The 72,089-nt window shown below is 45.7% G+C and overlaps 1 protein-coding gene across 1 annotated transcript; it reads left to right on the top strand.

Annotated features, from left to right (window-relative positions):
* The first annotated feature begins 18,867 nt into the window (after positions 1-18,867).
* Positions 18,868-63,408, top strand: ONECUT2 (one cut homeobox 2). Its single transcript, XM_047086156.1, has 2 exons — positions 18,868-20,095; positions 63,122-63,408. The coding sequence occupies exons 1-2, from the start codon at positions 18,868-18,870 to the stop codon at positions 63,406-63,408; spliced, it is 1,515 nt and encodes a 504-aa protein (XP_046942112.1).
* The last annotated feature ends 8,681 nt before the right edge of the window (positions 63,409-72,089 follow it).

The following is a 72,089-nucleotide window of genomic DNA, read 5'->3' as shown; positions in this document are numbered from 1 at the left end:
ATAAAGTGTGAATGTGTCAGAGGGTAAAGTGTAGGGTGTTTGTATGTGATTGGAGTTGTTACCAGCTTAAAACAGATTGCTTTAATATAAAATGGTAACCACCAAAAAAAAAATTTCCATGTGCATATGGAACATTCTCTAGGATAGAGCACATGGCAGATCACAAAATAAGTCTTAACAAACTTAAAAATATGGAGGAAATTTGAAGTATCTTTTCCAATCACAATGCACTGAAACCAGATGTCAACAACAGAAAGAAAATAGGAAAATTCACAAACACATGAAAATTAAACAACATACTCAAATAACTATTGGAGCTAGGTAGAAATAAAAAAGGAAATTGTAAAATATGTCAAGACAAATGAAACACAACATACCGAAACTTAGAAGATGCAGCAAAAGCAGTACTAAAAGGGAAGTTCATAGCAATAAACACCTATACTGAAAAAGAAGAAAGATTTCAAATAAAAAACCTACATTTACAACTCAAGGAACTAGAAAAAGAAGAACAAACTAAACCCAAAATTAGCAGAAAGAAGGAAATAATAAATATTAGAGAAGAAATAAATGGAACAGAGAATAGAAAAATGTTTTTTTAATTGATGAAACTATGATTTGGCATTTTGAAAAGAAAAACAAAATCAACAAAATCTTAGCTAGACTAAAAAAGAGAGAGAGAGAAGACTCAAAATCAGAAATGAAAGAGGAGACATTATAACTGATCCCACAGAAATAAAAAGTTCATAAGTGGGTATTATGAACAAGTATACACCAACAAACTGGACAATCTAGAGGAAATACAGAAATTCCTAGACACATACAACCTACCAAAACTGAATCAAGAAAAAATAGAAAATCTGAACATACCAAAAACAAATGAAGAGATTAAAAAAAGTAATCAAAAACCTCCCAACAGAGAAAAGCCCAGGACTAGATGGTTTAATGGGTGAATTCTACCAAACATTTAAAGAATTTGGGGCACCTGGGTGGCTCAGTTGGTTAAGTGTCTGACTTCGGCTCAGGTCATGATCTCATGGTTCACAAGTTCGAGCCCCGCATTGGGCTCTGTGCTCACAGCTCAGAGTCTGGAGCCTGTGTCTCCCTCTCTCTCTGACCCTCCCCCCTGTTCATGCTCTGTCTCTCTCTGTCTCAAAAATAAATAAACGTTAAAACAATTTTTAAAAAGAAAGAAATAATTAATACCAATCCTTCTTAAAGTCTTCCAAAATTAGAAGAAACACTTCCAAATTCATTCTATGAGGAAAGCTTCAAACTGATACCACAGCCAGAAAAAGCACGAGAAAAGAAAACTATAGGCCAATATTCCTGGTAAACATTGATGCAAAAATTCTCAACAAAATACTGGCAAACTGAATATAACAGCATATTAGAAGAATCACACACCATGACCAAGTAGAATTTATCCCTGGGATTCAAGGATGGTTCAACACATGCAAATCAATCAATGTAATACACCACACTCACAAAATGAAAGCTAAAAACCACACAATCATTGCAATAGATGCAAAGAAAGTATTTGGCAATATTTAATACCCTTTCACGATAAAAAACTCTCCACAAATTAGGTATAGAAGAAGCTTACCTCAATACAATAAAATCCACTTATAAAAAGCTCATACTCAGCAATGAAAAGTTGAAAGCTTTCTCTCTGAGATCCAGAACAAGGCAAGGATGCCCGCTCTCATTTCTCCTATTCAACATAGTACCAGACATCCTGCCAGAGCGATTAGGCAAGAAAAAGAAATAAAGCCATATAAATTAGAAAGAAAGAAGTAAAACTATCTCTGCTTGCAGATGATATGATTTTGTACATAGAAAACAAAAACTGTTAGAGTAAGCAAATTCAGTAAAGTAACAAAATACAAAATCAACATACAAAAATTAGTTATGTTGCTGTTCACTGACAACCTATCTGAAAAGGAAATTAAGAAAAAATTCCATTTGCAATAGCATCAAAAAAGTAAAATACTTAGGAATAAGCTTAACAGAAGAGTTGAAAGACTGTACAATGAAAATTATAAAACAATGACAAAAGAAATTTTAAAAGTCACAAATAAATAGAAGGACATTCCATGTTCATGCAATGAAAGAACTGATATTTTTTAAATATCCATACTTACCAAAGTGATCTATAGATTCAACACAATTCTCATCAAAATCCCAATGGCATTTTTTACTGAAATAGAAAACGGGCACCTGGGTGACTCAGTAGGTTAAGCATCTGACTTCAACTCAGGTCATGATCGCATGGTTCATGGGTTCAAGCCCCACATTGGGCTCTGTGCTGATAGCTCAGAGCCTGAAGCCTGCTTCGGATTTTGTGTCTCCCTCTCTCTCTGCCCCTCCTGCTTTCTCTCTCTCTCTCTCTCTCTCTCTCTCTCTCTCGTTCTCTCTCTCTCAAAAATAATAATGATAATAATAATCCTAAAATTCATTTAGAACCACAAAAGACCCTGAATGACCAAAGCAATTTTGAGCAAGAACAACAAAGCTAGCGGCGTTACACTCCCTGGTTTCAAAACATTATAAAGCTACATCTCTAGACGATCTTTCTCAACCAGTCTCATGACTGGACAAACCATTTTTATATATACAACTCTTAAATTTATAACTTTAGCCTCAATTTTTTTTACCTGAACTCCTGACTTATCCAATTAACCTATCAAATATCTCCTCTTGAACACCTAATAGACATCTCTACTTACAATATTCGAACACATGATCTCCCCGCCTCAGCTTGTTCCTCTCCTTGTCTTTCCCTAGGATCTTCTAAGAAAAAGAAAGAAAGCTTTCTTAGAACTAACTCCCTAGTAAATGGCATGACAGTTTTAAATCATGGCTTCAAGTTCTTTGACACCTCATTGTCCCCATCTCTTTTAACCTGGATGAGCCTGTGCATAATTCTAGCCACAGAATATGGTGGAAGTGACACTATGTGAGTTCTGAGGCTCAGTCAGAAAAACTCATGCAGCTCCCTTCTGGTTCTGAAATGTTCACTCTCAGGAAGCTCCCCCTTTCAAAACGCACAGCCATTATACTGTAAAAAGCCCAAACCAATAAAATGTTTAAAAGATAACAAAATGGTAGTTGGTTTAGTCCGCTATTTTAGGGATGGTTTGTAGTTAATAAAGAGCTGAGACTGATGGCAGGCTTATTCTTTCAATAACTCAGACCAAAACTTATGAAGTCACCCTTGACTCCTCTCTCTCACATTCCATATCCAGTCCCTCAACAAATCCTGTCAAGTCTCTTTTCAAAATACGTCCAAAATAGGACCAATGTCCATCACCGCATCTACAAAACGGATCTCTTCTGGTCAAAGCTCTTGCCTGGAAACAACAGAAACTCACTTGGGCTAAATTTGCCGACAAATTTAGTGAAAGGAAATCAGATGGGTCACAGAATAGAATAAAGAGGATGCCAACTCTAGAAAATGGTCTGAAATCAGTGAAGTTTAAATATAAGGAATCATAGCCAAAGAACCAGCCTGATTGATAAGCTGCTGCTGCCACCCCAGCTTCACCTGCACTTATTCTAGGCTGTCCCCATTTTTTCTTGTTCTTTGGTGTCTTCCCTCCAGAGAAGTGTATTTACTTGGCTGAGCTTAGTTGATTTTCCTGAGTCCCAACTGCCACAGGCTGACAAAAGGGAGAGTTGGCATGTTGGCTTTCATAGTAAGAAGTGGAGACCCACCTTCATAAAAACTCATTTCACAATGCATTTTGCAAACACCGGAAGTGGCTACAAATTCTGAGCAGCCTAAGGGTTGGGTGAGGAGAAGATACATTTTGTATCACAAACAACAGATTCTCATTGTGTCTGGAAAAGTAAGTAGACTCTGAACGAAAGCCTTGCATTCAAGTCCTGCTCTAGCACTCACTAGACGTGTGACCCTAAGCAAGTCATTTAACTTCCCTGAGACTCCCATTTTTTCATCTTTAACATGAGTGCAACAATAGCTGCCCTGCTTATCTAGCAGATTTGTTTTGAGGATCGAATGAGTGTGTGAGCATATTAAGGCTGCGATCTTGATCTCTTTCATCTTTGTAACAGTGTTGACTAGCGAGGGTTAGATGGGAGTAGGTGTTCCATTAATGTCTACAGAATGAGTAATAGTTATAGAAAAGATTTGTAAAATGAAAGCCATTAACTGATCCTACTATATCGTCCAGCTAGACCAGAAAAGTGTGATATTGTCACCCAGTGCCAGACTAAAGTAATATCAAATATGCTTTGGGAGGAGACCCCTGACATTGAAAATTTCTGCCACCAACCTCTTCATAAAATAAATATGGAAATGGCAGATCAACTTAATTGTTTCACTATATAGTATAAATTTGGCTCATAGAGCAAAATCCTCCTGTGACAAGTTTTAGAGATCAGATAATAGTTCTTGAGAATCATGCTAGCATGGGGAAGTAATAGAGCTTAAGTAGATTTCTGGCCAGTGGATTCAAGTTACCCTGAGGAAACAAGATCTAATTGTAGGATAGCTAATAATAACAATCCCTTACCCAAATTCTTTGGAGATAGATTTAGAATTGAAAATTTTTCAGATATTTGAAAGACGTTAGTGGCAAAAATCGTATATTACACAACCACTAGCAGGGTCTGAGTCAGTACCCTGTAATCAAACACAAAATATTTCTGCAGAGATATGAATGAATGCTCATTCTGAGTATAATAAACACTGAAACAATCTCACATCCATTTAGTTAAGGTGATTTCAACATAAGACTCAAAGCACTTTTGGGGGGCGTTTGGGTGGCCCAGTTGGTTAAACGACCGACTTCCGGCTTAGCTCATGATCTCACAGTTCGTGAATTCAAGCCCCACATCTGGCTCTCTGCTGCCAGCCCAGAGCCTGCTTCAGACCTTCTGTTTCTTTCTCCCTCTCTCTCTCTCTCTCTCTGTCCCTCCCTCCTCTCTCTCTTTCCCTCTCTCTCAAAAATAAATAAACATTTAAAAAAAAACATTAAAAAATAAGAATGTTAAAAAGACACTTTTGGTTTTCAAAGCTTTTCTTTGGATTTTAAAAATGCAAATAAGAAACAAAGTTGTATTTTTCATGAAAGGGTAAATGGACTTATAGTGCCTTACGATAGAAAAGCTTGAATAGCAGTAACACTCTCTCTCTTTAAATCTATATAAAATCACTTTCAAAAAAATTTTTTAACATTCAACTCAGCAAATTCTTGAATTCAACCACAGAGATCATCTATTTCAATCTGCCACCTAATTCAGCTGATGCTTACTAATAAGCATTCGAGCCAGACAGTCACTCAGCCTTTGCAAAATACACCTATGGGTGAAGAATTCACCCCTTCATGTGGCAACTCCCTGCATTCTTGGAAAACCTTAATTATTAGGATCAAAGTCAGAACTTCTGTCACTTTTACCCTTTAGTCCTAACACCGCCGCAGGGAGCAGGAAAAACTTCTCTACCCTGTCTGCCATGTGACAGCTAGGCAAATATTTGAAGTGGCAATCACATACCACATCATTTGCCTCTTCTCTAGGCTAAACATTTGCCCTAACTCTTCCACATAAAGTATAGTTTCCTCTTCCCTCACATCCTGAGAGCCCATACTAATCTCTAACTTATCAATGTGTAAAATAAAGCAAGGCAGCTAGAGCTAGATAAATCTCCAGCCCAGAATGCAGGGGACCTGTTATCTTCCTTGTAAGCTATATATCATGTTTTTAGTAACACATCCTACGATTACGTGCGTGTGTGTGTGTGTGTGTGTGTGCGCGCGCACACACGCAGCATAATGCTTTTGGATTGTTTTGCATTTATAGTAAATTAATCTCCCCATCTTTTCACACTGCACTGCTGTCACAATCCAAGAACCTCCCTTGATTTATATTTGTCAGTCTCAGTAAAGGGCTTTTGTACTGGTCTTTGTTAAATTACATCATGTTGGTTTTCATTCCAACATTTACATTTCACTCTGAATCTCGACTGCACCTTTCAGTATATTAGCTACGGCTGACAGCTTTGTGTCACCTACAAATTTGACACCTTCAGTAAAGACTTTAATAAAAATATTGAACAAGTTAGGATCAAGAGCCCTGTGGCATGCCACTGGAGACTTCCCTCCTGGATGGCATCCTCAAGTGCTTAACATCTAAAACAGGAAATAAACTTCATACACAAATAATAATACCAAGGTTTACCGGACAGGTACGGAATGAGCAGTAAGAAAAACAAATGCTATACAGAGAAGAAAATAACACATCTCAGAACCATCACACCAGGCTCTACGTTTTAGTAATTAATTTCACAGGTTTCACTACAATAGGGCATTGAAAAAGATGTCTCTCATTCCTGAAATGTGCAAATATATGTGCTAGGGTTGCAACATAAAATCCATTTCCTACTAAGGATCTCACCCAGAAAGTTTACAAACACAATATTAAAGGCTGAGCAGGATTTGAAATGTCATAGGGAAAGGGGTAATTAGCAGAGGAAAAAAATCTTACCCTGTTATGGATCAATAAACTCCTATAGATATTAGATATAACTCCTCATGCTGCCAACTTGGCTCCACCTACCCCACCCCAAACACCCACTACTGTCAGCAACCCCAAAATGCAAAAATCAATATTTTTAGTACATATGTTTTTAAATGACTGATTTGCCAAGGGATTATTCATTTTTAAAATGGGTCATACAAGGGTGTCTGCCTGGCTCAGTCAGTGGGTCGATAGAGCATGACACTCTTGATCTCTGGGTTGTGAGATCAAGCCCCACATTGGGTGTAGAGGTTACTCTAAAAAACTTAAAATAAAATAAGATAGGTCATACATAGGGCTCATGTACAAAGCAACTGACCCTGGTTTAATATGGGTTCATTTGCTTGACACCCAGTTTTTTTTTCAGAATACCAAGAATACAAAATATCCAGGGTTGCCACTGTTTGCTTATATTGTGTAACAAACCTAATGTTAAACATGACCCTTGAAACTGTTCCCACATCTTTCCAGTCAGGACGCTTTGATGATATAGTAAATATCACCATGGTTCCACCTTGAAGAAATAGGGTTTAAACAAGGATTTTGCTCCATCAAGTAATTTTGTCCACATAAAACTTAAAATTCTCTTCAAAAGCAATACCTGTCAACAATCTGAAGTAAATATATATAAAAAAACATATCTCTGAAGCAATTCTAGACTCCCCAATTACTTTAAATCATGACAGTTTCTGTTCTCTCACTTTGTCTTCTATTCCTTCTGCCTTTCTTGGTCTGAAAATTAGTTACAGATAGGAAAAACCCAGAATGTAATCTGAAACCGAAAGCAACAAGCCCATTCACTGAACTAAATCACTTGTAATTAGAAATAAAAGAAAATTCATTTATGAAAATGAAAATCCTAAAAGCTTTTTGGAATATGAAGTTAATCATTACAAATGTATCCCATCAGAAATAGCTTTTTAAGGCAGTAAGCTCCATAACTAATTTTAGAATAGCTAAAAGAAAGCCCTCAGAAAATTAAGGCAATCACCATAAAGACCCCATTTTGATAAAAGGGGATCTATATTAAATCAGACTGGAAGCATGGAGAGGACCTCAGAGAGCATCTACAGAATGTAGACCACAATCACACAGGAGACAAGAATAGGACTGGAACCGAAATACAGGGCCCTTTCTCCAGTTCCAGAACTTGTTTCTACCACACTCTTGACCTTGAGACTGAGGGTGATGGACCTGACACAGCACCTCCTACATCAGTAATTTCTGACTTGTGCCTCCTGACCAACATCCAACCATACCCAAAAGACAACAACAACAAAATAAATAGGGGCGCCTTGATGACTCAGTTGGTTGAGCAACCGACTCTTAATGTCAGCTTAGGTCATGAGCCCAGAGTCATAGGATCCAGCCCCTAGTCAAGCCCCGTGTCAAGTTCCACACTGAGCATGGAGACTGCTTAAGATTCTCGCTCTCTCAAAGTTACTTTGGCTTCCATTCAAGATTCTCTCTCTCTCTCTTTCTGTCCCTCTGCCCCTCTCTCTCCCACTCAGTGCTCTCTATTAAAAAAAAAAAAAAAATAGAAGAAAATTAGGAAAGTTAGCCCATTACTTTGAGATGGTATCTGAATAACTGTTTTTTCCCCTCTTTTATACAAAGAATATAAAAATTCATGCAAGCATAAAACATTTTAAAGTATAAATACTTTAAATGTATTTTAAAGATTATATTATTTAATAGTAAGTATTATAAATATGAATATTTTAAAATATGAAATAAAATATTCCACTAAAATACAGGATTCATGAGGGTAGGGTCCATATCTAACTTGTTTATTGTTCTATCCCCAGTTACCTATGTGGTAACATATTTCTGGGTGCTTTTTGTTTGTTTTCTGGGGGTTTTTTACTGCCCTTGATCCAAATATCATTCTCATTTTAAAGTAACTCCCTACAGTATGCAGTGTAAGTAGAATGCAATGACCCTCTTCTCACCTTCTCATAGTTAGGGAGGCATCCAGCTGGTTCTTGTAGAGGCAACGTAAAAATACAGGGATAGCAGAGAAGTTACTCTTGGCTGCAGCAACAGAGACAGCAGCACCAGCAGAGGCTGTCTGTTGCATGGAGTGACCTTGACCCTGCTCTAGCTCCTATTCTCCCCTGGTCCTTACGTGTTTTCCAAGCTTGTACCTCTTGCATTTCTGTTGCTTCTGTGAGCTACCTGGTTTCTTCCATGAAAATTCTTTTCTAAATACTCAGTTGGTTTAAGGCAGCTTCTCTTGTTTATACCAACAGCTCTAACATGCACATAGTAGGCATTCAATAAATATTTTTAAATGAACAAATCAATTAACAAATCAATTAACCATCATCATAAATTTTCTGTATAACACTTAGAATTTTCAAGAACTCGCCTATATTCTGATTATTGCGTCTGGTTGCTACCCCACTTATGCTCCAATATTTAAATTGCGATATTTAACAAAGGTAAATTCTTCTTGATGCAAGAGTCAAGTACAAAAAAATTATTATTTTAACTAAACTAAGACTAGACGTCATTTACCAAAGTCGGCCATGATACCTCATGGTGTCGATTACCACTATGAGTAATGCCATTTGAGTAATAAGTAATTTGATGAAGTAAAAGTCTTTGAAAGAGAATTTTAAAATAAGAGCTAGGGAGAAAAACTAAGTATGAGCACGAAAAATAAAAACTGTGAAATAATTTTATTCAAAAGAAATTAGATTTGCAAACAGCATCAAAAAACAGGTGTAAAAAAAGGCAACTGAAACTTCAGATATGAGCTGACATTGACGGGGCACACAGTGGGTGGAAAAGTTCAGGGACTTTGAAGGAGCTGTGTCTGCAAAGACAAAAACTAGGTCCCCTTATAACACAAAAAAATCTTTGCTTTAATCAGCTATTTAACCTTACTTGGTTTGTGAATTCTTTAAAATGTTTCCATTCACCCCTCCTCTACTCCCCTGAAAGCTGAAATCAACCATAACTCACTCCTTCCACACAAAACCCCCTGATTTAAAAGGGGAGGGGAAGGACTAATAGTAAAAACTGAAAATTAAATATCATAGTTTTGTAGCACATGTATGTAGAATACTATTCAAAGGATTTTCAGAAATCTTTCAAGCCCAGAATCAACTAAATGGAAAATTCTGAGGACTTTTCACATTTAGACTCAGGAACCATGTTTGAAACATGTGTATCAAAACACGACGTTTCAGAATTGCCCTAAGAAATTCCACTCCCTTGTTACAGATTTACATTGATAAGGCAAGGAATTTAACACAGTGCGTTGTGTTTGGTTTATGTGGACAAAGCCCCGAGACCAGGTTTCCCCAGTCTGATACCACTACAAAATCCATTAAACCATCTCAGTAAGCAAGAGAGGAAAGGCCATTTTGTGTTCAGTGACCTATACTCAGCCCCATGGATTTTGAAGCAGGCAATGTAGTTTTGACTCTATATCTGATCTCCAGGGAGCCTGGGCACAACTCCTTTCCGGATAAAGTCTGAAGAACACCTTTCGCCAAGAAAAGTAGGTAGTAAGCACTTAAAAGTAGTTTTAAGAAGAGACCAAGAGAAAAATGAAACATCGGGAATGAGGACTGTGAAACTCTCATTATTTCAGCTCCACGTGGCCTATGCATTTCCTGTATAATTTGTGATTCCTATAAAATGTGGTCATTTCAAACTGTGATGTAAAGACAACCCGAGAGGAGAACCCAAAATCTACACACCGAAAGACTACCCCCTGGCTTCCACTGCTTTTCTGATATAGATTTGGGGGAGAGGGGGAGCTATTCCTACACTACTTGGATGTATCAGGTCCCTCTACATTTTCGTGTCAATAGAACCATAATGGCTCCTTCAGCACGTACGGTCCACACAACCGCGTCCGCTCCTTGCTCTGAGAACGCACAGATACTCCTCCTCAGGACGACATTCCTGGCCCCGATCCTGAGCGAAGGAGAAGCAAGGCGCACGCGCTGCCCTCGGGGCTCCTGGGTCCCGCCTCGAGGACACCCAGACTTGTTGCTCCGGCGGCGGGAACTCACCATTACGGACCGCGTGCGGCGCGCCCTGGCCACGAGGAGGACGGCCTGTGCTCGGAGCCGGCGTCCCGGGCCCGTCGTCCCGCGGCGGCCCTGCGAGCCGGTGCGCCTCGCGGGGCCGGGCCTGGAGCGGGCGGCGGTCCTACAAAACCCGCGCCCCGAGAGCGGGGACCGGAAGCGCCCGCGGTCCGCCCTTCCGCCTCCAGAACGCGGGCGCCAGGCCTGGGGCGCCTGCTGGGGGGGGTGGCCCGGTTGACCCCGGGGGAGCATCTCGCCACCTCCCGCCCTGCGTCTTCGCCTCCCAAAGGCCTCCTCCCAAAGGGGCGAGCGCAGCCCCCACCCCGAGCCCGCGCCCCCCCCTCCCCCCGCCGGGCCTAGCTCGAGGAGAGGAGCCCGAGTCCCGGTGGCCCGACCCTGCCGCGTGCGCGACCCGGGCCGGGGCCGGGGGGTCAGGCCAGGGCACCCGCTCGAGGGCCCCCGTGGGCCGGGCCCACTCCCCTCCCTTCCCCGCACCCCCGCGGCCTCCCCGCTCCCGCTGGCTCCAGGAATCAATAGTGACCGCTGATTTTTCACGACAATTGCAGCTGTCTAATTCATCAGCGAATAATTAAATCAGAAGCAGCCAGGCCTGCTTTGAGCAGAGCCGGGTTTGGCGTCGGAGACTAGGGGTCTCCCCTACCAGATCCCAACAAACTGGGGGCCCAGTTGGGAGCCAGGAGGGCAACCAGGGGACAGGCCTCGCCCCGTGCCGCGGCTGGGAGAGCGGCTGCGTGCGAGGAAGGAATATCCCGGCGTGGGGAGTAAGCGGGGGGGGGGGGGTGGCCGGGGGACAAGCAGGGCGCTCCGCCGCGGAACTCCGTTTGGGGGCTCATCCCAGAGCGTCCTGGCCCGCAGTGCCTCGCGTGGGGCTGCGCTTTCCACTCTCCTCACGCTGACTTTGCGAAGGGAGAGGAAATCACCCTCGGGAGGCGATTTGCCTTTGAGGAAGATGGAGAGGAGCAGAGAGAAGCGCCTAGAAACGGCATTGATTTAGACATCAATCCTGGCCGGCTCCCTCCGCCTCCCGAGCCGCGGGGCCGCGCAGCCCCCTCCCCGAGAAGCCGCTCGCCTCCGGCCCGAGGCCGCCCGGCTCCGCGGGGCTGGCGAGGGCGGGCGGATCCCGCGCGAGGGCACGGCCAGCCTGGGGAGCCGCTCGCAGCCTCCCGCGCCGCCACCCCGCGCCCGCAGCCTCGACGCACGCCTCTGCGCCGCCGGAGCGGCCGGCGCGAGCACCGCTTCGCCGCGGCCAACAGGTCTCCCGAGTCAGGGGCGTTGCCGCATCTCTCTCGCAGCCGGGGCAGCCGGACGCCCTTGGAGCCCGAGCTCTCCAGAAGCGGCCAAACCACCTGTGCCTGGCCAGGCCCGGCCCCCGGCGCGGGTCCGAATGGCCCGCGGGGACCGTGTCCCGCTCCTCGAGCCACCACGGCCCCCACAGTAACTAAACAGCCTCGTCTGAACCCTGTGGTCGGCCAGAGTTGCTTTTTCTTACACGTTTGGAAGCGAAACAATTCAAAATTCCTAAAAAGTAGCATCGAAGCGATTTTCCAAAATAAAACGCTCCTGAAATAATCTGACTGTGCTAGTCGCTTCTGATCGTGTTACCTTGAAAGATCAGCTCAGACTCACTCGGTCATTTAATTACTTTCCGAGCTAATATGCACGGAAACTAAAAAATACATACCATGTGATTTCTTTTAAAAGAGATAGCCTGACTCGCATGAATATTTTAACCCCCTCGATTGGTTTTGTTAGTTTTCAAATAGATTATCTTTAGAAATCGGAAATAATATTTCTCAAGTTTAAAAGCTGGCTTACTCTTGATTTTTCAGTACTCTGTGCCCTTTTTCTGATTACATGGTAACCGAGACAACTGAAATTACACAAAAATTTTTAAACGCTCCTATTTTCCTAGAGAGAGGAAGTGCTAGGTATTTGTATTAATGCCTAAACAATATTGAAGCCTCAATCAAAAGTGGTTCTGTCCAGAGCAAATAAATGATCGTCTTAAGAAGGTAATAAATAAAAAGCGATGCCCGTGTTTAGTGTCTCAGGGCAACTTGAAAACAGCTCCGCTTTCAGAGAGTTAAATTTGTCCTTTTTACCGTCAACTGCAACTTTTGCCTTCCCTTTGAAAGGACAACAAAAAGATTTCACGCGCAACTTGGCCTGAACAAAAGGACCTCACGCCAGTTTCTCTTTTGTGGGGTGACAACGGGAGGAGAGAAAAACTTTATTTTAAGCATACACGAATTGTACTTTTGGAAACCCACTGTTAAAAGAAAACGCGACTGCGGATCCACACAGCGCAAACCCGACGCTGCGGGGCTTTGGGGGAGAGAAATCAGAGGACAGGTACGGAAGGAAGGCCGGTGAGCATAAAACTCATCTTCGTTCTCAGGCTAACAAGTTGCTTTATACAAGCGCAACGTTCTTGTAGAGGAAGCTGTGTTCCTGTGAGAGCCGTGCTCCAGGCTCCTCGCTTCCCCACTATTCCCCCAGAAAAAAAAAAAAAAGAAGAAGAAGAAGAAGAAGAAGCCCTCTGATCTCTGCAGTTTCCAATCCTCAAATTCCCCTTCACTTTTTGGAATTTCATTTTCCCCAACCGTTAATTTTTATCTCCCACCAGCTTCTGCACTGGGAGCAGCCGCGAAAACAGAACCGAAGGGTGGCCCCAGAGAAGGTTGTGTGGTGGGCCCCGAATTCGGGGGAAGAAAAATATCCTGGGCAATCCCAGCACTCAACTACGGCGACAGTCACCTTCTGTCCGTCTCAGAGGCCCAGGCTCTTACTTCCGCCCAAACTCCTCCCGCGAGGGGTCGGGAAACCGGGAGAGGGCAAGAAGGGAAGACGGAAATGTGTGTGTGCGCGCGTGTGTGTGTGTGTGTGTGTGTGTGTGTGTGTGTCCTTGAGAGCACAAAACTCCCACAATCTCCTGTCTGTGGGAATGGAGGGGGAACGATCAAGGTCTGCAGACCTAGTCCCAGTCTTTCTTTAAAACTAGGCAGGTGGACGCTCTAGCAACTTAGACCTGCGGAGTTCGGGATTCTGGCTGTCGCTGCTCTTCCAGACCCGCAGCCCCGGGAGCAGGTGCTAACTCTCTTCCGGCTAGGGGGTCTCCTCTTCCTTCTCCCCGCCCCCAAGCCCGCCCACTCCCCGCGCCCGACTACTGAGGCTGTGGTGGGTTTTGCCCCAGCCCAGCCACCGCGCTGGACTGGCCCCGCAGCCATGCTCCCCACCCTCGAATCCAGGCACTGCTCTGGGGGCCCCGAGAGAACGCTCCCCCAGCTGCCAGAACTCTTGTGGCTTCATTTTTCTTTTCCTCAGAGGCCAGCTGAGTGTGGGAAGAACACTAACACACTCCAAGTGCTCCTCCACCCCGGCGCAGAGTGTCGACCAAAAAGTTCAGGGCCGTCCCTGGCAGCTTACAAGTAAACTGGCTTTTCCTTTTTTAACCAGATCGACGCAGGGGAGACGAGAGTTCAAGAAAAAGGACCCGTTTTGCCTCACCACCTAAAACACTTAGGGGGGAAAAAACAAACAAACAAACACCTTTCCTAGATTTAACTGGAATCTGCAGAGTGTCAGAGAATTTCTGAGCTGAGAGGCAGAAGGGAGTTAGTGGTGCTGGGCTTCGGTTTTAGTTTTCTTCTCCCTGTGCTCAACCAGCCTGCGCTCTCGGGCAGAATAAAATTGAAGCTAATGGAGATATCAAACAGAGCCACAATTCCGAAGGCTCCTTTTTCCGCCACAAGCACCCACCGTCCATCTGCAAGTGTAATCACAGAGACTTGCGGTGTCTTCATCACTATAGGCTCCGGAAGAAAAGGGGGGGGGGGAGGAGAAATTTCTCCGTCGTTAAAAGGAACCCTCTATTATCACCATTATGATTTGTGTATAGCAACATAAGAATTTCCCCCCTCCTCTTAAAATTCTCCCACAATATTGAGACAGCATTTGTTGTACGATTCATACAAACGCTTGAGGCCTTTCTGGAAAACCATTACCATTCAATGGCTAGAAAATTGCTCTCCTTCCTTTAAAAAAAAAAAAAAAGACAGGCTCAGCAGCAGCTACCACGGACAACAAAAACTTTCTCCTGCATAATCCTCGCCCACGGAATGACAAAGAAATGATATTGACTTACCCCTGAACGGATGAAGTGTTTGATAAGGGGGGGACTTTTCTGAAGATTTCTTTTCGGGAGCTGCACAGACAGCTGCAATTCATGGGCGACACTGATTGCCAGAAACGCTATGGATTGGCATGGGGTCTGCAGCTCACAGATCCTGATCAATACCCCTACACTCACACGCCAGATGGTTTGGGGAAGGACAAAAATAAAATAGTCCAAATCAACCCACCATTATGTCTTTTTGTATTGCTCTGATAAACCTAGTTGCAGCACAAATGTGTTCTGCCCAACACAAAACCTTCCTCAGCATTTTGAACATTTGGGTAGAAATAAACAGCCCCTCCCTCTTCTTGGGATTTGGGCTGTGGTTACTGTTTTAAGTAAAAACAAAGCTGTTGGGCCCCTTGTCCAGATTGGGTTTACTTGTAGTCTGTTTATTTTAATGTGGGGTTTTTTTGGTGAATAATTTATAGGGTCTCTTTTAATTGAATGTTCACCTTTCTCTCCCTCTCAGAGCCTAAAAAAAATTTTTTTTAATGTGAAAACACATATGAAAAGCTCTGACAGTAAAAATGTCCAGTCTATTCCCATAATTGTTAACTAAAGTTGTTTCTTTTATAACGCACTAGCTTACATTTGTTGTCAAAGCTGCATTTTATTTACAGACTTCTTCTTACTCATTTAAGTGTCTGATTTTGAAGAAAATTGGACCTAGGGATGTGATATGTTAAGAAATGGATATCCTAATCCTGATATAATGGCTGGTACAACCGTCCACGTTTTAATAGTCACGAACTAGCACTCCTGCTACCAGATTTCTGCACAGTCTATTTGTGAATCAAATGCTGAGGAGAGGAGGGAAGAGGAGCGTAACTTCAAATTAAAAAAAAAATTCTGAGTTACACAACTTCTGAAGGTTAGAGTACATGTGCTAAACAAGGGACAGTCAGAAAGCAACTCTTCCTTTTATTAGAGAAAGAAACATCAAAGATGTTTTGAAACACGCTTGAAAATCTTATTAAAACTGATATTCTTAAAATTATCTTCGGGTAGAAAATAAATTTTTTTCCTTTTTAGAAAGAATGGGAAAGGGCATGCAAGACTAATTTAGTAAAAATTAAGATGCTGACTAAACATGCACATTAATTTTCCTTTTAAATGGGTTTTAGGTTGAAATACAAAACCTCAAACCATCATTAAGAAAAACAACGTGAAAAATCTGCTTTAATCTAGCCCAATGAAATTATACACAAAGAAGCCAATACGATTTCATGATTTCCCTGAGATCGCCAATATTGATCGAGGGAAGGGGGAGGGATGGTGGGAGAGAGGGAGGAGGGAGAGAGGCAGGGAACAAGGCAGCGAGAATATGCAACTCACCTTTCAACTCTCCAGCACGTGACTGCTCCCAGGCACACCAAAATGCAATTCCCAGGAGCAGATTTATCTTGGTAGCCTGGTAAATGAGTTTATCATTTTGAAAAATTATTTTAATGGAAATCTACATATTCAGGTTTCTGTATGGAGGCAGTGCCTACTCGAGGTCCCAGCCCGGGGTCATTGGCCACTCCTTGAGCTTGGAGCCGGGGCAGGGAAGGCTATGTTCAGCTTTGGGTCCCATCAGACGGACTCTTGCCCCAGCCTTGCTCCTCTCTTGCCCTATTTCAGTCTCTGAGCACTCCTAGACCAACAAGAGGTTGCACTCTTGTGAACTTTTGTTCAACTCGGTAAGTTTTCAAACATTAACTGTTGCAAATAATCCCAAATGTCCAGCTGCCATTTGGGGAGTGAAAAGAGAGACAGTAAGAGAAGGCTGAGGGGGAGAGGAAAGACAGAGAAACAAAAAAAAAAAAAGCAGTTATTTTTACCTGTCTAAATTCGTGACATTCAAGATGTGAGCAGCTAGAAAAGTATGTCTAGCAAAGTAGAGGACCGTCCACTTTCTTACCCAGGCTTTGATATCACAGAGCAGAAGCTACTTGAAAGAATGATGGGCAAGGTATTGGACAGACCTCAATAAAGTTGATCTATGAATAACGTCACTGTACATTCATGTGACAGGATGGTGTGGGAGGGGGTGGATTTTTTTTTTTTTTTTTTTGCTCTGTAGCTAGAAGGGAAAGGAGGGCAGCCGCAAAAGGTCACCAAGACTAAGAACTATTTTCCAAATGAATCAAACCTTTCTCTAGTACCAGGAAGACACATACAGTATCTCAGGCTGTGTCCTTGTTTTCTTATCAAGTTTTCTCTAACAGCTGGAAGTGGTTGGAGGGGGCTGTCTTAAGGAGACCCCCTGCTCTTCTTTTGACAGCTGATCAAAAGAAAATAGGTCACGCTTCTCAAACTTATGTCCACCCTGTCCTTAATTACTGTCTCTTTAAACAAAGGCAACATCTGCGCAACCTCAGCTAGCTTGAATCTTCGGAGGCAAACAGAGCGCAACCTGCCTTAAAAGAATCTGTTACTTTTAAGGGTTTCAATGCCGGGTAGCTCCCTGTCTTCAGCCACCCCTCCACCCCCACCCAGGCATCAGAAATCTCCACCTTCTTTCTCCGCAGCTCCACTTCCAGTCCCCGACCCAGGATTACCAAACAACGGAAATTCTGGATAGACGAAGGTGCACTTTTGAAAGCTGCGGCTTTCGAGCGTTTTAAAACTCGCCAGGATTCTTGTCTTTTCAGAAACAAGTTTTGGATACACAGATATCGGGCGAGAGTCCGTGTCATCTACCCACAGCCGTAACCTGAGGTGTTCCTTTCTAGGGATTCGAGAGAAGCGTGTGTGTGTGTGTGTGTGTGTGTGTGTGTGTGTGTGTGTGTGTCCGCCCGCGCGCGCGCCCGCGCGCGCGCGTTAGGAAAAAAATCTGCGGGTGTCGTCCCGCAAGGTTTACGTACTCCCTGCTCCCAGGAGTTTGCTCACTATAGGCATCGGCAACAATCTTGCCGCACCGCCCCCCCCACTTCTTTCCAAGTCGCTAATGGGGGGAGCATTTGGTCACCTTGAAACCTCAGCTCCTAGAGTTCTAGTTTTGTTTTGCAATCTAACAGGGCCCTTCTGAAGCCTCATAACTGGGAGATTTATGGGCTCGCCGGGTAATTAAATGATGTTATTGTGTTAACTTTGCTTGGATTACGGTGGCCCGCGCCGCCTGTGGGCTTGCGAAGCTGACCGCAGCTCCTAGGCGGCGAGGGCGCTGGGGTTCCTTTAGCCCAGTAGATTATGCACGCCCCGGTCTCGGGAATCTACCCAGCATTAGAATACTTAAGCGCCTGCATTTTGAAAGCCTAAACTACTGCCCCCCAGCTAGAGACGCTTGAGGAAGTGGCTTGCTGGGAGACTTGGGTTTGTTTTTAAGCCAGTACGTTCTGGCTTTCTAGCCTCCAGAAAAGCTTTGGGGTGAGGCAAGGAGAACTAAAGCAATGCCCTTTTCTCCAGATCGCAGCTGCTCAAGAGGGACACAGCGAAGCATCTTTAGCATAATTTCTCTCCCTCGCTCGCACTCTCGCCTCTCTCTCCCCACTACCCCCTCTTCCCCTCCCTCCCTCTCCTTGACGTTCGATTCTAGTGGCAAAGGAGGAAAAAAAGGCACAGAGCCGTCAGCCAAACCTGAAAAGCACAGCCCCGCCCCCTCTTCAGCCATTGGCAGCCGCAGTCGGGAGGCCCGCCCCCCAGGGCAGCCGCGTACTTGGAGTGGCTGTTCGCCGCGCCCATCGGGCGCGGCCCCGCCCCGGGTCCGAGAGGCTAGGTTGGCTGCCCCGGCGAGCGGCAGAGCCCTTCTGGACAGCTCCCGCTCACCCAAACAGAAGACGTCGGCGCCGGAGCGGGCTCGGACATGGCGAGGCAGCGCGCCGGCCCGAGCGGTGGGGCCCGGTGATCCCTCCCTCCCTCCCCGCCCCCTCCCCCTTCCCGCACGCACGCCCCGTCCGCCCCCACCCCGCCCCCACCCCGGGCGCGCCCGCCTGCCCGCCCGCAGCCCGGGGCGCACACCCGCACGCACGCTCCCCCTCCACACACTCACGCACTCCCGCGCCCTCCCCCCGCTCCCGCGACCGAGCTCCGCCACGCGCGCCTTGCCAGCCCGCCGGCCGCCCCCGCCGCCCCCGCCGCCCCCGGGCCCCGATGGACTGAATGAAGGCTGCCTACACCGCCTATCGATGCCTCACCAAAGACCTAGAAGGCTGCGCCATGAACCCGGAGCTGACAATGGAAAGTCTGGGCACTTTGCACGGGCCGGCCGGCGGCGGCAGCGGCGGGGGCGGTGGCGGGGGCGGCGGGGGCGGCGGCGGGGGCCCGAGCCATGAGCAGGAGCTGCTGGCCAGCCCCAGCCCCCACCACGCGGGCCGCGGCGCTGCTGGCTCGCTGCGGGGCCCGCCGCCGCCGCCAACGGCGCACCAGGAGCTGGGCACGGCGGCAGCGGCAGCGGCGGCGGCATCGCGCTCGGCCATGGTCACTAGCATGGCCTCGATCCTGGACGGCGGCGACTACCGGCCCGAGCTCTCCATCCCGCTCCATCACGCCATGAGCATGTCTTGCGACTCGTCCCCGCCCGGCATGGGCATGAGCAACACCTACACCACGCTGACGCCGCTCCAGCCGCTGCCGCCCATCTCCACCGTGTCGGACAAGTTCCACCACCCGCACCCGCACCACCACCCGCACCACCACCACCACCACCACCACCAGCGCCTGTCGGGCAACGTCAGCGGCAGCTTCACCCTCATGCGCGACGAGCGCGGGCTCCCGGCCATGAACAACCTCTACAGCCCCTACAAGGAGATGCCCGGCATGAGCCAGAGCCTGTCCCCGCTGGCCGCCACGCCGCTGGGCAACGGGCTGGGCGGCCTCCACAACGCGCAGCAGAGCCTGCCCAACTACGGGCCGCCGGGCCACGACAAAATGCTCAGCCCCAACTTCGACGCGCACCACACTGCCATGCTGACCCGCGGTGAGCAGCACCTGTCCCGCGGCCTGGGCACCCCGCCTGCGGCCATGATGTCGCACCTCAACGGCCTGCACCACCCCGGCCATGCTCAGTCCCACGGGCCGGTGCTGGCGCCCAGCCGCGAGCGGCCACCCTCGTCCTCGTCTGGCTCGCAGGTTGCCACATCGGGTCAGCTGGAGGAGATCAACACCAAAGAGGTGGCCCAGCGCATCACCGCCGAGCTGAAGCGCTACAGCATCCCACAAGCGATCTTCGCGCAGAGGGTGCTGTGCCGGTCTCAGGGGACTCTCTCCGACCTGCTCCGGAACCCAAAACCGTGGAGTAAACTCAAATCTGGCAGGGAGACCTTTCGCAGGATGTGGAAGTGGCTGCAGGAGCCCGAGTTCCAGCGTATGTCCGCCTTACGCCTGGCAGGTAAGCACAGAGAGAGGGTCTCCTGGAGCCAGGCTGCTGTGGAGAGGGCTCCGGGGTTCTTGTGGCCCCAAGTCAGCGCGCCTAGTCTCGTTTCTTTCCTCCTCTTCACTACGCACTTCCTATTTTCTCTCGAATTTCTTTCTTCTACTGTCATTTCCTCTTTCTCCTCCCTTCTCCCATTTCTGTTCTTTTTCTTGTGCATTTTCTTAACTTCTCTCCCCCCCTCCTGTCTTCCAGCTTTCATTAACCGACCCCCCCACCACCACGTGTCATTCACCCTCCCCTGAATGTGCCAATTTTACCCTCCATTTCTGACCTTCTCTAGTTGTGGGACAAGGCACGGGGGGTGTGCAGTGTTCACTAGGAGCCTTCAAGACTCACAGAGACTGAGGATTGGCCTTTTTCAAAGCCCTGTGCACTTGAACTCTTGTTGAGACAATACATTTCAGTTTTCCAGGCTGCCCGGTCTCCCTATTTGGAGGCAGTTGAGGGGTTTTGCTCTTCAGAATGGAAAAAAAGTCTGCGTTCTCGTCCTACCCATCATAGCAGGAAAACTTCTTTAGTTATTAGCAGGAGTCACAATCTTGACCGCTGGGGAACGGGTGGCTAGGTTACAACAGCGCTTCCCAAGCGCAGCTCGGGCCTTGGGGTTGGCGTGGGGAGTTTGTGACCGAAAGAGCCGGCTTCGGCCAGTTCCCACGTCTCTGCCTACAGAAAGGGGAGGGTGGAAGGACGAAGGGTGGGACTAACACATTCGCCTCTACCAGGATTTGGGAGAAAAAACAAGAATGCAGAGCTCCCTGACGAACTCGCGGGCCAATGTTGCCGGGCTCCCAGCTTTTGCTGGGATTTGCCAAGGTTTGGCTTGGCTTGGAGAGAAGCTAGGCGCTTCCGAAGAGAGGTGCTGAAAAATTAAGATGCAGGTTAGTTAATGCATCTTGGCCACCGGCTACAGGCTCCGCCTTTGCATTAAGCGGACGCTGATTGTGCGCTGTAGCGCGGCTGCGGGGAGGGCTGGCGGCCCGCGGGAGGGGACGGGTCGACGCGCTGGTTACATTGTTCTGGTGCGGGCTTGGTTCTTTGTGCCTCCTCTAGCGGCCGAGCCGCGAGGTACAGCCCTCTATTGTTCTAGGAGCAAGGATACCTCCTGTGTGGGCGGCGGGAGCGAGAGAGAAGGACGCAGCAGTGGCTGCGACTGGCACAGAGTTGCGCGCTTTTGTGCGCACAGACCCAGCGCGGTGCGCGTGGCAATTGCGCTGCCCCCCTCCCCCCAGGACCTAGCCGCCGTCCCAGAGAGGCAGAGGTTCACCGCGCCCCACTGGGGAGGACACAGAGTACCCCACTGCAAGTCCGGATGGGCAGTTTCTCTTGCACTGGGCCCATCTCTCCAGATCAGTGGGCCACCAAAGGGGACAAATCGTAGTGGCAGCGATTTACGTGGGTGCGGGAGGTGGTTTGTGCGTTGTGTGCGGCCAGCACGGTTCGGAGCCAGCTACATACAACGCGCTTCCGGAGCCGCAAGCTCAGGCTTCCTCTCCCGCTCCCTGGGGCTTTCCCCGCACCACTGAGCCTGACTTATGGGGTGCACTCTACCGACGCCGGATGGGGCCGGGGGCGTGTTCACCCAGGCTTGGGAGGGGGCGTTTCCACTCTGACCGCCTCCGCCTTTGCCGGCTGTTGGAGGATTCTGATCTTCAAGCAGTAATCGTCCCACAGTACTGATCTGAAAAAGCAAAAAAACACAAACAAGAAGCAAACAAAAAAAACTAGCTATCCCCCCAAAAGCTTCCCTAAATCGGTGGACTCCTAATACTTTTGTGTGGGTTTACTGATCTTTCTCTTTTAGCTTACTCTTCATTCTCTCCTACAATTTTCTCCTATTTGCTCTTGGTTCCTGGGAAAGATTGAGCAGTGAATAGAGAGCAGCGGTGAGAAATATACTGGAGGCTTACTGACACTTCTGAACAGTGTGGTGCCCCTTTGTCTTAGGCCCGAAAACACCCCACTAGCCCCTCTCAGGTAATGTCTAGCATAGGCTGGCTTCCTGGGCACAGGCGACCAGAAGGAACGTGGCAGCTGGAGTGGAGGATACAGTTAAAGGCAGGATGACATCTATTCTATTCCAGACCATCTCAGAGCGCTGCCGCCCCCTCACGCCTGTCCAGCAAAGGACAGAGCTTTAGAAAGAGAAAGAAAGAAAGAAAGAAAGAAAGAAAGAAAGAAAGAAAAGGAGAAAGAAAGAAACCATGTGCCTTATGCCCACGTATGTCTGAAAGTGATGGGGCAAGTCATGCTTTATCTGTTAGCCCTCCTCAGCTTTTCCAATGGCACAAGCATTGCTGGGGTGAGAGAGAGTGTGGCATGCCTGGGGGTCTCCAGTCCCACCACCCACCCTAGGAAAATCACGGTGCGGGCATACTCCTCGGAGGCTGGACTCCGGAAGCGTGGAGGCTTTCCTGAGAAGGAGCCCTGAAGCCACCTGCACAGGAGACTGAAAGCCTCCTTCGGCGAGTGGGAAATCCTGCTGAGGACCCCGCTTTGCTCAAGCATTCAAATGTGTGTCTGTTTTATTACCCCGAGTTGAAAAGGGACAAGAGCTTTAGCCTTTTTATCTGGCCATTTGATCAGCAACTACAAGTGTGTTGAGTGGTTATTATTACATAGGAGGCTTTTCAGTTTGGGGTCAGTAGATCAGTCTCTTCAGACACCGACGCAGAAGCTAGGACTGGTAAGTAGGTATTATGTGCTCAGGAGCGCTAGGGGACAGGAGCAAATGGAGAAGAAAAGCAGAGGCCTTCTCGCCAGGAATATCGATCGGAATCCCCGCAGGGACGCCGCTGAGGGCCCACACGGTTCGGCTCTGGGGTTAAACAAGCCCAGTGGCTCCACAGGGCTGCTGAGGCTCACTGCCAGGCCAGAGCCTGGGAGAGCTGGCTCCTGCCTCCCCACCCCCACCCCAGCTCCCCAGAACTAGGCCCCATTTGTCTCCCATAATCTCCTTTTAGTTTCCCTTTCATTTTCTCATTTTTGACCCCTTTGGGTCTTGCCAGAGGCCCAAGCATACAGGGATTTGAGGGACCTCAAAATTAAGGTGTCTGATTCGGACCAGCTCCTGCAGATCTCACCTTTAGGTGAAGCAAACCCGGCACAACGGAAGCAGGTCCTCCCTCCACACGTACCTGCCTCCCACAGGTCTATCTCCTCCTTGCCAACTTACTTGGGTGTATCCACACCCGCGGGTGGCATTTCAAAGGTAAGGGAGAAGACATCAGGGAAACTCAAATTGCCCCAGCACTACGTTTCAGAGAAACAGACTCCAAGTAAACGGTTTCGTTGGGAAAGGGTGGCCAAGGCAGCATGTGGTTGTAATCGCACCCACTTGGGCCTCGTTGGCAGTGGTTCCAGAGGCAGGCTCCTGAAAAGCAGTTTGTGTTACTCCAGCAAGATGCAGCAAGGACAAAATCCCGCGGATTTGAACCCAAAGATTCCCTGGCTTTGAGCCCAAGAAGCCTCTGAACCAAACACAAACATGAAAAAGGAGGTACTGAAAAAACCCAGGCAAAAACTGGACGGGCGCCTCTCAGAGGAAAATCGAGGCTTTCCCGGCAGGCGAGTGGTCTCCTCCAACGCCCTGAAGACAGAGCAGAGCCTCTGAGCACTAAGGTTTGCACCTTGCAAGGCGGCCTGCTAGGAACCTGCCACAGTTCCCGGTGGCGGACAGACATAAGGCCTTCTTCAGACAGCAACTCCCAGCGGCCACTCTAGAAGCAACTCTGTTCTAACGGCCGATGCCTTTCACCAACATGCTATCGCGTCGTCTGGGCCACCCGACGCCCGCAGAGGCAGAGCATGGCCGGGACAGTCCCCAGCGGCTTTTGCCGGGAGCACCACGGGCATGCGTGTCTCCTTCGGCGCGGGGAAGTCTTGGGCTATGCTGGCCGACCGGCATCTTCTAAGCGGAGAGGCGGGGACCTCATTTTAAGAGCCTCACACCCCAGTTCCCTCCGGCTAGTGCGACTCCCGGCCCAGCTCAGCCCATTTCTCCCCGCAGTTTAGCTCGGATCCGAGTTCGAGAGACCGAGCGCAATCTCCGTCCGTCCGTACGGAACACAAGATGTTTTCGCCTGCTGGCTCGTCGGATTAATAATTGAAAAGCAACTGTTCTTGTGTGGTCAAGTCCCGGGTGCCTGGAGAACACCTTTCTAACACGCGTTAGGGGCAGCGGGAGCGGGAGGAAAAGGCAGGACTCGAGGGAGGGTAGTGAAGCCGAGCGAGAGAAGTAGCCCAGGCCGCCAGGCGCCCTCGACGCGAGCGGCTGTGCATTTATTTTTATTCCAGGCTTTCCACCGTGTGGTTATGTCACTTTCTCAAACAAATGTGTATATGGAGGGGGATCGATGCTGATAATGTTTAGAAGATTAAAAGAGCATTAATGCTGGCAACAATAACGTAAACGTGTGGACCCAGATCTCATTGATCTGGAACCTGATCCGGCGCGTTTCCAGTAAGCCCGACGGCGCGCTCTTCCCAGCAGAGCGCTCGCCAGCGCCCCCGCTCCCCAGCGCCCCGTCTCCCCGGCGCTCCCGCCGCGCCGCTTTCCGGGCTCCCGGCGGACCCACGGGTCGGGCTGCGGCTTCTCCACCGCGCGGCCCCAGCTAGCCCTTTCCCAAGGCTTTCTCCAGTCGCAGAGCTGCTAGCCATCCCCGTGGTCCCCGCGCGCGCGCACACCGCGTTCTGAGCTCTCTACGGCGGGCTCTGTAGGTGGCTGAGTCCGCGAAGGAACTGCACCAGACGCGCCGCCGAAGTCCTCCCCGCTCGCTCGTTCTCGGGGGACCGTAGCGGCCCCCGGCGGATCGAACACTGTCCGGCGCAACTTCTTTCTTTCCATCTAAACCCACCCAGGAAATTCGACCTCCCTCTCGATATGCGGAAACGACCAAGCCCAACTTGGAAACGTCTCTAAAGCTGCCTGTTAAATGCGCAGCTTCCCGATCCTCGGATCCCTTCGCACCCTTCCTTGTTTTCATTAGAAGGGAACATTCGCACTGAAGTGTTCCTATTCGCAGACGTTCTACACTGATGCATTAGTTGGGCATTCAAATGCGGCCCCGGTGACAAAGGCTTGGGCTTCATCCCTCAGAACGGTCTGCCCTGGGCTAATTAGGTCAACCAGGGAAGAACCTTAGCTCCTATACCGGCTGGGGCAGGAAGGTAAGAAAATCAGACTGGGGAGCCCCACCCCACCCCTTCCCACCAGCTGGAGAGAACTTGTGCTCTGAGACTCGGGTCAGAGGTTTTCCCTGAGGCACCTGCAGTGACTGAAAAAGAAAGAACTTTTGAGTTCTTCCTTCCTTCCCCCCTGGGAGATGTCCACGCTGTGCCCCACTGCTCCCCTTGCCAAATGGTGGCTTATTTCAGAAGGAACACTAAGGTGAATTTTACTGAAATTCAGGGTGAAAGAGCTTGGATGGTAATGGAGGGGTGCAATAGGAATTAAATTGTTCTGGCTTTTTGAAATTCTCAATCCTCCAACCGGTGAAAGCTAAGTTTTTCTTTCAAGAGGAGGTGTCAATCTGGAAGGAAAGGAGTGTTTTCCTTCCTTTGCCAAGAACGAAATGGGGGAAAGGAAGAAGGAGAGAGAAGAAGAAAAATCTTTCATTGTTCTGCTTTGAGGTGTGCCAGAGGGTGAACTGGTATTTCTTTCTGTCATTCCCAGAGACGGGGTTCACCTTCTCACCGGTGGACTTCCTTAAAGAAGGGAGCTTTGGTATAGCACCTGATTCCTAGTCAGGATATATCTTACCAGCACCCCCCCCCAAACACATTAACGTGGGTCACATGGTCATATACAGAAAACAAGAATACCTGAGTGGCATCCTTCAGGTCGGGAAGACAACTGCCCCCCTCCCCAGAGGCCCCATGTGAAGAGCTCCTAGGTTCTGGGAGGGGTGAGCAGGCTTAGACTCTCCTCCATACCCATCTTAGAATCCCAAGAATAGGGCAGGGATTCTGGTGAATGGTGAGGGTAGGGCAGAGGGGAAACTGATTGCCTCAGATTTTGTCTCCAAGAGGAAAAATGCTTTACCTCCTTCTAGAGCTACATCTGCCCAGCGGTAACAGGGGTCTGAACCCTGAGGGAAGGAGAGCCTGTTTTGCTTTCATCTTCAATCTGAGACTTTATTGTCGGGTCATTTCTTGGTTTTCTGGCCTTTAGAATCTGTTTCTAAAGGAATATCAGAGGAAAGAGGTTGAAGGAAGAAAGTACTGGACCCCACCACACTACAGCTGGTGGCTGGTGTTGGCAGAAACTGTCTTCAGGGAGAGTGGTATCATGAAGGGGAATCCCTGGAGGAATGAAAGCCTCAAAGGAAAAGCAGAGAGATTTAATTTCTGGGTTCTTGCCAAAGGAAGGGAAGTGAGAAGGGAATAAATAGAAATAATTGCCTGGATAAAGGACCCTGAGGAAAAGGGTGCGTATTGAGACACCCTGGGCCTTAAACTTTATCTGTGGACTCTCTGGATTATCCTCACCCCTGACCATCTCAGAGATGCTCTACCCCCCCCCCCCCACCTGGGGAAAGTCATTTCCTCCAGGGGATACGTTTCTTGGTGGACAAAGAGAACATTATGAAGAAGCCTACTGGGGTCATTTATGCTATCAGGTGCAGAGCCTGCTCAAGAGAGGCCAGAAGCCCATCAGCACCCTCATCACCCAGTCTGTTTCCCTACCCCACTGCCGTGCTTTTGGGAAAGGCTTTTTGCTTTCCAAGTCTCACTCAAGGCAACAACTGAAAAGTGTGCATAGGTTTCTGTATCAGCCCATCTGGTGCCAGACAAGGTGCAGGATGGGCAAGGCACAGAGGCAGGCTGTCGACATGCATATAGAGATGGTCTTACTTGGGAAGCAGGATTCCTAGAACTTGTGTACATTCTTTATGAAAAACTGTCCCCACGCAAATTGCCCTGGAGGGAAGGGAGGCACTGCATTCCACCCTGATGCCTCTGTTGCCATTTGAAGATCCATTACTCTTCTGCAGAAAGCAGACTTTGTTTGGGTTGGAAGCACACCTCCAACGTAATTTAATCAGCATTGGACTTTGGCTCGTGTAATCAAATATACATATACTTTCTCCTGCAGGAAGAAAAATAATTTCTCTGTAACTGGTATTGACTTGAAGTCATGTAATCTCTGGAAAGCATCACACTTTTAAAGGGAAAGGTAAAATTAAGGGGGAAAGAACCCACAGTTGTAGTGGTTTGCCTTGCCATTGCTAAGAGAGCCAGTTACCACCTAAGAAAGGGCTGCTCCAATTTTAGATATTTCATGCCAGCTGCCTCTGTGTAGTCAGCCTCCCACATTTATATAGCAGGAACCAGGGTTGACTGGCTCACCAGATCCTGGGAATCTTTGGGCTGAGACATCCTTGGAGGACCCTATTCGATGTTCCACAGGCAGCAGCAGCAGCAGCAGCAGCAGGATCTCAGTGGGCAGCCAGCCCCCTTCTTTAACTGCGATTGGTAGCTATTGCCAGCCCACTCCCTACTCCACCCACAGGGCCTTGAGCATGAAGCCCTACCCTAGAGCATCCTCCTGGAGCGATCCTGGACTCCCCACCCTCCGGGCGAGGCTTTGGGCTTTACCCAAGTTGAGTCTGTTAGGGAATCTGTTGTAAACACAGATCCATTGATTTGCATTTGTCAGAGAGTAAAGTTAAACCAGTGAAAAGAGAAGCCCTTACCCTTTTATGCAGGGCCAGGGAAACCTTTCATATTGATCCTATTGATCCAACCTTTCCCTTTAAGGAAACCACATAGTTAAAGACCCTCGTTCAATAGATTTACCCTTCGCGCTTGTGATATTCCTTTAAGTGTTCTCATCTAGGATAGCTGGGCATTAAGCCCACACTCCAAACCAAACAAAAATGAAAAGGAGGGTAGGAGGGGAGGGGTCAGGAGGCAGAATTGTGGGAAGTGAAATTGAACCAAACTGAAATGTGTAATGACTCGGTTGGAGATGTTTTTCTCATTCTTCTAAGATGACACGCAGGGTTAAGAACAAAATAGATGCACTTAGCATCTCTCTCTCTCTCTCTCTTCCACAAAGGAAAATCTGTTTATATGCTAGAGTAGCAGTGTTTCAAGAACATCATTTTCTACTGTAAAATTATTTCAATCAAGCCACTAGCTGGGTTCATTCAAGCTCATACTTAAAAGCAGTTAATACTTCCATAAAAATTATTTTGCTTCATTTGTAGCAAATCAGGAATACAATAGAACTGTCCCCAGAAATGCAATATTTTGGACTATGTATTTGAGCGTGGACACTGAAGTCACTTCAGAAGAAAGAGCGCTTGGAGTTTTGTGTTCTGATAGAAGTGGGTAGAAAACAGACTGATAATAAGGTAAAACTTTTTTTCTTTTTTCTTTCTTTTTTTTCCTTTTTCTTTTTTTTTTTTTTTTTTTTACAGAGCAGTATAGATGGAATAGGAGTTGCTAACTATTGATCAGTATCCCTCATGTTTGCAGATATGAAAATGAAAGTCCCTTTTGTTTCCAGAACTGTTGGTACAATCCATTTCATTTCTTCCTTGACCCTTTTTTGTTCTGTAAATAATCCATGTCTGATTTTATTTTCAACATGGTACATGCATTATTCCTAATTGGCTAGCTTTTGGGTTGTGTTCAGACATTCATGTTTGTTTTCTGTGATTGAAAAATATTAATGATTCCTTAGGTGAGCTAATGTATTTATCTGCTGACTGAGTTCAAAGGGCAGAGTTCAGCTATGGTTCAGGTTAATTGAACAGGAAGCAGTGAGCTCTCCGGGCTGTGTTGAGCAAGGGACCAGTCCCTTAAAATATCACACTCAGCAAACACACAATTTCACTGTCCTCATCGTGGAGTCTGATGTAAGAGGCTCAGATCAACTCGGATTGCCTGTTTAAAAACCCAAAGCAAAGCACAGCAACTGCAACAAGCCCTCAGAGTCCCCCTCGGGGAAGAAGAGTTTTCTCATTGGCTAATTGCTTTATTGGTAGCACTGACCTGCAGAGCAGCTGCAGGGGCCTGGATGAAGGCTTAGGCCTCATAATAATGTGCTCCATTAGAACAGGGCAAGGCATTTTTTGTTTACTCAATTGGAGCTCCCTGCAAAGTGCCATTAACCCCAGCCCAATCGTGTGTGTGCTGCAAAAGCCAAAGGTCACACCAGTCAGGCTGTAGGCAGAGCCTGCTCTGCCCTGGTGGGAGGGAGGGGGCATCCTGCTGGCATTGCCTTCCCCAAGCTTGGCCCAGCCCTATAGGCCCCTCCAGGGCTTTGACCACAGCAAGCAGTTGCACAATCTGTTTACATTTCCCAATTGCTGAATCATGTTATTGATGATTAAACAGTTCTGATCTAAGCACCATCAATCACACCAGAAAAAAAAAAAAATCCTCCCACTGACCCTCTCTTTTCTATTTATGTTTTGTTCATTGTGCATTACAGTAAATAGAATTGTGCAAACAGTGCTTATTAGCAGGAATATAGTCTGGATAAGTGCTTGGATCAAGAGGAAGACAGACCTGCAAACATGGCTGGGGGTGGGGTGGAGGAGTTCTTAGCAGAAAGAAGGTTTGAGATGGAGCCCCAGCATAGTCAGGGCTTCTACAGAGAGCACCTTGAGCTAGAGTGCCACCTGCCGGGCGTCTTCTAACTGCAGTAAGTCTTGCACCTCCCACAAGGCTCAAGCCCCTTCCTTTACTTTGTTCCTAGTATCTGTGTCCCCATTCCTCACCCTCCAGACCACTACCCACATTTTCCTAGGAATTTCTTGCAGGACTTTTTCCTTTTTCCCTGGTACTCTAGCCTCTGCCTCTCCTAATTCATTGGTTCTGCTGTGATGGGTAAGGTGATTTGCCCACTCTGCACACTGAAGTAATAGTCTCCTCTTTCTTGGGAGAGAAGGGGCGGAGAAAGCAAAAAATATCTGTGGGAGAGAAGAGGAATGGTTATGTGTGTAGGAGAAATGCCTCAGTTGATGGTGCCAGTGAGAACTCTACCAACTGTAAGGTGCTCTGGAAAGGTAATATATTGTACAAAGGAGGGGAGTGGGAGAAAATTAGTACTGGCAGGGAGGACATCAGGAAAGAGATATGCCAAATCAGCGAGCCAGAGGTGGGCCCTGTGAAATCCCCTGGGAAGAAAGAAAAGTGAAGCAGCCGTTTTGCAATTGCAAAGAAGTGAGCCAGTGAGCTAGATTTGGAGCCAAACTGTGGAGCTGACCGTATCTCTGTGGGCAGCAGCTTTTTCCAGACTCGCCTCACATCGATCTCGGCCCAGAGCCCCTGGCTGCCTAGCGCCTGTGGGTGGGTTGCCGCCTCCGCGCCCGACGCGGGATTCAGCACCACGAACAGCGCCACGGAGCGCCCCAGAGACTGCCCGCCTGGGCTGCGGTCTGAGCGAGTTTCCATCTCAACCCAGAGAAGAAAAATGGGTTCCTCTACTCGGGTTAAATTCAGGCAGGACCCTGAACAGTAGCTACAGCTCTGTAGATCTCGGCGCCCCAGACAGAACAGGGCTTCAGATTTTCCTCTCGAGCCCCATGGCTTCCGTTCTCTGTGTGAGGTCACCGATAATAGAGAGAGAGGAAGCGATGCCAAGTCAGAGGACAAAAGATGCTAAACGACCCTTTCCTTCGGAAGAGGAAGAACATTACCTCTGTTGGGAGGGCTGAAGGATTGAACTGTTTTTCCCCATGTTACTAGCTTGTGCAGACACTGATTACAGCTCTCAACAAGATATTTTAGATTTGGGTTTTCTTTCCAGGTTTACAGTCTAGTTGCCCCACACAGGTGTACACAAATGGATGCTTTTTCCCCCTACCATCATGCTGATTTTTGAAAACATGGTTTTCATTATATTGAACAATATTCTCACGTTGTATCAGCACTAATGTTGCAGGGAGAGCCAACTAAGGGACATCACTACCTCCAATAAGTCTTGAAACTGGGTTCGAGTTCTTGAGAGCCATCTTTGATGGGCTCCCTTTAAGAACCTCTGCACCACTCTGTGGGCCAAGGGTTGAGTCACTTCCTCTAGGTCACACAGTGGAGACAGGTGGGCCTAGCCAGGGTGAGAACTGACATTAGGCACAGACCCCTGACTCTGGCCATTTTTTAATCAGTTGGTCTGCTTTCTTTGTATTTTTATTCCAGAGAAAAGAGACAGATAGATGGGTCCTTATGGTCTATAATAGGGCACAACTCACCTCTCTTTAGATTTCTAGTAAAAATATGGCCCTTGACTTCTCAAAGCTAATTAAAATGAAACTTTTGCTTTATTTCAAGGAATTTTAGTTGAAGCCTAATTTATTGCTAAAGTGGTTTCAGGGAGGTCAAGCACAGGAACAGACAAGTGTATCCACTTTAAAAGAAAGTCAAGGATGTGATATATGAGACTGTCTTCCTTATGACAATTCATCTTCAAATTCCAAGTGGCTCTTGCATGAAAATACAGTCCAAAAAAACAGAACAAATGTGGTAGAGCATTCACTGCCAGTATTAAAATAGAAAATAATTTTCTTTGTTCAAATTTTGCCATCAAAATGAACAGGAACATGTTTAAATCATATCTAAGAACTGGTTTTAAATCTATTTGATAAACATTGATTAAAGCAGTTTCTTCAAGCCGCATGATCCTTGAATTTGCAGACATGCATTTCTTAGTAGTTGTTGGGTTACACCACCAAAACCTTTTCCAGTAAAACATGGATTTGACAGTAAGCAAAACCTTTTTTTTTCAGTCTATTTTATATGCATCACTGCATTTTATTAAAATAAGACAGTAAATTCTGTGAGGGCTTATGCCAAATGCATTTCTTTTACAGTGAACTCAGTAAGTGAACTTTTCCAAAGATGTTTCCACAAGACTGCAATGAAAATAGGACCTCTCCTAGTCTCTTTTGATTCCAAATGCTAAAAAATGGGTGGGGTAAAGAACTTTTTTGCTTTTCTGAAACAATGTAACAGATTCCCAAATCTATGATATTTTTCTTGGATGTAGTGGTCTCCTTAATGTATACCAGAGTCCACTTCAGTTCATGGTCAAGGCACAAGAGTGGATTCTTCGTTCATCTCAATGTGTAACCTCTCTTCATTTCTCTTTCATTCTTCTGCAAAGGAAGAGACAGTTCCCGAGGCCAATTCCTCAACCTGATTCTGGGCCCTTGTCCCTCCTGTCCTCTCAAGATCCCAGACTCACCTGTGTTTAGACCCTCTTCCTCTCCATTACCATTTTCCGATCAGCATATTTGCGCTCCTGTTCCTCTTTTTAGAAAGCGCACCCCCACCTTCCAACACACACACACACACACACACACACACACACACACCTGTCCTAGCTTCTCTTCCCTCTCGTCACTCCTGGAGTTGCATGAACTCTGTGTCTGTTTCTCACCTCCTCCTCCCAGCCCAGCTTTGTGCAGGCTGGTTCTAGCCACTCCTGTTTACTAAACCAGCTCTTAAGCAGTGTCACTGTTGAGGTTCTTGTAGCCAAACCCAATGGGCGCCTCTCAGTTCTTATTTTAACTGGGCCTCTCCTCAGCATTTGGCACACTGCTGACCACCCACATCTTGAAACCCTTTCTTCTCTTGACTTCTGAAATAATACTGTATACTCTCTCATTTTGCTTATTAGCATTCTGGCCACTCTTTGTGGTCTCCTTTCTGGGCTCTCCTTGATTTGTCCATCTAGCTCAGAATCCTGGCCTAGGCCATTTTTACCCTCAACATACTCACTCTGGAAGATCTCACCCATCCAGTTACCATCTCTTTATGCGGAAGACTTCTTGGTGTCTCTCCAACCCTATGTGTCTCTTAGCTCCAGGTCCTTATTTCCTTCTACATCTGAATATCTTTGCCTGAACATCCTCAAATGTAGTTTACCTCTTCTTTTATCCCCTTTCAGTAATATTACTTTGTACACAGAATCTCATGCCAGAAACTGGGAAATCAACTCAGACTCTTTCCTTTTCCTCTTTCCCTTTGAGTCGACCATACTAGCCCCATGGATTTTACTTCCTAAATGTCTATCTGTCTCTCTCCATTACCTGTGCTGCTGCCCTAATTGGAGCCATCCCAACTTCAGCAGTCTCCTGACTGGTCTCCCTGTCTCCAGTCCTGACTTCTCCCACCCATTTTCCAACTTAAGCCAGAGTGGTTTTTCTGGAACCCAAATATGACCACATGACACCATTATTTAAAATTCTTTGTTAGCTCCCTGTGACCATAGGATGAAGGTCCAGACCCTGAGCAAGATGTACCGGCGCCTATGTGGATTGACCCCTCCTCACATATAGTCTCATCTCACGTCGTCTCCATTTCACTCTGCTCTGGCCATACTGTACTATTACCAGCAACTCAAACACATCAGGCCATTCCTTTGGCAAAAAACACTTCTTACTCAACTAACTTGAACTTAATTTCAGATCTTGGTTTAGATGTCCTTGCCTCTAGGAAGTCTTCTCTAGTCTCCTCAATTGGGATGCCCTTGGACAACCCCTCCCATTGCACATAGAACATAAACAGGTATCGCCTGCTGATTTGTGTCTTCCCGCCAAAGATTGTAAGTTCTAGTAGAGCGAAGGTTGGATGTATTATATAATAGACAGCCAATAAGTATCTGTGAATAAACTAATAAATACCTTTCTTTTATATGACACTGTTTCTTCTCACTTACTCACCCAAGTTACTAGGTGGCATTTTGAAACAGAATCATCATGGGAGCGCCTGGGTGGCTCAGTTGGTTACGTGTCTGACTTCGGCTCAGGTCATGATCTCGTGGTCTGTAAGTTTGAGCCCTGCATCCAGCTCTGTGCTGACAGCTCAGAGCCTGGAGCCTGCTTCAGATTCTGTGTCTCCCTTTCTCTCTGCCTCTCCCTCACTTGTGTGCGCACACACGTGCTCTCTCTCTCTCTCTTGCTCTCTCTCAAAAATAAATAAACATTAAAAAAGAAAAAAAGAATCATCCGTGTTGGTGCATCATTTTGGAGCAGTATTTCATATTTCACAGTATCAAGTTCTCATCAGTGTCATTTTTCTCCTAAGCTAAAACAGTACAGGTATATATGAGTTGTAACAGGAATCTTGAAGTGGGGTTGAGTCTTATCCAAAGCTTCAGATTATTACCAATGAGGTGAGGAATGTAAAATGACAGTCACCAGACAACTAGAATAGGGACCTTTTTTACCAGTTGACTCTGGTACTCCAAGGTAACCTGCTTCAGTCAGGTCATTTTTCTTGCTATTCTGCTCATATGTTGTCCTCTTTGCCATGACTATGTCTTTGCACACTCTTTTCCCCACTACTTGGAATGCTTCATTTTATGCTTCTTTCGGTCCCTTCCCGGCCACTTCTGATCTTCCTTCTCTAGAAGTTCCCAGCCTACTCCAGTCTCTTCATTTCTCTTTCTTTTCTAAATTCTGGCTGCAGTCATCCATTCCAAACTGCATAGCAGCTTCTTAGCTATGGTCTTACCCCACTCTCTAGACCTCTTCTATGTCTCCCTCCAACTCTGGAGAGGAGATATTACATCCTGTGCCTCCCACAGCTACTGGTCCACAGCTGACCCCATAGTAGGCATTTTTTTTCCCAAGTGAATCATTTGATGGAATCCTGCCTATCTTTATGGAATCCCCTAATTTCGGTCACTCTTGCAGGGAATGGGTTGTGTAGATTGACTTATATTTGGCATTCTTTTCTAGCCTCCACTCTTCAAAAATGAATATTCTTTTCTATAAAGGTTTTGATTGTTGACAGAAATTCTTGCTTACATAACCAAAAATAGATTCCTATGTCAACCCAAAATGAGAGATAAGCTAAATACGGAGGAAACAGTGCTCATGATGGGTCAGTTAATACCAAAGGTTGTTCTACTTCCAGACAAAGCCAAACATTTTAGAACATTTACATCTGCAAACACATCAGCAAATCATAGGGACTGGTTTCCTCTATTCAGTCATTTTAATTGCCAGTAAACTAAACTAGAGTTAAAATGGCTATTATCTGATAATACTGCAAATTCTTAGATTATTGATTTAAATTTACCTATAAAGAAAAAAGCCAGAGGTCAACATTTTTGTATTCATAAGTTTATCCTTTTCCTTTCTCATTTCCTTATCTTTTGGCAAATGTGTACATAAGCAAAATTACCTGAGATCTTTGCAACTTAGTCGTTCAAAAATTTCCAGATGTACCAGTTCTGCCTACACAGTACTGAACTAAGTAGTTAAGAAGGGGGACAAAAATAACTTTCTTAATCTTTCATTTTACTGGATTTTTAGGATTTAAGTGAGCAAATCCTCATTTACCTTTACAATATCCATATAGGATTGAGTGAAAAGAAATTTTATTGTTATCTCAAGTTTAGTGGGAAATTGAAAGTAAGATAATTTGCTATATATCTTATGTGGAACTTATTTATTGCCTTGAGATGTTTTATCTTTTTTACAGCTATGTTTTGACATTCATATTACATGAATAAAAAACTAAGAAGACCAAACATATATAAACAGAATTTAGTGTTAAAATTAAAACATTCCAGACTTTTTTTTTCCCTGATGACTTTAATTGAATGCATTGCTGTGCTGCATGATAATTAGGGATCCTCAGTAAACAGTTGACTTAAGTGACTGTCATTCATGTGCCTTGCATAGCCCAACCAAGTTTCTGTTGACACAGAGGCAGAGATAGACAGGTTGGGCAGAGCAAGAGGAAGCTCTGGGGCCTGTCTGAAGACCTCCCAGTAGGGGCCAACCTCTTCTCTGGCTGGAGCACTATGACCTGGCACCAAAGACCACACATTGTCCTTTGTTTCTTCTGCCTGGTGCTTCAGCCTCCTCCCCTGCCATCCTCCCAAAGGAATCAGGTTGGACCCAGAGGAATCAGAACTGCTGAGCTCACCCCTCCCTGACCTGTTTTCCACCAAGAGCTTTGGACTCAGGCTGCCATAGGCAGATTCTGGAAATTCCATTAAAAAGGGCAGAGTGGGGAGTAGGTAGGTGATTGGATTGGAGGGGAAAGGAATGAAAATCAACAGGATAAATAGGTGGGCTTTTCTGCTGTAACTCATACCAACTGAGGAGCCCAAGTGTTCTGCCTCCTTAGAGCTCTGAAATTCCCTAGGATAGGCAAATCCCTATCTCAGGTTGGGGAAGAGCCTCAAGCTAAGAAGAGTGGGAGTCCATGGCAGGTCCTGAGAACAGTGTCTGTACTACCCAGATCCTTCTCTCCTGAGCTATTGGGAAGGGGTTGGAGGCACCAAAAATTCTTTTTTCACCACACCTTCACCCAGCTGATCTTACAGAGGTAGGAGCAAGTTAGTACAGTGGAATGAATGGTCTTTGCTTTGGAGTCAGACAGGCTTGAGTATTGATTCTAACTCTGCCATTTACTAGCTCTAACCTAACTGCTCTGAGTCTCAGAGCAGTTATCTACCTTGGAGAGCAGATGTAAGTATCAGAGAGGATCTGTATAAAGTAGCTGTCAAGTAATAGGCTGATGGACTGTCTACAGGACTTCCCCACAGAATCACTTACTTGGAGTGGTGACCTGAGGGACAAGATGACTTTGGATGTTGGAGAGGGGTTGCAAAAGGATTTTATTGAAATTCTATTATATGCTACGTATCAGTTACCTACTGCCGTAACAATGCCAAGTAACAAACCATCTCCCAAACTCATGGCATTCAACAATAAACATTTTTTTTTCTCACAAATTTGTGGGATTCAGTTGATCTAGGCTGGTCCCTGCTAGGCTTGATCATGTGTCTTTGGGTGACTCTGCTCCACACGTCCCATCCTTTTCTGGGACCACTGTAGTGGCCTGAGCATGTCCTTTGCATAACAATGGCAAAGGGGAAAGCCCAAGCAATAACATACTCTGCAACATACCGTTGGGGAAAGCGAGTCACATGGCTGAGCCCAGAGACAGAGTAGAAGGGTGAATTGGAACTTTTTCTTTTTTCTTTTCTTTTTGCAATCTATGTAATGCCATATATTTTAGCTCCCTTTTAATTTTGCAAGAAGCCATCCATTTCTATGGTAGGGATAGGACAGGATAAGCAATTTGGCAACAAATAGAAAATAAATGTGGAAGTATCTCAATATACTTTGTTATTTTATACTTTATACCAGTAATAAATGTATGGCCAACTTGATGGGAGCCATATTTCTTTGTGCTATGTCTATCAGTGGACATGCCTGACCTGTCCTTCTAGATCATAGCAGGCACGCCTCCTGAGCTTTGCTCTCCTTCATCTTCCCTTTAGTGCTAGTACAGGGCTTAACATGTAGTTGGCACTCAATAAATACAGAATGCCAAATGATCCCCAGGGTGACATAGCTCTAGTGTCCTATTAGGAGATCCCCTCTGGCTGACCACATATAGCTCTCCCTGTATTTATAAAAAGGCTTTATTTTCAGTGGTTCTGTTTTTTCCCACTGAAATAATCACCAAATATCTGATGCCTGCAGAAGTTAAACCATTCGATCCAGATCTCAGTTATTCTACGCCCACAAAATCCAAACAATGTGAACACTTTGCTTAGAGTTTGCTAATGAAGACAGAAGCAATTTGGAGATGCTATCAACAAGATCAGAAGATTTACTCTCATGTGACTCTGACAATGTTTAAAGTTTGTTTCTGTTTATTTGTTTGTTTTTAACCTTAGGTTCTACATCTGGGGCATTATTTTTTAAATCATAAGCAGCGTTAAAAATACCTGACAGTTTTGTTCTGATTCTTAATGTGGGTGTTAAGAGATGCTTTCCATTAGTGAGTCTGCCCCAGATAATGTGTTTATTTGCATCTTCCTTTTCTCTGCCTGTCCCCTAATGGTCTGGTACACAGAAGGCTACTTGAGCTGATTTATATGGATCTCAGTTGCTCTCATTTGTGCATACTTAATTCAGAGAGGTGATCCCATTGATTTCTGAGTCCCACTATTCAAGACATTGTACTTACATAGATATCTTAGCTGCTCTAACTACATTGTCTGAAAAGGAAAACATTTTAAACCTTTGGAAGCAATTTTGACGGACATTTCATTGTGTTCTATATTACTTACCTAATTAAATTTCCTTCACATCAAGGTCTGTTTAAAATTAAATTGAGAAATATTTTTGAGTTCCATTGGGCAGATAACTTTGTTTGGCTGGATTCGTTCTGCGTATATATGAAATGGCATCCTATGAATCAATATCCAGTGCTTAGACTTCCCATAGATGTGAAGAAATGACACCCTTACTAGGCAAATGTAGTCTCCTGTTATTATAACAAGCTGTCCCTGGTTACTGAACTTGTTTACCCTGTAATTCCAAAAAGTCCTCGCAGTTTTGTGCCTGTGGTTTGGGCAGGCTGATTTATTCAGATGCTAAGCATTGCGAACAAAATTTGTAACTCATTTCATGGATTAGCTGGAGTCCTGGGACTCTTACATATAAGCTCACAGCCCAGCTCGAGGCAGCTAGCTTCCTCGGGGGGCACGCAACCTTATTTGCCTAGCCAAGAGTTTAGAATTCCAGACTGGGTTTGAAAGCAAAAAGGGTGAGTTGTCTGAGGGTTAATTCCCAGTGGAAGAGGTGTGATAATGTTTTGTATCTTTGGAAGCAAGAAATAGGAGAAAGGCTTTATCTCTGACTCCACCCACTCTGCTACTGAAGACAAGAAAAACAGACCCTCCTCATCTTTTATCCTAGCCCTCTTTGAGACAGCCATTCCATTAAATTCTGTGGCAAAGGACCCTGTGGTAATAAAGCTGTAATTGAAGAGCTGGCGCTCCGTAGGCACTGCTTTAATATTTTTAAAAATAGTCCCAAAGAACTGCTTTTTGTTGCACTGTAAATTGGCCTTTCAGCATTTCAGAATTCATTAGAATCTTCAAGGTCTTCAAGGTTTATCCTTATCTGGTCTTAGTCCATTCAGGCTGCTATAACAAAGTACTGGCAACTAGGTAGTTTATAAACAACAGAAACTTATTGCTCAGAGTTCCCGGGGCTGGAAATTTGAGATCAGGGCACCAGCATGGTTGGCTGAGGACCCCTTCCTGGGTTGTGGACATCCCATTGTGTCCTCACGTGGAGGAAGGGACTAGGGCTCTCCCTGGGGCCTCTTCCATAAAAGCACTAACCACATTGGTGAGGGCTCCGTTTTCAAAGACTCCACCTACTAATACCATCACCTTTGAGGCTAAGGATTTCAAACATATGAATTTTGGGGTCACACATATTCGGCCCATAGCAAACTCTGTGCCTCAGATTATAGGCACATCATTAAGTTACCGTGGGCCTTAAATGACCCCATGCATATAGATGCTTAGAACAATGGGTACATCATGAAATGCTTGCTAATTTCGCTGCTATCATTGTTATTCCTGTTGACTCACACTACCTTTTGTAAGTTCTCTGTATATCAGCAGGAGATTTGGCCCAAGGGACCAACTCTCCCACAATCTTTATACATGAAGAGTATTGCTCGGTGTTGTCATCGAGAGCATGAGCTCTGGGGCTAGACAGATCTAATTTGTCCCAGCTACACCACCTACTAGTTAGCTATGTGACTTCAGGCGAGTGATCGACTTCAGAGAGACTCCGTTACTTTCTCTGTAGAATGGGGGTAAGGTTGCTGTCTGACATCACCTAGTTGGCGTGCAGACTAAATGAGATACCACCACAGATGCTTAATGCTGCACCTAGCGCACTTAACTCTTATCTCCTCGATACCACAGATGACACCCCGTTTCACATGGACACATCTGTCCTTCAGCATAATGTATGCATCATCTTCACTGGTGGAATTTGTGATGACAGAGATTGCCAGGCACCACGTTGGTCTCAGGATGCAGTCCTTCCAAACGGGTCAGACGTGCCCCAGGGTTATTTACTCCTACTCTGCCCCACGCCACCGTGTCCTTTTAAGACTCAACAATTATGGACATTCTGCTAAGCTCATGCTTAGAACATGGAAGTCTAATTTGCATGTAAGTAGGTCCTGACTGAACCCTCTCTAACCTATAGCGGGATAAAGTCTGTTTTGGTGTGGTACATGTTGAGCACAAAGTCTAGATTTGCTAGAATTTTACATGTAAAAACTGCAGCTCAGCCAACGAGGCTCAGCTTGTCTTTGTCCTCATCGTGATCACACGTTTGGGGGTCACATCAGAAAGTTATTTTCTCAGACATCCCGGTGGTAAAAGGCTAAGAGTGCTGAGAATGGTTTCCCTGTTAGCATCTTTTCTGGTTTCAGTATGTTTGGATCCTGCCTCTTTATCATGTTCCTCAAATCTACTCTTTGTGCATTACCATGGGTGCTCCTGTAACTCCCTGTATGACTTTTGTTGTGGTTCACACCATCATCTTTACTCCCAAAGCCAGGAGGCTTAACAAGAAAAAAAAAAAAGAAAGAAAGAAAGAAAAGGAAAGAAAACCCATAGACACCTTGCGGTTGCTTTTTCTGAAGTAGCAACTTTTTTTGCTAATGAAAGATTTTGAAGCCACGGGCCTCTGAATTCTCAACACACGAGTCTATTTAAACAGTCTCCAGAATCCTTTCCTGACCCCAAATTACTCCCACACATTAATTGTCCTGGTGGTTTCATGGCCACATTATTTCATATTCATTAGTGTTTTCATGAAAAATTATAACGCTAATTACAGCAGCTTCCAGTTAATTCACTTGGTGATTCATTTTCTCTCCCTCTTGGTGTTCTGCGTGTGGTCATCTTGGAGAAAGCATCCAAGGGGTAATTGCAGCTCTATTCCCTGAGTGATCGCCTAATGCCATTAGTTCTGATCCACAGGCACATCTTGGGCAGCTCTGATGGGGTCTAGTTACAGCTGCACCCTGGGCCTGCCCTTCGATGCAGGAAGGGAGGGAAGGCTGCAGGGAGGACAGGTCTTCTGAAGGGGAGGGACGGGTTTAAGGAGGATGAAGTGGGAGCGGAGCTTCTTGGTGGGAGTGAGCGTCACTGTAACGTCTTCTGGAATGGGGGTAAGGACAGGATAGCGCCAAGAGAAATCGGCCCTGAGAAGGTGTGTTTGGAAGAGAATAAGGCAAGCAAATTCTCTTCAGTTCTTGCAGATGTGTGGACAGGCCCCAGCTACACTCTGGAAGCCTGCTTCCCGCTCAGAGTTCTGATGCCAGTTCTCCTCATTAAAAGTTTATTTGACCTCACCGCCATTAGGATGGCAGCTAGCAAAAAAACCCAGAAAAGAACAAGTGTTAGATGCGGAGAAATTGGAAACCTTGTGCGCTGTTGATAGCACTGTAAAATGATGCCGCCTCTATGAAAAGAATGTGGCAGTTCCTTAAAAAATTAAAAATTAAATCACCGTATGATCCAGCAATACCACTTCTGGGAACATAACCCAAAGAATGGAAAGCAGGGGTCCAGGAGAAGTTTGTACACCCATGTTCATGACAGCATCATTCATAATAGTCCAAAGGTGGACACAACCAAATGTCCATCGATGGATGAATAGATAAACAAGATGTGGTATGTACATAAAATGGGATATTACTCGGCCTTAAAGAGGAGGGAAGTTCTGACATATGCTACAACATGGATGAACCTTGAGGACATTATACTAAGCAAAATAAGCCAGTCACAAAAAGATACTGTGTGATCTCACTTATGTGAGGTGTCTAGAGTAGTCAAATTCATAAAACAGTAGGAGAAACGGTGGTTGCCAAGGACCAGGAGAGGAGCAATGAGAATTTGTTGTTTTAATGATACAGAGTTTTCTGTCTTACAAGATGAAAATGTTTTGCCAATTGGTTGGACAATAATGTGAATGCATTGGACACTACAGAACTGCGCACTTAAAAATGGTTAAGATGGCAAATTTTATGTTATGTGTATTTCAGCACAGTTTTTTAAATGTTTATTTCTGAGAGAGAGAGAGAGAGAGAGCGCAGGGGAGGGGCAGAGAGAGAGGGAGACACAGAATCCAAAGCAGGCTCCAGGCTCTGAGCTGTCAGCACAGAGCCCAATGGCGGGCTTGAACCCATGAGCTGAGAGATCATGACCCGAGCCCAAGCTGGACGCTCAACCAACTGAGCCACCCAGGCGCCCCAACAATAATTTTTTAAAAAGATTAGTTGTCATTTATATTGTAATGCTTGCTTACTATTAAAAATGAGAAAATAGAAAAAATAGAAGAGTAAAAATGTTCTTCTGCCACTCAAAGACAACCATATTAATACTTCGCTTTTATTAAATTTATTTTCTAATTATTTAGGTAATGCATTGAAACATTCTTCTTGTGCAGGGAGCCTGGGTGGCTCAGTCGGTTAAGCATCTGACTCTTGGTTTCCACTCAGGTGATGATCTCACAGTCTGTGAGGTGGAACCTGCGTCAGGCTCTACACTGACAGTGTGAAGCGTTCCTGTGATTCTCTCTCCCTCTGTGTCCCTGCCATGCTCATGCTTTCTCTCTCTCTCAAAACAGATAAATAAATATTAAAAATAAATAAAAATAAAACATTCTCCTTATAAAGACTCACAACCTTAATGATCAGGAGGAAGTCTCCTTTGCCCACCTCCTGTAATCCCAGTCTCTTTATCACTTGCCAGTAGTGACGTTCTTACGGCTTCAATGATGTCCGCCAACGCAAGTGCTTCCGATGCATTCATTTACCTATACATGTACTCACGGAAACGTTTATCTCAGAGGCCTGCACATTGTCCTGCCTTAACGCGAGTCCCGTAGCACAGCACGCAGCATTCTGAAGCTCGTTGCTTCCATTCAGTGGCTAAGTCCACCCAGTTTGTCTACATAACTGAGATTCACCCAACCCAGACCTGCTGCAATGTATCCCATGCATGGCTGTTTTCATTTTGTTAGCCATTCCCGTACAGATGGACCGTTGGACTGTTCATCCTGTTTTGTTCTTTGCCGTATTTGCTCGGCGATGTTGAGTGAACAGCCTTGTACACGCCTCCCTGGGTATGTGAGCGAGTACTCCCTGGGGAAGACACTGAGAAGTTGGTTGCTGGGTTGTGGAGAAGCACATGTTTGAATTTTTATAGATACCAAACTCAGCAATGTGGGGAAGCACCTGTTTCCCCCACACTTGCCAATCGTTAATATAGTATTCGTCGCCTTTTTATTTTTATTTTTTTGCATAGTTGATGGGGAAAAAAATGGCATTTTGCGGTTGTCTTAATTTACATTTTCTTGATTTCTAGTGAGCTTGAATATATCCATAGACCTACTGGTTATATGTATTTCCTTTTCTGAGAATGTTCTGTTCATGTCCTTTGCCCTTTTTTTTTCTGATTTGTCTTTTCTTTTTCTTTTTTTGTACTTCTTTGATTCCAGATGATGGTGATTCTTTGTTTTATATACTGCAAACATTTTTTCCCCGTGCTTTTTTTTGAAACTTAATGAGGTTTCTTTTAACTTTCATGCAAATTAGTCTTTTTGTGTTTTTATCTTATGTGTTTTGCTTCTTGGATAACTTTTAAACATTCGCCTGTTTATTCTTTGAAGACTTTATGTTTTCTACAAACTTTTAGGTTTACAACATAGTGAGAAGGAAGCTACAGGGATTTCCCGTATACCTCTTGCCCCACACATGCATTGCTTCCCCCCTTATCAACACCACTCACAAGAACGATACATTTTTGTTTTTTGACATATCAGAATCACTCAAGTTCATAGTTTACCTTAGTGTTCACTGTTGGTGTTGTACATTCTGTGGGTTTGGACAAATGTATGACATGTAGCCATTATTCTCATACAGAGTATTTTCACTGCCCTAAAAATCCTCTCTGCTCTGCCTCTTTATCTCTTCCCCTTTCTACCTCCAGGCAATCACTGATCTTTGTATTGTGTCCACAGTCTTGCCTTTTCCAGAATGTCATATAGTTGGAGTTATGCAGTATCTACTCTTTTCAGATTGACTTCTTTCACTTAGTAGTATGCATTTAAGGTCCTCCGTGTCTTTTCACGGCTTGCTAGCCCATTTCTTTTTAGTGCTGAATAGTAAATATCCCATTGTCTGAATCTACCACAGCTTATTTATCCATTCACCTGCTGAAGGACATCTTGGTTGCTTGAGTTTTGGCAGTTAGGAATTAAACTGCCCTGAACATCTATGTGCAAGTGTTTGTGTGGACATAGTTGTCATTTCCTTTGGGTAAATACCAAGGAGTGCAATTTCTGGATCAGATGTTAAGAGTATGTTTAGTTTCGTGAGAAACTGCCAAATTGTCTTCCAAAGGAACGACAACTTTGCATTCCTGCTATAGCAATGTATGAGAGCCACTGTTGCCCCACATCCTCGCTGGCATGTGAAGTCAGTGTTCTGGACTGACATTAGAATTTCGGTCTTTCTAATGGGTCTGTAATGGTATCAGATTATTGTTTTAATTTGCACATTTCCCTGCTGGCATATGGGGCATTTTTGCATATACTTGTTTGCCATTTGCCATCTGTGTATCTTCTTTGGTGAGGTATCTGTTAACATCATTGGCCCAGTTTTTAATTGAGATGTTTGTTTTCTTATTGTTGAGGGTTCCCCCCCCCCCCACTTATTGTCGAGTTTTAAGAGTTTTTTGTATACTTTGGATAAAAATTCCTTATGACACGTGTCTTTTGCAATCATTTTCTCCGAATTTGTGGCTTGTCTTCTAGTTCTCTTGATATTATCTTTTGCAGAGCAGGAATTTTTTTAAAAATTGTTTTTAACGTTTATTTATTTTTGCAAGACAGAGACAGAGTGCAGGTAGGGGAGGGGCAGAGAGAGAGGGAGACATAGAATCCAAAGCAGGCTCCAGGCTCCAAGCTGTCAGCACAGAGCCCAACGTGGGGCTCGAACCCATGAACCGTGAGATGATGACCTGAGCTGAAGTCAGATGCTTAACTGACTGAGCCACCCAGGCACCCTGAGCAGGAATTTTTAATTTTCATGAAATCCAGCTTACCAACTGTTTCTTTCATGGATTGTGTCTTTGGTGTTGTCTCCAAAAAGGCATCACCACACCCAAGATTGTCCAGGTTTTCTCCTTTGTTATCTTTTAGTTTTATAGCTTTGCTTTTTACATCTAGATCTCTGATCCATTTTGCGGAGGCCAGATTCATTTTTTTTTTTTTTTGCGTGTGGATGGCCAGATGTTCCAACCTATTTGTTGAACAGACTATCTTAGCTCCATTGTATCACCTGACTATATTTATGGGGGTCATTTGTGGGCTCTCTATTCTGTTCCACTGATCTATTTGTCATTCTTTCACTGGCTGGGCTACTGTCGCTTTATAGTAAGTCTTGAGTGTCAGTCAGTTCTCCAACTTTGTTCTCCTTCATAATGGTCTTGGTATTCTGCCTCCCCATATAAACTTTAGAATCAGTTTGTTTATAACCATAAAATAAGTTTCTGGGATATAGCAACTGGATCTATGTATCAAGCCGGAAGAACTGACATCTTGACAGTATTGAGTCCTCCTATCCATGAACATGGAATATCTGTCCATTTATTCAGTTCTTTGGGTTTGTTCATCAGAGTTTGTGCTTTTTCTCATGGATCTTATATATGTGTGTGTGTGTAACAACACTGTAAACAACTCTGTAAACAAAGTTTTATGTCTTCCTTCTCAATCTGTATACCTTTTACTTCCTTTTCTTGCCTTATTGCATTAGCAAGGACTTCCAGTACAATGTTGAAAGGGAGTGGTGAGGGACCTCTGGGTGGCTCAGTCAGTTAAGCATCCAACTTTGGTTCAGGTGATGATCTCACAGTTCATGAGTTTGAGCCCCACATTGGGCTCTCTGCTGTCAGTCTGGAGCCCACTTCGATCCTCTATCCCCACCCCTGCCCCCACCCCTCTCTCAAAAATGGATAAACATGAGAAGAGAGAGAAGGGGGTGGGTGAGAGGAACCACTTGTCCTGTTTCTTGCCTTGTACCTGATCTTAGTGGGAAAGCTTCAAGTTTCCTACCATTGAGTATGTTGTTAGATTTAATCTATTCTTTCATTTGTCAAGGATTTCTTTTTATAAGTGATGTGGGTTGGGATTTATTTTTTTTCCTCAAATGGATAACTACTTAATCCACACTAGTTGCTGAACAATTCATCCCTTTCTTAGGATTTGAAATACAGTATTTTATCGTGTATTAAACTCACTTATATACTTGGGTCTGTTTCTGAACTCCATCCTGTTCTATTGATCTATTAATTCCCATGTCAACATCACACAATTTAAATTATTTAATGTCTTGAGGTCTGGCAAAGCATGTTTTACCTCTTCATCTTTTGGTTGTGAATTTTCTTAGCCTTTCTTGCACTTTTATTCTTCCATAGGAATTATGGAGTCAGCTTGAATTTATATATCATTTTGACCTTTTTGATTTTATAGGGCATAGAGTTCACTTAGCCAAATTTTTGTTTATATTTTCATTAAGAAAAGTTTTAGCTTTGGTCTTCCTATTTTTTTGCTAACGGTTGTTATTCCTAAGTACTTGTGTCATTGTGAATTTTTTTTCTGTTGCATTTTCTAATAGGGCCTTTCTGGTGTAAAGAAAAGCCATAGCTTTTAAAAATGTCTTATTATAGGGGCGCCTGGGTGGCTCAGTCATTTAAGTATCCAACTCTTTGATTTCAGTTCAGGATACGGTCTTGTGGTTCATGGGATCGAGCCCCATGTCAGGCTCTATGCTGACAATGTGGAGCCTGCTTGGGATTCTCTCTCTCCGTCTCTGTCTCTGCCCCTCCCTCACAAACTCTCTCTCTCAAAATAAATAAACAATTTTAAAAATGAAAATGAAAATAAAATAAAATGTATTATTATAAAATAAAACATATACACAGGGAGTGCATGAAAAATAAATAGGTTGCTTAATGAATTATTGTAAAGCAAATTGAATACTGCCAGCTCTCCGTAAGTCCTCCATATTCCCTTTCCTTGTCAAAAACCTATCCCTCAATCGTAAAATTTAAGTAGTAACCTGCCTTTTATGGTAATTGTCTCTTGGCTTTGTTGTATAGTTCTTAACACTCATGTATGTATCCCTAACTAGTTTTGCCAGGTTTTTAAATTTCATTATCAATAAACTCACTCAGTATGTATATCTTTATGCCTGGCTTCTTTTATTCAACATTCTTTTCACTTTGTTACATGTAGCAGGAGGAGGAGGAGGAGTTCTTTCTTTTTCATAACTGTATAGTATTCCATTAAATTAATATGCCATAATTTATCCATTCTCCTGTTGGTGGGCACTTGGACCGTTTCTACTTTTAGAACAAACAGCTGCTCTGAACTTGTCCAGTCATGTATCCTAATGTACATGGCATATATTTCTGTAGGGTTTTCTTCATTTGGGTTCTCCCAAAAGCACACTCTGAAACAAGGATTCTAGTACAGGTCATTTATTTGAATGAGGATCCCCAAAAGCACTGGTAGAAGAGTGGAGAAGTAAGACCAAGAAGGGAAGAAACACAGCAAGTGCTGTTGTATCAAGGACGTTCCCACAGCAGGCAACCGGGGCTCAATCCTACTGAGTAATTCTCTGTGTGTCCATAGAAAACACGCCTCAGAATCCTTCCACCTGGAAAACAAGGGTGTTGGGGTATTTATCTGGCAGATCTCGTCATTCGCTGATTGGGAGAAGCTTGGGGGAGGCGGACATCAATTCCCCAGCCTTTCTGGCATGACCTGTGTAGGGACATAGCAGCGTCTGGCAACCAGAGAAAGCCATCTGACAAAGCGATAAAGTTGCTGGCGGCTGAGGGTTGGGCATGCGCGACCATGGTGACAGCCAGCGGAGTGTACTAGCACATGAGAGCGTCTGCAACAAGGCAGTCTATCTAGGAGCAGAATTTCTGGGTCATAGGGCATGCACGTAGTTAGCTTTATCAGATACTCCCAAATAGTTTCCCAAACGATTGTACCAATTGACACTCCCCCAACAGCATAGGAGAGCTCTCCTATCCCGGCCAGCACTTGGTATTGAGAGACTTTGACAATTAAGCCATTTTGGTGAGTGTGTAACATTGTTTTTAATTTGTAATTTCTAGATTACTAATAATTGTGTCTTTCTAAATATTGTTTACGTTTATTTTTGAGAAAGAGAGAGAGAGAGACTATGCACGCACTCACAAGTGAGAGGGGGAGGGGCAAAGAGAGAGAGAGTCCCAAGCAGGCTCCATGCTGTCAGCACAGAACCCGATACGGGGCTCAAACCCACGACCCATGAGATCGTGACCTGAGCTGAAAATCAAGAGTCAGACGCTTAACCAAACGAGCCACCTAGACGCCCCTAATGGTGCCTTTTTATATAATTACTGGAAATTTGGATTTCTTCTTCTGTGAGTGCCTGTTCAAGTCTTTGCCTGTTTTTGTATTGGGATGTCTGACTTTTTCTTATGGATTTCTAAGAGATTTTATGTATTCTGGATTCAGACCCTTTGTCTATCATATATGTTGCAAATATCCATGGCTCTCCTTTTACTTTCCCTTTCTCCCTTTTTTCCTTTTACCCTCTTATTGATGTCTTTTGATATACAGAAATCCTTAATTTCAATATGCTTCTATTTGTAAATCTTTTTTCTTTGAGTCTTAAGAAATCTTTCACGTGATTGTAAAGATACAACACTATATTACTTTTATAAACTTTACTGGTTTGCCGTTAACATGAAGGTCTATGTCGACCATGCAGAACTTATTTTGTGTGTACGACAGGAAGGTAGAGGTTAAGAATTAAGCCCTGCCCCAATGCCTATCCAGTTACCCCAGCCCCATTATTAGAAAGAACACACTGTCTTCATGTTCTCCAGTGCCACTGTCATTAAATGACACTTGTCATTAAATCAAGTGTCATTAGATCTTGTCACTAAATCAAATGTCCATGTGTGTGGATCTGTTTGGGGGCTTTCTGTTCTGTTCCACTCATCTAGTTCTATACCCTTATCCCAGTACTACACCATGGTAGTCTTACTAAAGGTCTTGATGGCCGATATAGCGAGTCTTCCTATCTCTTTCTTTTTATGAAGACTAGCTTGACTATTCTTTGATTTTTTTTGCATTCTCATAAAGGTTTTAGAACCAGCTTGTCAAATCCCCCCAAAATCGGAAAGGCAAGAAAGAAGAAAAGGAGGGATGGAGAGAAATCTGCTGGGATTTTCATTAGAGATTTGATTGGGTCTATACGTCAACATGGAGAGAATTGAACTCTTATCATACTGAATCTTCCAATCCCTTTATTTAGATATTCTTTAATTTCTCTAACAAAGTGTATAGTTTACTCTGTCAAAATATTGCATGCCTATTTTGAAATTTATTTCTACATGCTTGATGTTTTGATCCTATTATATAAGTGGTGGCCTTTTCCTTTTCTGTTTGTTGTGTGATATCGGATTTTTGTCTACTGATAATTCTCATATTAATTCTAATAGTTTTATCTGTTTATTATCTTGGATTTTCTATGTGTACACAATCAATATTGATTTTTACATGCTCATCTTGTACCTGAGCACCTTCCTGAATTTTCTTATTGGTTCTAGTAATTTGAGTATTGAGGTTTTTGGGTTTTCTAGGTTGAAAAAATCATATTAACTCGTAATTATGAGTGTTCTGTTTCTGCCTGGAGAAGCAGTACAGGGTAGCTGTTGGGTACAAGGAGTTTGGAAGCAGACCACCTGAGTTTGCATCCCAGTCCCATTACTCACTAGGTAACCGTAAGTAATTTGCTCACTCCTCTGTGACTCAGTATCATTATCATTAATCATCAACTCTTGGGTTGATTGTAAAAATTAAGTGAGTTAATACCTAGCAAATAATGTCTATCAAATAATGAGCACTCAGATTATGTAGACTTCTGTCATTTTACCAGTTTCATTCCTTTCTAAATTTTCACTTATTTGTTTTTTTCTTATTTTTATTGCATTGACAACTTTGCCAACATAATATTGAAGAGTAGTGGTGCCTTCATGCCTCTCCTGAAACCGAACTCTTTGGAATATTTCCTTCTTTTTCTTGTTGTTGTAGGCATAATTGTTTTCTTTTTCATCTGTTTCACATACATGAAATCATCTTTACTTGGATTTACGAATCTGATGTTTCACTCTGGAAGAGGGAGATACTTTCCCAGAGGATTTTTTTTTCCCCAGCCGTATACTTCACATAATGATGTGAAACATTAGTAATGGAATTATTTGTTTTTAAACATCACTGAGATCCTGTTGCAAAAGGAGGCATCAACTGTCCTACCTTCTTACAGAGTCATTGCCGTAGCCTTTCCAAAGAGGTGATGTTTGTTAATGTACCCTCCTTTGGATACTCCTTTGGATGTTCGGGATGGGTTCGGGGGTATTCACAGCCACATGGGGCGGTTGACCAGTTCTTTTCTAGGACAATATAACATTCTTGACCTTATGTGTTCGGTTATTTTTCTTTTCATAAAGAGTCTATAGATAACGCTTTTCTGAGTCATCATGTAGCCAAGAATGCCTCCCAGTAGGAAAGACCCCCTGAACTGCAGAAATTCTAGCGTTACAGCCGTTGTGCCCATTTTGCCCTTTATTTCCTCCAATGCTGTGTATTTTTCTCCTGCAAGTTTCTATCTCATCTCGTCTTACTGTTTTTTATTACACACTATTACTTAGGGACTTCTGTTTTCTTAATCATTTTCCATTCCTGTTTCATAGAAGCCATCTCCTTGGGCATTGTCTTGAGAGATACCACCTGATTCTCTAAAATATTCTTGAAGTTTCTGTAAGATGTTTTCAGAAGAATTTCCTCTGATTCATTCTCAGACGAGAAAACCCGATCGGGCCTGATGCGGTCGACAAAAAAGGTGTGTGTTTTCCTTACCACTCATTTCTGGGTGTCAGTGCATTCACCCCCTCGGCCCTGCTCTGAGTTGCCAATCGATGCATCTAACCCATCTAACCCATCTGGACCGGCAAAGACTCGTGGCCCACACGCACCCCCGGGCTGCATGCAGACAAGCTGGTCAAAGGGGGTAGACGCATCAGTCCCCACACACTGCACACCGAAGCCTCCCCTTGCCCCGCGTTCACCTAGAGCACTTTTTGGAAACTGAGCCTTCCACGCTGTGGTCTACCACTGCTGGTGTTCCTCTTCCACCCCCCAGCCCTCAATTTTTTTTTTCCTCATTATTTTCTGAGAGTTGCAGTTCTGCATTAGTAAGTAGGTAGGTGTGGCAAGCACGCTGGCCGTCTCAACAGAGACCTACCAAGACAAGGGACGGTTGCTTACAGCCGTCTTGCCGTCCTCTTGCTGAGCAGCTGGAGGACTCAGGTGCTATTTTTTCAATTCGGATACTATTTTTCAACCTAGTTCCATCGGCCTTGTGTTTGAGGGGCAAGTGCCTCAGAAATTGCCCTCACACAGGTTGACCGAAGTCCTAGCTTTCAGTTTGGTGAGTTTTATCTTCTAGGTTTTTGAGATGATTTTAAGTGGGAAGTTAGCTGGCTCTCTTCACCATTTTAAGCCAGACATTTGCATCCAGAATTAAATACTTGTTTTAGCAATTCACGACTTCCTGGATAGCTTGCAGGACAAGCAGCTATGCCACAGAATGAAAGATCTTTCTTTGGGCGCCTGGGGGGCTCAGTCGTTAGGCATCTGGCTTCGGCTCAGGTCACGGTCTCATGGTTTGTGAGTTCAAGCCTCACTTTGGGTGAGCTCGAGCCCCGCTTTGGGTGAGCCCTGCTTCTCTCTCTCTCCCTCCTTCTCCCTCTCTCTGCCCCTCGCTCACTTATGCCCTGTCTCAAAAAAAAAAAAAAAAAGTCTTTGCCAGACTTCAGTATAGGCAGAATTAAGAACCAGAAATTGTCATTTCAAAGGCTGAATGCCCCCAAAAGACTTATTCTAATAGGAAGATAGGAAGTAAAAGCCCCCTGGACTAGGAGTGAGGGCATCTGGGTTCTCAGGGCTCTGTAACGGACTAGCTGTGATCAGTCGTGGGCTACTCGTGGCACCTCTAAACGCCTCAGACTCCTATACCCAAAATGAAGGATTGGACCAAATGGTCTCTAATGTCCTGCCATTCTGAGACTCGGGGATTTTACCAGCTGTCCTGGAACATCTGCTGTTTAGCAACCTGTCCCTCCTGCGGTCAGAGCTTCTGCTGAAAGGGAAGCAGAGACTGAAGGCACATCCGCACTGGGTGTGCAAAGCTCCAGCCATGGGCAGAACCTGCTGGGGGTTGTGGGGGTGGGGGCAGCAGGAGGAGCGCTGGACAGCATGTGGTGCTGAGGTCTGTGCCCTCTTTTGGAAGATTCGCCCTCTGGGGCCACCTGGGCCTTTTTCTGGATCTGCCTCTACTTAAAGTTGTCAGGCATCCAAGGGTCCTCATTTCCCAAGTCCCCTTCAGTGACTTTGTATTGGCGGTAAAAATAAAGACGGGAAATAAAATTTGTTTTCTGCAGAGAATGTCTGTGAGGCACGGGAACCGAGAATAGTGGCTGGCTGGCTGCCTTTTATTTGACAGTAAATGGACATCCGGGAGTTGCTGTAAGGTTTCTCAGGACCAGCCTGCTTGGAATCCCCTCCCCGCCCCCAACACCCCAGCAAAGGCAGGGGCAGGACACAGGAGGAGCAGAGATTTATCAGCCGTCAGACGGAAGAGGGTACTGCAGGGTTACCTGGATGGCCCGGAGTTTGCCCCATGTCGGAAGGGAAGGCTGAGGTGTGGCTCAGGCGCTCAAGGGAGACACCAAGCCTCCTGGGGCTGCTGGCACCTCTGCACTTTGGACATGACCCCCTTCCAGCGTCTCCAGAATGAGGGGTATATGCGTGTGCATGGCCCGTGCTTTCTCGATCCTTCTCCCTCCTCTCTCTCTCTCTCCCTCTCCCCTTTCCCTCCTGCTTCCCCAGCCCCCAGCTCAGTTTTGCTCTAATAAGCCAGGCAGCAGCTCTGTCACTGTGTAAGCTCTTCACCCCGGAGTGCTTGGCTGTCCGGGATGACTTGACAAATGGTTTAGAGGTCTCTCTCGCCAGGGCTTTGTCTGCACTCACAGAAGGGAACGAAGGAAGGATGAAACCCAACAACCAAGATTGCCTCCAAGTCCATCTATGCGGTGCGCCCTCCCTGTCTCTGCTCTTGGCCTCTCCCATGGATGTGGGTCTGGATGTCACTGGCCCCACTGCCAGAGTGCATTGGCCTCTGTTCCGTGAGGGAAGCCAGCTCCCAACCTGGAGACAAAGCCATTAAGTTTCCCGTCTTATTCAGGCCAGAGACATTTGCAGAAACCAGAGTGAAGTGAGGGTTTGGCTCTCAGGGGCCAAGTTCACTGCACTGGCTCCCTAGTGATCTGGCCTTTGATAATAAGGTCAGGAATCGGAGAGAAGCAGGGAAAATTGCCAAGCGTTTAACTGCAAACTATTTATAGCTTCCAAATTTTATTTATTTTTATTTTTTAATGTTTATTTTTGAGAGACAGAGAGAGACAGAGAGAGAGAGAGAGAGAGAGAGAGCAAGTGGGGGAGGGGCAGAGAGAGAGGGAGACACAGAATCCGAAGCAGGCTCCGGGCTCTGAGCTGTCAGCACAAAGCCTGACGTGGGGCTCGAATTCACAGACTGCGAGATCATGACCTGAGCCAAAGTCGGACGCTTAACCGAGCCACCCAGGCGCCCCTACAGCTTCCAAATCTCAGACAGCACAAGGCAATTCAATAATGATTTGAAAAGATCGAGTCCCTTGCAGCACCTCCCCCTTCATCAAGCCCTCCCACATCCCAGGTGGGTGATCAGTGCCCCTGTCAGGCCTGGCCCACAGGGGCCGGCGCTTAGAGCCGGAGCCCTACGTCTTGTGTCAGACCCCCCAGCACCATGTTCCTGTAGCAGTGTGCCAGCACATAATTCCTGTGCTGCCCGAGGAGCCTGCACTGGCTAAGACTTATCAGCATTGATGGCTTCCTAGCATTAAATATGTACCATCAGAGTGTGCAACTCCTCTATTCTTGCTTCCCTATTTGAATGCAGGGGATCTTGTCATTGTTTTAAAAGCTCGTGAATATGCAGATTTGTTCCTGAGGAAGGGCAGCCTCCCAGGACACCATCCCCTCTTCCATGGGCCTGCTTTTGTGTCACCCGCCAAAGGGCCCCCTCTTCAGAGCAGGAAACAGAGGGACTTTATTTCGCTTCTCCTTACTTCAACACCCCACAGGTTTCTCTGACTGACCTACCTATTTCGCTTAACATAGCAGTACTCTCTAGCACCATCTAGGTCTTGGCAAATGGCAAGTTTTCATTCTTTTTTATGACTAACATTTCATTGTATATATGTGTATGCACACACACACATATCTTATCCATTCTAGCCAGTGGACAGTTGGGCTCTTTCCATAATTTGGCCATTGTACATAATTCTGCTATAAACATCAGGGTGCATTTATCCCTTTGAATTGGTTTTTTTTTTTTAATTTTTTTTTCAACGTTTTTATTTATTTTTGGGACAGAGAGAGACAGAGCATGAACGGGGGAGGGGCAGAGAGAGAGACACAGAATCGGAAACAGGCTCCAGGCTCCGAGCCATCAGCCCAGAGCCCGACGCGGGGCTCGAGCTCATGGACCGCGAGATCGTGACCTGGCTGAAGTCGGACGCTTAACCGACTGCGCCACCCAGGCGCCCCTTGAATTGGTATTTTTGTGGTCTTTGGGCAAACATCTCACAGTGTAGGGTAGTTATGTTTTTAACTTCTTGAAGAACCTACTGTTCTCCAGAGTGGCTGTACCAGTTTGCACTCCCACAAACGGTGCCAAGAGGGTTCCCCTTTCTCCATATCCTCGCCAACCTTGTTGTTTCTTGTGTTGTTGATTTCAGCCATTCTGCCAGATGTGAGGTGGTATCTCATCGCAGTTGGCACGAGATTTGCATTTCCCTGACCATCAGTGATGTTGAGCATCCTTTTGTGTGTCTGATTTCACTTGTATGTGGAATTTAAGAAATAAAACAAATGAGCAAAGGGACAAGGTGGGGGAGGGAGGGCAAACCAAGAAACAGACTCTTAACTAGAGAACTGATGGTCACCAGAGGGCAGGTGGGAGGGAGATGAGTTAAATAAGTGATGGGGATCAAGGAGTGCACTTGTGATGAGCACAGGTGCAGTATGGAAGTGGTGAATCACTACATTGAACCCCTGAAACTAATATTACACGGTACGTTAACTAGAATTCAAATAAAACTTTAAAAACAACCCTTGGTTTCTCAGAACTAGGTTCGAGCTATAAATACGAACTTTTGTAATTGGTTTTTCCAACACAACCCAGTTGATCTTTCCGGCACAGTGCTCTAGCCCTGGTGTGCGTGCCCTCCGTGCCGGAGAGGGGCCACACTCCCACTTTGCACGAGCCCTTGGAAGAGGGCAGCTTCGGGCTCTCCAACTGAAAGATGCAGCACTTCTCCTTAGCATATTTTCCAAACCGGTATACTTGGAGGTGAAGTGACCGCTGACAAATGCACACACCGCCCCCCCCCATGACTTCCTCCCCACCCCCACCCCACCCTGTGCCTTGGCAAGATCACACTGAACTATTGAGGGAAAGTATTTACTGAATGCAAGGAGAATATGGCGTTTCTGCATTATTTATTAGGGGCTAACAATACCCATCATATGTAGAATGTATTTGGACATAAATTAGTGATGTTAGGAAGCACCAGTGGTCCCAAACCTATTAGGATCTCTGACACATATATGAAAACACATCACAGTCTTACCTTTTCTACAAGGCTGGGAATTGGCTGTGAGACAACCTCACAATGAAAACAAATTTCTTTAACCTTTTATTTGCCATTAGCCCCCTGAGCACTTCATCTACCATTGAGTAAATCTTGGAAAACCATCTCAAATTATGAATTCCTAACCTTACCTTCTAACATACCTTTTCTCTTCTTTCTCTATGAAAGTAGAAAGAATATTTACATTTGTTAAGCACCTACTATGTGCCAAGTGTCACAGCTAGCATCTTGGTGTCTGGAGAGATGGGCATTGGTATCCCCATTTTATAGATTAGGTTACTGAGACTCAAGGTCATGCAGCTGATAACCAGGACTGTTTCAAGCTGACTCTTCTTATCCTACAGTTGACTTTCCCTGGGCAGGAAGGCAAAGGTTTTTCTTGGCTTCTATATCTGTCACCACAGTAATGCTATGTAGCACAGAACCACAAAACCAGTGGCATAAAGCCATAAACATTTATTTTTGCTCAGGAGTGTGTGGGTCCACTGAGCAATTCTGCTGCTCCAAGCCACGCTTGGGTGGTCTCAGCTGGGCTCACTCATGCACCTGCAGTCAGCTGCTGGGGCCACCAGGGTCGGTTGACCCAGGCTTGCCTGGGCCGTCACATGACAGCCAGGCAGAGTTCCAAGAACGTGAACAAAGCACATGGCTTCTTGAGGCCTGGGCTCAGAACTGCCACATTCGTTTGGCTGAAGCAAATCATCCGGCCAGCCCAGATTCCCAGGAAAGGCAGGCAAACACCATCTCGTGCTGGGAGGAGCTACAGAGTCACGTTGCAAGTGGGTATAGAGATTGGGAAGGGAAGAATTGGGGCCAATTTTGCAATTAGTCTGCCTCAGTTCCCACTGTGGGGCTGCTCTGCCCCCTTGGGGGCACCTGCTTCCCGTAAGCCTCCACTCCCCCCTCAAAGCCTGCTCTAGGAGCCTCTCCTCATTCACACTAAGGGGCAGGATGACAGTGCTGTGGAGAATTTAAAATGACTCCCTTCCCAAGAGGAAGGAGGGCAGTCTGGCAGGGGTTAAGTCTTCAACTCATCTGATTAAGCTAAAGCAGGCGCCCTGGCATCGGCCAGCATGCAGAGGGGATTCTGGGGGAGTGGGGACAGAACTTCCAGAGCTCTTGGAAACCACAGAGCTACATCCTTCTCCACCTACGCCTCCGATTGTTGCTTCTTGCAGATTCCCCTTAGGAACTGGCTCCCCCTTGCCCAGCCCCAAGCATCGCGTTTTGCTGGTGAAGCCAGGATGCCCCTCCTCTCCAGGAACTCAGCAGTTCACCTTCCCACCGGCCTCTGCAAGGACCTCTCTGGCCCACGTGCTTGTGGTTTCCAGGAAGGTTGGAAGGACAAATCCATTTCCGCAGGGCTCCAGGGCCAGCCAGGCCCACACAGGAAGTGATGTTGGATGGTGGGCAGGTGCTCAGTGGACGGAGGAGGGGAAAGTAAGTGCTGGAGCAGAGGTGGCAGGCACAGCTGGGTTCCAGGAGGACAGGGACGGGCCAGGCCAGGAAGCTCATGAGAAAGAAACGACACTTTGAGAGGAAACTGGAGAGGCAGGAGTTTAAAAATCCTTATCTCTGAAAGAGCAGAGATAAGAGGAAGAAGCCATGCACAACCTGGAGACCAAATCAGGCACACTTGCCCTGCTAACTCACACTCAATGCCTTCCACCAGCAGGTAACTCATGAGCGCCCCCTGGGACCCTCGCGAAGTGGTCCCAGAGGCCAAACTCTGAAGCTTCTAGTCTGGGAGGGAAGAGAAGCTCCTGATTCCACTTTTCACTAGGTATGTGGTGTAAATAGCCCCCAAAGAGGCACCTGCCCAATTTGGGACTTTCCAGGCAGAACGGATTGTGTATATTAACACAATTGTGTATATTAAGCTTGCAAAAGTTCTGTAATTCTTCTGACCACCAGAGGGGAGATGGACAGATGATGTCACTGAGAAAGACAGCATTTGCCTTTGGTTTGGGAAAATAAGTGGCGGAGGGAGAGGCCCGTGAAGGTTAATCCACAGCAAAGGGGGGAAGGCCCTAGGCAGCCATGTCCGGTCCAGTGAGCACCAGGAAAGGGAGGCACAGGGAGGCCCGGGGACCACACAGCCAGGGGATGGCAGGGCTGGGCTTTGTACTTAGGTCAGCACGAACTGCCAAGCCCTCATCCGTCTCTGTCTCCTCCCCCTGTCGGCTGCTCAAGAAAAATAAAACTGTGTCTCAAGTCTTGGGAGTGTAACTCATTTCCGTGAGACATTTTCCTTTCCTGTCCATTGAGGCTGGTATACAGGAGCCCAAAGAACCTCCCGGCACAAATTCTGTAGCAAACTGTCAGGCTGAATTCCGCAGAGTGTTCCGGCCCAACAGAAGGGGTTGCTTAATAGGGGCCTGAATTCACAGGCCAACCCCCCCCCCCACCAGGGTGAGAAGTTTCAGCTCCAGAGCAGGCGTGGCCGAAGAGTCTGGTCCGGAATTGGGTTCCTCTTCCTTCACAGCTTCCCCAGGGACCAGGCGGGCTGGGAAGGGGTCTCTGGGCCTACGTCGTAGCTCCAGTGCTTAGTTATGTCACCCTGAGCAAGTCCCCGAACCTTCACCAACTATTGGATGAGAAGCCGCACCCCCACCCCACGTTCCTCTCAAAGATGTTGTGGCAAAGAAGTTCTGATGGGGGTTCAGCTTTTAGCTCCAGCTCCCCACGTGGACGTCGACAGCCCTGGGCCAGACAAGAGCCCTCACGTTCCGCAGCTCAGTGATGAAGCGCCACCTGTGGCGGGAGATGTGCAGGTGCCATGAACAGCTGCCACCACGGCACCTGTGGGACCCGGTGTCACGATGAAGTGTGGTTCCAGGACGACTGTGGCCTGTGTCTGCCTCGCAGAACCGAGTTCCTCCCCCGCCCCCCGACTCTCCATGCGTAAGCGCACACGCGCACACACACACATGCACACGCAGCTGAGGTCACTCACCTGGGACGCCGGGCCCTGCCAGGAAAGAATGAAAGGGAAAACAAGCAGGCGGCAAGTGTCAGGCAGGTGGGAGCCCTGGGCCTGCCCCTACTTTGCTTCTCCCTAACACTCGGTCTTCCCTCCCCACAGAGGCCCTGGCTTCCCACAACCCTTTATCTCTTTGCATGCAGATACCAAGAGACCTTTGTCACAGGAAGGAAAATCAGTGGTGGGTGCAAACCAACTTTTCTGTCGGGAGAAACTGTGTGGTCACTGACCTTTGTGGCACCAGGGCCCCTCCTCCACCAGGAGGAAAAGGAAAGCACAGATGATTCAGGGCTGTTCTTGGCCTCTTTAATCTTTCTTTAAATGTATTTTGAGAGAGAGAGAGCGGGCATGCGCACGCGCGCGAGAAAGCAAGCATGTGGGGGAGGAGCTGAGAGAAGGAGAAAGAATCCCAAGCAGGCCCCGTGCTGTCAGCACAGAGCCCAGCACAGGGCTCAAACCCACCAACCATGAGATCATGACCTGAACCGAAATCAAGAGTCGCAACACTTGACCAACTGAGCCACCCAGGTGCCCCTTGGCTTCCTTAATCTTCTCTAATCCCTGGTATTGACCCTCACCTTGTCTCACCTCCCTCTGAACACCCTCCTGATGTGAATCACCTCTGGCTTTGTCACCTTGCTGCGTGCCCTGACCACACACGATGGTGCCCGTGTGACCAACCCCTGGCGTGCCCTCCACCCCCGCCTCTGCTTTTCTCCTAGAGGAGGGAGAAGCAGCAGACCCAAGTGGTCTGCAGGAGCCTGGGCTAACCTCAGACCTTCCAGAAATATGAGACTCAACCCGCCCTCACCGCTGATGAACACCTGCTGTTGGGTTTCTGACACATTCCTGGGTCATAGGGAGCTACGTGGCTTGTTCCTAGCTGTTTAGAAATGGGTATTTGACCACAGTGTAATATGTTCACACCAAAGCCATTCACACTCGACTTGTGCCTGTGGGGATAGCTGGCTTCGCACCTCATACCAGCTTCCAGGCATCATTTGGGCTTAGATTTTCAAAACAGGTGTTCTCCCTCTTGTTTTTAGTTCCCTTCAGCTGCAGATCAACTGCTTTTGTAAGAATCGTGGGGTGAATGCTGTCAGTGGTGTTTTTGTTATTTCCCTAACTGTCGGGGGTGGAAAGCAAACCTGCCTCTTGGAACCGTGAAGAAGTAAAAAACTTACGGCACCAAAACAGAAGTGTGGGGTGCCAGCTGCCAGGTGTAGGGACTCTGAGACGGTTATGTGCCTACTGCCTCGGTATTTGGGGCTTTTGGACTTGCCGTACCTTTGCAGACAGCACGCTGCATCTTTGCGTTGGTTGGTGTGAACCCGGTGGATTTAGAAAGTTGCTGGAAAGGGACACACAGGATCTGTCGGTCTGTTCTTTCTCTGCGTTTGCTGAACGTTGTGCCTTGAACATCTTTCTCTTAAAGTGGGGGATCTGAAGTCAGTGTAGTCAAGCATGCTGACTCCCCGTGTCGCGGAGGGGTCCAAGGAGGTTTATAAAAGCACAGATTCCAGTACCCTGCCCCACACAGTGAAAATCAGAATCTCTGGGGGTGGGGCCCCAGAGACTGCCCTGCAAACAGATCCCCCCCTTATGGGCCAGTGTCACGGATGCTGTTTCGGTACAGGAGAAAGACGGAGAACCGGAAGACAGGATTCTTACCCTGGGTTTGGAGCAGACTTGGAATGGTACCTACCCCAAGCCTATCGCTCACCCCCTCTAGGCCTCAATTTTCTTCATTTTAAAATGAAAATAGAGGCGCCTGGGTGGCTCAGTCGGTTAAACGTCTGACTTCGGCTCAGGTCATGATCTCACGGTCCGTGAGTTCGAGCCCCGCATTGGGCTCTGGGCTGATGGCTCAGAGCCTGGAGCCTGTTTCAGATTCTGTGTCTCCCTCTCTCTCTGACCCTCCCCTGTTCATGATCTCTGTCTCAAAAAATAAATGTTAAAAAAAAATTAAAATGAAAATAATTCTGGGGCGCCTGGGTGGCGCAGTCGGTTAAGCGTCCGACTTCAGCCAGGTCACGATCTCGCGGTCCGGGAGTTCGAGCCCCGCGTCGGGCTCTGGGCTGATGGCTCGGAGCCTGGAGCCTGTTTCCGATTCTGTGTCTCCCTCTCTCTCTGCCCCTCCCCCGTTCATGCTCTGTCTCTCTCTGTCCCAAAAATAAATAAACGTTGAAAAAAAAAATTAAAAAAAAAAATTAAAATAATTCTGCCAGTTTACTTGCTTCAGGATTCCTGAGGGGGGGGGGGTGGGAAGGGAGCCCTTGTACAGTGCTCTCCTGGGCCTCTGCAGAGGTCAGCGTCACTACATCCACTGGATGAGGAACGTTCTGATAGGTGAAGCAGTCTTCCGAGGTCCCAAGTCCCTGTAGGTGAAGAAGCCCGGCTTTGAATCCAGGTATGTCTGGTTCCAGACCTTTCCTTCCCATCAAGGTGCTCCTCTGAGATTTTAGAGATCAGGCGTATGCTTAGCGGTCGGCTGAGGCATGTGAACCAGCAGCATTTGCCTGGGAGCTCATTAGAAATGCAGGTTCTCAGGCCCCACCCCAGGCTGACTGCATCAGAATGTGCATTTTAGCAAGCTCTCCAGTGATTCCTGGGCACCTTAAGGTTGAGAAGCACTGTTGCGGAAGACTTGGGATTGGACAAGAGAGAGTAAGTCTGAAGATCACAGTATGGTAAACAAAAATGCTCACAGGGATGAGCAAGGAGGCCGCCTTTACTGGGAGGCTCCCGTGAGGAGTGAACAGGCGTGGACCATTTCAGCCTTTCTGTCTGAGCTTCTGTTACCAGGGAAGTATGCCTTATCTAAGAAAGTCTGGGCCTCCAGGAGAATGGGTTTTAAGATGTACACAAATTGTTTTTATAGGTGTGTGTGTATTTAATTTTCAAAGATAATAGGATTACTTCTATTTTAAAAAAGAAAGACGAAAAAATCAGGAAGAAAGCATTTAGCGAAGTGTCATCACTTTTCATGCATTTCAGAAGTGACTCCTTTATAGCAGATAGTACCACCAGGGAGGATGGTCAGTTGGGGGGGGGGAGGGCGGGGGAGGGTGTGCTCAGGGTCCTGAAGATCTTCTCTGTGCATGCTGGTCCTTAGGTGAAATCCTAAGACCCATCGAAGGAGGGTCCCCTGATACTCACACTGTAGCGGCTCCCCAGCACAAGATGCTCCCTGCAGAAGGCAATGCCCTGACCCAGGGCTCAGAAGCGAAACTGGCAAACCTGGGCTTTGAGGAATGTGGGAAAACCTCCATGCAGCCTCCGAAGCTGCTAGCTTTGGGGGAGTGTCAGTCCAGTACACAGAAATTCTCAACCTGGGCCAGATCTCACGTTTCAATTCCTGATTTGTATTCACTGTGTTGTTTACCCCTTACAAGTCACTTTTCTGAGACCAAGTCCATCTGTGAAACGCACAAATCCCCCGGAAGTGTCTGGGCACCATGTGTCATTGGCGTGCCGACCATTCATTTACACCCATGGCTCCAAAAAGAGCCAGTCGGGAAGATTATGCAGACTTGCTCCCTGCCTTCTAGGAAGTTGTATAGGGTAAGGCAGACAGGGTGACATACGTTAATGTCCCCCTAAGTCTGGGCTGCTTGACACCCTCAGCCCTGGTCTTTTTGTACTTGCTTCACTTCAAACTACCCAAAGTGGAGTGGGCCAAACCAACTTCTCTTGTTTCAGTCTTTCCCTCCTTGTTGTGTTGTTGTTTTGTGTTTCCTTAGTTTTTCAAAAGGCTGCAGGAATGGGGATGGTACTCCCATTCTGTTACTTCTAATTTCGTTAACAATTTTTTGAATCACGTGAGTAGAAGCTTTGAGGTTGAGAAATTACGCACTTTCAAGTTTTGATTCCAGAAAGTCATGTCAGCTCAGCTGTAAACACTTCTAGAAGCTGAATCTGAAAGAGGAACTGCCTGCCCAGGCTTCCCCTGGGGAGCTGGAGGCATCGCCCCCTTCACGGTGCCTGATTTCCAGAGATCAGGAAGTTTAAGGGTGTGCCGGGAGGCAGGGGGTAAAAAAGAAAGCAACTGCAGTTGGTTTAAAACCACACAGTGCAGAACAGTCCTGGCGTTCTCTCGTTCCTCCCTTCTGCCACTAACTGGTGCCTTCCATCACCGGGAGATGAACCGGGAAGGCTGGTTATTGACAGCTGGGCAATTTGCACAATAAAGTTTAACGGCTTACATCCCCTCGTACGACTCTGTCAATGTTTTCAACGGATCATCTTCTCAGGTGCTGGTTCTCACGCTCGTACTGACTCGCTCCTTCTTCTCTTTCCCTTCAAGCGTGCAAACGCAAAGAGCAAGAACCAAACAAAGACAGGAACAATTCCCAGAAGAAATCGCGCCTGGTGTTCACCGACCTCCAACGCCGAACGCTCTTCGCCATCTTCAAGGAGAACAAACGCCCGTCCAAAGAGATGCAGATCACCATTTCCCAGCAGCTGGGCCTGGAGCTGACGACCGTCAGTAACTTCTTCATGAACGCCCGGCGCCGCAGCCTGGAGAAGTGGCAGGATGATCTGAGCACAGGGGCCTCCTCGTCCACCTCCAGCACTTGTACCAAAGCGTGATGGAAGGACTCTCGGGCGGGCACAGGTCGCCTCCGGATGAGGACAACCGACACCAAAAGAGAACGCAAAGGAAAAAGACACCGGATTCTTAGCTGGGGCCCTTCACTGGTGATTTGAAAGCACAATTCTCTCGAAAAGAAACTATTCTAGCTGTAATCATAGGCCAGGTGTTCTTTTTTTGTTTTCTTTTGTAATGGCGATGGAGTCCAAGTGCAAGCTGAAAATTCATCTCTTTGAACCGGACATTGTCCTCCGAGCATGCTAAGCGTCCCAGAAACCCAAATGGGGACTTCCTGGAGCGAGTTAGTTTCAGTGTGGTGTCAGCCAAGCTCAGGATCACTTCCAGTGTCAACGATCTCGCTTTGGGGCCCGTTTCAGTCAGGGTTCCCCTGTGTCACAGTGGGAATTCAGCCTGTGGAAGGATTCTGAGATTGGGCTCCCAAGACGCTACTATGAGAGATTCTTCTGGCAACAAGAATGACCTCATTTGCTTTCTGAGTGCTTGGCCTCATCACACCACAGTACACCAAAGTTCACAGCCATAACATAGAAAAAAAAAAAAAGGCAAAAAAAACCCAAAACATCAGAATGATAATTACTGAGCACAACTTTTAAATATGGAAATTAAAAAAAAAAAATCCAAGGACCTGTTTTTCCAACTCAGGCATCGTTCCATTGAATGGTTTAGAGAGCTTTAAGTTGATCCAGTTTACAATTTTCTTTTCCTTACCTCCTGGAAATCTCACGTGGTCTTGGATCCATCAAAAAAAAAAAAAATCAGTTCTCTCGAGCTCAACGTATCAAGCACAACGTAGATAAACAGAGAAGTAAGGAAGGTTCTGGATTCACCACATCTGGATTTTCAAGACGCTGATTGTGAAGTCATGAGGGAACCGTTGGGAATATGGCTTCAAGCACATTTTGCAGTTTGCTACAAATTCTGTTTGTACATAATGCAGACACGCACACTCAGGAGGCCAATTTAACTGTTACGGTACATGGAGCAAATGCAGCATTTTAAAAGATCTAGATTTTTTTAGATCATTAATGTTCCTTCTCAGTTATCAGTCACCTGGTTCCTCCTATTGTGCATTGTAACCACCACGTAATTCATTCTCACTCTTTCAGACTTCAGTTATTTCCACATCCATCCCATTGGTAGGGACGTTTTTCAGTGTTTTCTAGCAAGAAAAAAAAAAAAAGAAGTAATTCAAACCACCGTACGTGTTACTCATGAGGGTCATCTAGTCCCAAACCTCTTCCATTGTCGAATCATCCTCGCAAAACAGCTGAGTAAATCTGGAGAAAACACAGCACACCAAAGAAGCAGAATACTGCAAACCAAAGACATTTATTACTTGCCATTTTCTAGCCTAAAAATACTGTGATTACTTTTAGAAATCAGAAAACCTCTGCGACTCCGAATGGCATTCAGCTCTTGCATCTGGCTCACCATCGGGCTGAGCGAAGCGGCTAGCCAAGCCACCCAGGGAGCGGCTTTGCCGAGCCAGCTCTGGTTCCCGGCTGTCACCTTCCCACAGCGAGGGGAAGAGCGCCCACAGAACTCTGGGAGATTGCGAAGGTCACGATGTGCATACTTACCAGTGAATGGCCCCAGGGGGGCACCATGGGGGTGTTCAAAGCAAGCCAAACGCTGCAATGATTCTTTACAGACACTTGAGACTGACTTTTTTATGAATTACTTAATCGAAACCAAAGAAACTTTTTCTGCACCTACTTCTGCAACAAACAAGACTGTTCCATTAAAATGAATAAATAAATAAATACGTAAATCAATGAAAATCACCACCACCAAGAAGGAAGCACGCCAGAAAAAAAACAAAAACAAAAACAAAAAAAAAGAGCGAGACACACTGTGTTTAAACAGACCTCTTGGGACATTTTTTGGAAGCAGATTGTAAAGAAAGGGTTGAGACAAGAACAGAGCTAAGGAAAAGCCTCAGCGGCTGCTGCTTCATTTGACAACTCACGCGGTAATCTTAAAGTTGAAGATTGTCTTTAATTTGTGCCTATGCAGTTTTTCAAAAGAACACGGAACAGAGCAACAGAAACCTCAACAGCTACAATACCAAAGATGAGGATTTCTCACATCTTTTGTTTCAATTCATTATCTCCTCTTGTCTGGCTAAAATACTAATAGCGTCATTGATCTGTGTAAAGGTAATCAATTTTGTTTCTGAGCAACAAAAGGAAAGGGTCATTGATTTGATTTGATTGTTTCCCTTTAATTTTGTTTTATGGCTTTTCTACCCCAACATGGAATCTCTCAAAAGCTTCCATGGACTCCAAGTTTAAGATGTTGGGATACTGAACTATTCTCTCTACTCCTCAGAGTATGGGGAATAATGTCACTTGAATGTTCTTTGCTTATCCCTTAGACTTGGCTCCTTCTATGTTCAGAGTCTCAGCATCAGGGGAGGGAAGGGGAGTGAGGGTCAGGGTTAGGGGTCTTGGTGACACATCCTCTCCTGAACCACAGAACCAAAGAGTTTATAGAGGAATCAACAGCCTCATGTTCATGTGATTGCTACATCATAATGGCTTCATTTGGGGGTGGGGGGAAACATGTAAAAATAATTGCCAGTTTCTACTTTTCTATTAGCTTTTTAAAAATCAGCTGTAAAGTTGCATTTCTAAAGAAAGATATATATATATAATATATGAATACATATATAGATTCAACTTGACATTTGGTGATAACCCAAAATTATTGCCGTCCAAATCCATGTCTTGTTTTGGTCAAGTGCTTCATTTATTAAGCATTCGGTTCAGAATTTTGCTCATCTCTCATGACATCCCAGAGTCCATCTTCCACTGTGGGTGATTTGGAGTATTCAGATTTCTGTGGAAATTCCCAGGAAGGGTTGAAAGTCCAATTCAAGCATTTCAACATTTAACCTGTTGATCAATGGATTCATGGTGCAAATGAGTTTTACTTGTACTTGGGGTCGTCTCTATTCTACGCCTCAACCACGATCAAGGTGGCGAGTGAGGTCTGTCCGTGAGACCCGGTGCGCAAGTGGGGCAGGGCCAGTGGGGCGCTCGTCTTCTGTAACTGCTGGGAAGGCTCAGTGGGCCATTCCCACTGGCTATGGAGATAAGGCCAGCCCAGAAATCTGTTCTCCAGGAGCTACTCTGTCCCGTCAGGGTGTTCCAGATCCCCTCAGTGAGCAGATTCACCAAAGGGAATTCTCACAGGGGAGGTCCAACTCCTGTTGCAATGGGTTGATCAGTTTCCTCAGGGTGGTAATTACCAATTTGTATTAACAAGCCTGTGTGCAACCACAGCGGGCGCTGGAGTGAGGCAGTGGTGCTGACTGGGGGCTTGTCTTGATCCCGGAGAGAAAATGCAAAGCAGGGTGCAGGGAGGATCCCAGAGTCCTGCCCCTGGGAGCCCCACCGTCCATTGTGCCACCTCCTTGCTCCCGCCATGTGAGTCTCCCTTTGCAGGGGCAGCCGCCACGGAGCCGTGAAGGAACGCGACCCTCCAAGGCTTTTGTACTTCCTCCTACCTCGGATGTTCCGGGACTTTCCCCTGTATCCTTTTGTCTCTTGCTCATACCCCATTTCCCCTTTGTCAAATGACCTAGGAAAGAGTGTATTTCAGCAGGGGAATGCTCCGTATGGGTTGAGAAAAATGAATTTCAACTTGGCTATTTCTAAATGAAATCCTTGTGACTTGCGGCCAACGTTCTGGAGACTGGATTGGGGACCAAGCCTGCTCGGTTTGGTTAGTGATCCTTTGGCAGGCTAACCTCACTGGGTTCTGGCATCCTCTGAAGAGGTCAAGACCAAAAGAGGCTGCCTCTGAGGCCTGAGATTTCCATACTGGTAAAATCTGGTGTAGCCACATACACCCCCTCAGTGTTCCTGGTGACCTGAGGAAGATGTCATCATGTAAAAAAGGCAAGAACTTCCCTCCAAGGACTTCTGTTAAGTATCCCCTACTGGATAATGTCATACCGGAGAGAAGCGCTTGCCTTTAGAAACGAGTTACATACATATATAAATACATGAGCATATTCATATATTTATGTATCAAAATTTTAAGCCCGACAGAATTTCAACTTGTAAAAGTTCTGAAAGAAAAAAAAAAAAAACCCTGCTAATTGAAAGGTAATGGAATTTGACTCAGTGGGTTTCCTCAAGCATTTTAAAATTTACTTTAAGTGAATGATCTCAGAGAACATAACCATTTGGGCTTGGACTTCTACTTTAGCGTCTGTTTCTTCAGGCCAAGAAAAATTCCAAGCATGCCTCAGCCATTAGCAACAAAGGGGACAGTATGAAGGGACAGTTCTGAACCAAAATTCACATTCTTGAAACAACAGAAGCCTAAAGGCTATTGAGTGGAAAACTACTTTTCTTTATTCCTGTAGGGAAATTGGCTCACTCTTTTGTTTTTAACGTGATTTTGGTACTGGGGATATAAGTCTTTCATTTCAGGGAATTGTTTAACAGAGCCAGCTCATTTCCTTCTTAAAGGAAAACAGCAACAACAATAAAAGCTCAACCCTGATATTTAAAGACTTTTCCAAAATGTAAAATGGTAGGTTGTACCCCTTGAAGGTAGAGGAGAGAAAAAGAAATGAAGGACCCAGCATGACTCTGTCTCCGGATACATCAGAGCATCACCTCTGCGTTTTTTTCCCACAGGCTCTTGGCAATTGTGGGCTTAGGGAATTTAAGCAATTTTTCATTCTAGCTGAAAGGAAATCAAAACTAGGAAGGTAAACCTGACTCTCACACACACACACGCACATATATATATATTCATATTCATTTTTGTAATTCCAACAGTGTATTTCAAAGCCAAATATAATCAATCACTTAATCTTACCTATGCCGGGCACCTACCTTTTAATGCCAATCCATTAAAGCTGAACAAATATTTAAAAAAAATCACTACCACCCGGTACAGGCGGGGACACTTTCCCACTTTCGAAAATGCTGGCAGAATTACTGAAGTGTCTGATTACCATTACCAAAGTGTCATAAGAATATACCTTGGTGGTGAACTCTGATTTTCAGGAGGTTGTACAGTAGGAATTTTTAAAAATATAAAAAGAACAGCCTGAGTCCCAATATTGTTGAAGAATAATGGACTATATTAAAAAGCAGAGAAAAAGAGATGATCATGTGGTTAAGGTTGACCCGAAGGCCCCAACATGAATACTGTGAAAATAACAGTCATGATTCTTAACAGATCAGAGATGGTTTTTTGTTGTTGTTGCTGCTGATGCTGTGTGATTCAGACCTGTTAGCCTAACCGGGGGGAGTGAGTACGCAATGATAGATGGAGGTGGTGTGCCTAGAACTTTCTAATATTCACGTGCAAGACTGGTACCTTCATAATTTTGTACACTTAGCTAAGACCAAGTCACCTGTAAAAACAACAGGAGATTCTAGCTTTCAAGTAAGGCCACAAAATCCTTCCTAAAGGAAGTCCCATAAATTAATGACATTGGCTTTAAATAAGGACGTCCCAAAGCTTATTTTCCGTCCATGATTTATTTCCTTCCGGGGGGGGGGGGGCAGGGAGGGGTGGTTGTTTTAGAAAGCCTCAGAATGTGTTATAAAATACAAAAATAATTATTAAAATAATATAAGGCCTTACATATGGGTAGACACAAAGCCTGTAATTGAGGCCGATGGGCTATCGCATGAATCCCACCGGGACCAGAAAGGCTCATGGTTCTCAGATACCAAAATGACTCTGACAGTCTGAGGCAAGTTAAAGCTACAACCCCAGCATTCCTTATAGGGTTTTGAATTTGGTTGACTGGAATTAACCAGCTAAGACCTTTGTAGCAGAGAAAATGTGTATAGGAAAAAACACATTGCTACAGGGGTGTTCATTCCATGGAAGCCTTCCATTTCACAGACACTTCACAGAACATAAACCTTGGTAGATCAGTTTGCGTAAAGCTTATACAGCCCGTCAGCGTGGATGTATACGGATTTAGGGATGTCTCTCGACATCCCTATGTATCCCCGTAGCAGCACATATTACCTGTGGGTGTCCACACTGTGCAGACATGTGTGCACAGACATCTCCATACATAGCTACTGTCATCTGTTACAATAAATGAATTTAAGTGATCATTTAACATCTACGTGAGCCTTCTATGATGTACCTTGCTGTATTTATTATAACGTTGAAAAAAACTGAAGTGCAGGAAAGAAAAGTATCCCAGCATCCTCGTGGTGTACACTCGGAATTACTTTCATTTGGGCACATCCAAGATAAACTCAACTTTCAAGAAACCTTGGATATTGTTTAATCATCTGAGGAAGAATGACACATATGCTTGATGACTTCGGTTGAATAGCTTTATTCTGGATCTCTCATAACTACGGCTAAATCCAAAGACCTGGAAAAAGACAAGAAAGAAAAAAAAAGAAAAAAAAAAACAAAAAGAAAGAAAAAAAATAGCAAAACAAAGTGCAAACTAATAGGAGAAAAATGAGCTCTGGTTTCCAGGGTTGAGACAATGTGCTGTGGTGTTGTGGGGGCTGCACCAGCTACAGGGGGAAAGCGGGGATTTTTTCTTTGTGCTTGTCACATCTCAGTGGTCTTTATGAACATGAGAAAGCTTGAGAGGTTATGATTTCCTGCTTTATTTTCATTTAGACTTTCGAAAGAGGCTATACATTTTGTCCATCAAGAGAATGAAGACAGTTAAAAGAAACTTTTTCTCCCCCTTGTCTCTTTGGGTTATGACCCAACAAGCTATGTACCATTCATGTAATTAATTTATTTAAATTAGTTTCTAGCACACAAACGTGTAGGATTTGGGTAATTATTTAATCGTCTTACTTTGATTTTACTCCTTGTACTTATTTATCAAACTATAGACCAACGGTGCATCAGAGATGCAAGCTTTCATTTAGAATTCTCTTGAAAGGTAGTTTGCTTTATAAAGCAGTGAAATTCTGTTACAGACAGGGAAGAAATACAGGTTACCAAAAAAAAAAAAAAAAAGGAAAGAAAAAAAAATCAAGGTATTTTTCCTTCTTGAATTAACTCTGGAAATAGTTTAAATAGTGATTATTAAATTATTTAATTTAAGTTTGCAGCCCCACCTGGTAGCAGGCAAACTTCACCTTTTAATTATTGGGGCCCTCAGAGCCTTCCTATCGTAACTTATTTATTTAACTTATTCAGCATCTACAAAAGGTGCGCCGTATAGTTTATATTTTTTATTTAAAACAATAGAGAGCACTGCAGCTTGTTTGCTGTCAGAACAACAGAGCAAAGTGTGTGGACAAGCAGATGACTATTCAACCCGAACCTGTACATTCAGACCCTGCTTCACCAGCCTGGATTTCAGGGCGGCTTCACAGAAACTGGAAAAAATAAATTGAAAAGGTCGTAACAGCAAAAAGAGAGAAAACCCTTACACTAGCTGCTTCCAAGAATGAACTCTGTGTGTGTGTGTGTGTGTGTAAAACAACAAAACAAAAAAGGGAAAAAAAAAAGCAGAAAAAAAAGGAAAAAAAAAAGGAAAAACTTTCTATTTCTAGTGAGAACCAAAGAAGGCTACCTCACTGACTTTTTCCATTTGTAATTTTAATCGTGTTGAAGACACCAAAGATACCAAAGATTTCTTTCTCTGTGCGGTCTGCATTTTGCTTGTGCTCTTTTATAATTTTAACTATTCTCTCTGACATATGGTATTTACAGCGGCTCAGATACCCCAAAGAAATAATTATCTATGTGACGGTGGCTGCTAATTTGGAAAGGGATATTTTCTGTGTTTCTCTCATTTGTTCGCTGTCCCCTGCACATGTTCAGATGCTGCTGTAATTGGATTCCTTAAATCCCAGTTTCAAATTGGTGAAGAAGGCTGGATGGAAGTGGCCTTCAGTGCTAGCCACGACCTCTGTCCCCGCTTTGGAGCTGTCACAGTAAAGATTTCTAATTCCTGAACCATAGAAATTCTAATCATTGAGGGGAAGAGCTGGAAGGGACCTTAGAAATCACGTGGTCCAACCCCCAGGGGCCTGGAGGAGTGAAATATTTACCCAAGTCCAACAGCTGTCTGGAGGCAAAGCCCAGACGGGCCTCCCGCCCTCCTGTTCCAGAGCTGCACCCCCGGCTCAGTGCCACCTCTGCATGAGACGGGCCACATGGCAGCAGAGAGGAAGGTGGCAATCCCGTAGCCATGAGCGGAGCCTGGGGCTTGTCACTTAATGTTTTCACGCTGTGGAAGAAACCACAGGTATTACAGCGTTTGTCCTGTTAAAATCTCAACGTGACGTCACCTATGATCAGTCGCTTGTAAAGGTGGTCGGTCTTGCGATATTAAAGCTCACAGAGGGGTTTTCACCCTGGCAGTGTGCATTGATCCGGGTGACCACCGTTGAACCTCTGCGTTACAAAATGTTGCATATATAAGCATTGAATTCAGCGAGAAGAGAAAGTTCATTCTTGGTCTGCTGAGTTTAATGATTATGGATATTTTTAGGTCATATTTATCAGGAAAGGGAATTTGAGCAGTACACGTGTGACACGGAAGGGGTTTGGCTTTTGGCCTCTTCCTCTTGATTTGTAGGTGTGTATACTTTGTTTCTAGGCCAGCTCTGTATTTCTGAGAAGTTTAAGCCTCACATCCTTGGATCCTTAAGGATTATTCATTGCAAATGAAAGACGACCC

This window comes from Lynx rufus, unplaced genomic scaffold (assembly GCF_022079265.1).
Source record: "Lynx rufus isolate CCGP_SWC_20201006 ecotype Redwood Valley unplaced genomic scaffold, mLynRuf1.p SCAF_20, whole genome shotgun sequence".
NCBI classification, from domain to species: Eukaryota; Metazoa; Chordata; class Mammalia; order Carnivora; family Felidae; genus Lynx; species Lynx rufus.
Note: the sequence above shows the minus strand (reverse complement) of the source record. Positions and strands in the feature narration are given on the sequence as shown.

Bases quoted from the DNA above. Each gene is read 5' to 3' on its own strand.
- ONECUT2 (XM_047086156.1), top strand. From the start codon at position 18,868: ATGAAGGCTGCCTACACCGCCTATCGATGCCTCACCAAAGACCTAGAA. The intron at 20,096-63,121 runs GTAAGCACAGAG...TTTCCCTTCAAG, and splicing joins GTCCGCCTTACGCCTGGCAG to CGTGCAAACGCAAAGAGCAA.